The 72089-nt window shown below is 40.9% G+C and overlaps 1 protein-coding gene across 1 annotated transcript in view; it reads left to right on the forward strand.

The window, feature by feature from the left end:
* The first annotated feature begins 71157 nt into the window (after nucleotides 1-71157).
* LOC139453177 (neuropeptide Y receptor type 2-like) overlaps nucleotides 71158-72089 on the forward strand; it is an 11376-nt gene continuing 10444 nt past the window's right edge. Inside the window, exon 1 of the mRNA XM_071234808.1 lies at nucleotides 71158-71217. The gene's annotated coding sequence lies outside the window, so the exon portion shown is untranslated. The remainder of the gene's footprint in view (nucleotides 71218-72089) is intronic.

Here is a 72089-nt window from a genome sequence, read left to right on the forward strand (position 1 = left end):
TCTAGAAAATGAACAAAAATAGGCCAAATTACACAGACCATACAAAGCCGGTACTTCAGACAAGTCTTCGAAATGATATTGAGTGACGGACTCCTTAAAAATTTAGCACAAAGCGGAGTAGATGGAAATATGGCAAAGTTCATAGACATTTTCCTGGAAGACAGGTCGTTATTAGTTTAAATAGAGAACAATCAATGTGACCCTATGTCACTGGACAATGGCACGCCAAGGCAGCATTTAAAGCCCAACCATGATCTATTTGATCATGTCAACTCTCCTATCTTAAGTTCTAAATTCGACCATGGCGGAGCCATATGGAAAATATCACAAATCGAAAAAATCCAGTCAGCCCTTGACGGAGCAGACCAATTGTACAATAAATGGGGGTTCACCCTTCGAGTGGAAAAAAGACTGGGGAAATTTGATTCAAACGCAGGGGCAAGATGTTCTGATACCCCGTCTCTCCATAAAGAGAAGCCAATCAAATTCGAAAAATCCGCAAAATGCCTTGGCAGGATCGAGATCAACAACTCACTTGTAAACATATAGAATATTTTGATGTCAAAAACACCTGAACGTATTGCGGGCAATTTCAGGCACATCGTATGGTACCTGTAGAGACACTCAGCTGGACCTCTACAAATCACTTATGAGATAAAAAATAGACTATTGCTAAGAGGCCTTTCATTCAGCATCAAACACTGCCTTACGCCGCCTCGACAGAATACAATACAAAGCCCTGACAGCTACTTCACTTGAAGCACTAGAAGTAGGAACAGGAGAACTCCCATTGAAACTAAAAAGGGAGCAGGTAATGTTAAGGCTCTGGGGACGAACATCAAACACTTTGGTGAAAAGGATATGGCAAGACAGAAACACTCAAGATGAATCCTTAGCTCGAGACACAAAAGCCATCTGGGACATTAGAACGTAAACTCTTCGGAAGTTACAATTGTGGTGACATTTAGCCATCAGAAAGTCACTACAAGTGGTTACACCCTCCCTGGAATGAAAAAACTCTCGAAATAGACATTGTTTTAATATCAGAAGGCACCAAAAAAGAAAGCCCAACCCAACTTCGATCAATGGGTATGGCTAAAGAATTAAATCAATCTATCTATACTCTGCAAAAAAGAAATGCAAAAATGATTTCAGATGGTTATTACTCGTACGGGAAAGGAGATGCGGGTTAGTACAGTTTTTCGCTTACAGCTGAATGGCTGCATTCAGAATTGCTGCCATTTGATTGGTTGCCGAAACTACTTTCCTCATTCATTGATAAAGCTCAATCATCTTTTTCCCACGAACAAAACACAGGCTTCATATTTACAACTTCAAACATTCTACTGAATATATTTTATATTGATAATCGTTTGCACTTGTTGCCAGCGCTTATGGTATACACAAAACATAAATTGAAAGGATTTCTTAAACAAGTAAATTTGCTTGAATAATGGTCTGCTACCTCGTAGTACATGGAACGTAATCAAACATGGTGGCAATCATATCTCCTATAAAATTAAATGATCTGTATGTCTAGTCAAAATCGATGGTTGGAAGAATTGTAAACATTATGCAACCATTGAACAGTTTCAACGTTTTGTTGTAAAAACCGAGATCGGTTATCGACCACATGTTCGCCAAGAAACAGTGTCTTCAACATCTGCCATATACCCTAACGTAAATCTCGGCCTAGATCGGTCGATTTTCAGGCCTCAAAGTTGCGACTAAAACGGTAGCTGGGACCTAAATTTCAGTTTGTCTACTGTCTAAAATTCAGAGGTAGCCAAATGACTACCTAAATAATATCTTGTGGCGACTAAATTATATTGGTACACGTCTGTAGACACAAAAATAATTGTACTCGCAAATAATTCCTCTTAAAGTAGACAATGAACCGAAATACATAAATATTAATGTAATTAGTACTTTATTTCAGTTGACAATGCTAATCTAGTAACATAAATTGCATCAAGTAACAAAAGTCTAGCACAGTTTCTACCAATATGCAATTCTTAGACTAGTGCTATGACTTATACATATATTTTTAGTTATTTGATGAAAAGATAATTTCAAATGATTTTGGCTACCTACAATATTTGCTTGACTTCTTGATTGTACCACTGGCTACCTGGAAAAAAATACTTGCAGCCATATGGCTACTTGGTAAAAACTTAAACTTTGAGGCCTGTTTTTGGATTATTTAGCGACTGACGATTTCCTGGATGGCCCTAACGACACCCAGGACATTGCTGAACAAGCCAAAAGGTTTGTAGAAGTCAACTACAGTGATATTGACAAATGTTTGGAGGGTTTTATATCGTTTAAATATGTATTATAAAGATAAAATTTTGTCACGATATGGCTGAAATATATCGCCGATGTGACTTTAAAATGTAACACACTCGATCATTCACTTGTTGAAAAATGAAGAGTTGACATTGAAGAAAATCGCAGAGTTCTTATCATTTCCACTCTGCAATGATGTGAACCGGAGGACAGCGCAATAACGACCGCTGAACCAGTGAATGGTTTGAAGTAAACTGTACGTGTTTCGTTATTTGTAGTATAATAATAATGTTCTTGGACTGTGCTTCCGTTAAATACCAGGAATTTTATGCCGTTTCGTACGCGTAGGAATATGACAAAATGTGACTTCGCCTTTCGCATAATGGTGAATTAGGCGTTTCTTGTTAGCTTCTTTTGTTTAAATTTGACGTAATAAAATCAATATACTTATCGTAGCGAGGAATGGCGGATTATCTGTCCCTCGTGAATGAATTTCTGTAATCCACTCGCCAAGTCTTAAATTCACATGGGACAGATAATCCGTCATTTCTCCTTCCTCTCTCTCTCTCTCTCTCTCTCTCTCTCTCTCTTTCTCTCTCTCTCTCTCTCTCTCTCTCTCTCATGGCGCAGGATAAAACGTGGCTCGCCACTAACCCTAACTTGTGTGGCCATTGTTGTCTGCGACCTTGACACCACTGACATCGCAGCCGATGATGCAGGTCCGCCAAAACGACACCTCGAACTGGTCGTCTAGCGCGAGTACCTTCAGTGGCTCCTATACTGGTATTGCCGTAGTTGTAGAGGTGGCCGTGTTGGTTCTCTCACGTAAGTGTCGTAGCCGTATGAATCTGTCCTGTGCTCTGGATCGACTGGATCTTGGAACACCACTAGTTGTCCCGTGTGTCTGATAACGGTAACACAGTCTAGTAATGGTGCTTATCGATACGTGAAAAAACCTGACTATAGGCAAAAATGATTCTCCTGTTTGCAGTCGGCCGATGGTATTGTTGCGTTGAGCATCTGTCAGTCGTGGCATGTTTTCGCAGCTCACTTGCCGTAAGATTGTGGTGGCATGCAAATGAAAACCCAATTTCTATAGCCCAACAAGTGATGTGGGGTGAAAGATTACCTTAGCGGAGATTTCCTTCTATGATGTCCGCACCTTGTCGCCTTCTGGTAAACTTCATATTTTGTTAAATATTGTCTGGGAGAAACTCCCGAACTTGAGTTCGTCCTGCAAGGTCGAGTGCCAATACCTGAGTCGCTGTCCAGATGTGCATACAAGGGCTGGTACGTAACAGTTGGCTTGATCATATATCTGTTCATCTATTTATACTGGAGTTGTGGCAACTTATACCTGTGTAGATTGGGAATACCCTCTGTGTCTTTGGATCTGGTCAGCTGTGCTAGTTTGTGTTCATTCCCATGTTAGAAGTACTGTGTTTTTTCATATTGAAATTGCTTACTTAAAACTTTAATTTGATGGTTATTGTCCAGTGTTTATATATCCTTACTGTCAGGTGGTTTATCTTTGTCAAAGCGCCTAAGTGCAGCTGTTCTGTCTATTCATTCTTTCGACTTCATGTGAGTATGTGTACTCACACCCGGCTTTAAACGCCTTTTACTTCATTGTGAGACGGCTCCTCTGTGGTTGAGGCGTTGCTCTAGCTTAGAGACTGTATATCGTTAGTTCTATCGACATCATCCAACAGCCAATGCCTGTTCGTGGTGGCACGTGGTCCTGTGCACAGCGCACAGATTACAAATCAGGTGAAGTAAGCAACGTCGGTCTCGTAGAGTAGTTGGATGGGTGACCATGTTAAGCAGCTTGACTCCTGAGAGTTTCCAGGGCTATGGTCCTGCCCCACACTGAAGCACATGTACCACATGTGGTGTCTCCTTGGGCAAGTGGCTTTCTTCGAAATGTGCCCTGTTCACCCAGCAGTGAGTGGGTACCCGGTAGGATGAGATGGTAATGTCAATGGTAAGATGGTAGCGCTTCACAGGCAGCTTGGGTTGTATACTCCACAGGGAGCTGAGAATGAAAATTGCCCATTACCCGGGGTAATAATGGTGAATGAAATCTGGCGCATTATAAATGCAATTATTATTATTATTATTATTATTATTATTATTATTATTATTATTATTATTATTATTATAAATGCAATTAATATTATTATCATTATTATTATGATGTAGGAATGGCTTGTCGCTACAAAATCATAACATTTTGCTAGCTTAGCCACCTCGATTTCTGAGTACATGAAGCTAAAGACACCAACCCCAGTTCTGCGCCAAATGTCACTTGCTTGAACACATCTTTCGACACATTAGGCATAAGTTATACAACAGAACTAAATATTGAAAAATATGATCCGTTTTGGTTTGGATCCGTTAATGGTTTGATGAATATTTACAAAACATCTACATCTTACAAAATATCATTCATTCACATCTGCTAGCTTTCTCCTCTCATAAACAATATTTAAATACGCACATTTTCATATCATGCACGCATTAGTATGTATTACGTCAGGGGGTTGGTAATCAGTTAGTCCGCCAGTGACAACAGTCAGTAAAGTTCTATCTGAAACCTGTATTCTTCAGGCAGTTGCGCAACTACATATAGGCAAAATAACAATTGTCGGCACTTTCACTTGCCTTTCGAGTCAATCCGACCGCTAGAGTTATCGCCCTTTATCAAAGAGGAGCTGCTTTAGTCTATGAGATCCTAGGTGGTTAATTCAGACACGATCGCCAGTAGACAATGACTGTGTCATGTTTGTTTTTAAACTCTGAACGTAGGACCCTTTATGTTTGTATATTTATCCGTATATGACTCTAACGGATACCGTTTTTATCCACTGGCTTAACCTGCCCTTTATATGATAAAACGTTGTATTTACGAAAACTGTAAACCCTTCCTTAACCTACAAGGAAAGATATGGTGCTGACAAAACAAGTCTCAACATCAGAGTGCGCCGCGATTCGCTGTGCAGAGTTGCGTCTCTTGTGTACGCCAGAAACCTATGATTGTGGGTTCGAATCCCGGTTCGCCCCGATTATATTTCTAGGTTTGTCAGCACCATACCCGTGCTCGTGGGTTTCACCTGAAGTGGTAAACGTCTGAGACCTGCATCACTTCGGGCTTTCCTCCGTTACAACCCGTGATGTAACTGGAATAATGTTGAAAGCGGCTTTAAACCCAACTCACTCACTCACTCACTCTGGACTGATGATCATCGGATCTAGGTGTAGCAAAGTGGGACAACTCATTACAACTCCTGGCCGACCTGTCCTTATTTTGATCCCTAATTGCCGAGAGACATCACGTATCATCTTTTAACGTCTTTTGGTATTGCGCAGCCGGGCACCAAAATACCAACCTTCCGCAGTCCGTGCAGACGTTCTAGCCAGGCTGTTATTGGCAAATGTAAACATGATTATTTTTTATTGCAGAAAACTGAGGAACACTCACACGCCTTTGATATTTTACGACGTTTCTTTGAACAACTCTTTCCTGACTGATTCCAAAACTCAGCATACGATTTGTTTGTTTGTTTGTTGTTTAACGCCGCACTCATCAATTTTCAAGCTATATGACGGCGATCTGTAAATAATCGAGTCTGGACCAGACAATCAAGTGACTTACATCATGAGCATCGATCGACACAATTGGGATACAATGACATGCATCAACCAAGTCGGCGAACATGACCACCCGATCCCGTTAGTCGCCTCTAACGACACTGCTTATTGATTATTGCATTTATTAGCGACGTGTATTATAGGTACGTTATTAATTGAGGTTGCGAGTTCGAATCCCCACAGTACAGCTCTTGAAAATGAAAAAGTCAATGTTGTGATACCTTTAAACACTTTTGTTTAACATTTATGTCTTGTTTGTTATTCGGTTAAAAGATGTGATGTACTGTCACTTATATCACGGGTTTTGATAATTGCATTTAGTATATTTCCTGTAGTATTCAGGTGACTGTAGTTTGCTTGTGTGTTTGTTGTTTAATGCTGCATTCAACAATATTCGCAATTGGGATCGATGACATGCATCAGCTATGTCAGCGAGCCTGACCATCCGATCCCGTTAGTCGCCTTTTACGACAAGCATAGTCACCTTTTACAGCAAGCATGGGTTGCTGAATACCTATTCTACCCCGGATCTTCATGCTGTGTAACATTCAACATGACAAGTTATTACAAAATAATCTTAAATATTTTTTGTTTGTTTGTTTTTTGTTAAATCCACAACCCACTCAGCAATCATCTTCCCGAGCCAAGAGAGTTAACTTGACTTTTAAAGTCAGTTAACTCTCTTGCCTCGGGAAGATGCTCAGCAATATTCCAGTTATGAGACAGCGGCCTGTAAATAATCGAGCCCGGACAAGCCAGTGATTGATATTATGATCAACGACCCGTGAAGAACAGTGTTTATGAGAGGCGCATCTGTACAAATGAAAAACCATGTTGGAAATTACTCATACAAGTTGATTTATGTCATACTTGAATTGTACATCCAACAGTAATCCAATATTCACATCGATCCTCGATTGAAAATTACTATAATTCATGAACAGCACTTATCCCGTCAGGGCGAGACCTGTGAAATGTGTTTTTATCCGCTGACAAACATCACAGCTCTTTGGCTATTTCAGTACGTCATCTGCTGTAATCTCTCTACAGCTTGCGGCGTCTTCCAAAGTGCCCCTTATCACTAAGTAATGTATACCTTGAATATATAGCACAGTACTAGTGAACAAAGAATGCATTATGCTTATTCATAAAGCTAAATAAATTATGACTGTTACAATTAATTTTGTAGACGTGGTTCAATTTGGAAAAACCCCGGGACTCAATTCATTCATGAGATGAACAATTTGTATATTGTGAAACGTCGCACGTATTTGGCAAACCTGGAGAAGATGAATGTAATTCAACCGTGAGACAGTTTCTCCTAATACTCCCTATACTCCCTGGGGAGCTGAGAATGAAAATCGAGTGCTCACTGATCCATTGACCGGGGTAATAATAATGTAGGGCTATGAGCATCCACTTGGTGAATGGAATCTGGCGCATTATAAATGCACTTATTATTATTAACACACCGGTCGTATAATGTTCCTCCGTCTGTCTGGTGGAGATTGAGATTTATCGGAGAACTACAAGTATGCCTTTTTTGGCGTGACTCTGTAATGAAGAGTTTCTGATTACACAATATATGTACCCTTTGAACAATTACAATGCAAATACACGAATTATTATCACATATGATCATATGTTCTTACATGTAAAGGGGCCGGTCGAGTAGCCTAGTGATTAAAGCGTTCGCTCGTCACGCCGAGGACCCGGGTTCGATTCCCGACATGGGTACAATGTGTGAAGCCCATTTCTGGTGTCCCCCGCCGTGATATTGCTGGAATATTGCTTAAAGCGGTGTAAAACCAAACTCACTCAATCACTCTTAAATGTAAAACATTGAGACAAATAAAATATTTTATATGTTTACTTACTTGTTGTTGGTTGTTGTTGAACGCCGGACTCGGCTATATTCCAACTATATAATGGCGGTCATATAGCTGGAATATTGCTGTGTGCGGCGTTAAACAGCAGACAAACAACAAATCATCCATTCATACTCTGATAACAGATCAAGCGATGGTGGGTTTGTAACGTAGATTTTACGGATACTTCATGCGTTTAGGTATCACTGAACTAAATACTGAAAACCTAAATGGATTGGCAAAGACTTTCGGCTTCCATCAATGGGTTACTTATAGCTCACATATTGGACGAATGGTTACATAAAAGCAATGACGCGCATAACCTTTTTTTTAAATGGCATATCATGGCGGGGCCCTATCCAGGTTACTTTAAGTAATGAGCATGGATTCAATCTGATTCTGCGAAATGGTAATCTGTTAACCAGACCGGTTAAACAGCCAATAGGGGAGGTTATCGCAAATCAAACCTTCTCCAGTATCCAGATCTAGTGTTTTGGTTGTAAGTACTTGACGAGGAAGATGGTTGGTGAATGTCTTGACTTGTTTCTTGTTTAGTGTCGAAGGTAGCAAACTTCCGCCTGAAAATAATCAAGTCATGGCCAGACAAACCGGTGGTTGATGTTATGACCACTATCACACGCCGTCCAAGTATGATGACACGCAACTACAGCCGATCTACCCGACATGCAGTGTGATCAGGACCTTTTCTGAACTGGCGCAGAAGGACTCATCGTCCTATAACAATGTGAGTGAAATGGGGTTTAAGGTCGCTCCTACTGATTATTGCATTTATTAGCGACGTGTACTACACGTGGGTACCGATGACCTGTTCTGATCTGGTGTAGAACTCATCGTCCAAGAAGAATTTGAGGTAAGGTGAAATGTGGTTAAAGGTCGCGCTTTTTAATTATTGCATTTATTAGCGACGTGTATTATAGGTACGTTATTAATTGAGGTTGCGAGTTCGAATCCCAACAGTACAGCTCCTGAAAATGAAATAGTCAACTTAGTGATACCTTTTAACACTTTTGTTAAACACTTATGTCTTGTTTGTTATTCGGTTAAAAGATGTGATGTCACTTATATAACTGTTTTTTATAACTATATTTAGTAGACTTCCTGTTGTATTTAGGTGACTGTAGTTTGTTTGTTTGTTTGTTGTTTAACGCTGCACTCGGCAATATTCCAGCTATATGACGGCGGTCTGTAAATAATCGAGTTTGGGCCAGAAAATCCAGTGATTAATATCATGAGCATCGTTCTACGCAATTGGGATCGATGACATGCATCAACCACGTCAGCGAGCCTGACCATCCGATCCCGTTAGTCGCTTTTTTACGACAAGCATGGGTTGGTGAAGACCTATTTTTTCCCGGATGTTCACGGGTCTAGAACTGAGTAGATGCAGTCGGAGTGTTTTCCTGAGCAACCATGTCGACACATCGGAAGAGATTCCCGCTACAAGACAGAAAAGAGCGCTGACTATTCAACACATGACACTTACCCGCCTTGATATTATTATATCGCCTAAAATGAATTACAAAATAAGGCGACCATGTTTGTCGTAAGAGGCAACTAACGGGATCCGATGGTCAGGCTCGCTGAGATGGTTGATACGGGATGTGACATCGACTGTATGGCAACAGCCTTCAAGATCCTCGTTTTAAGGTTGAGGGATTTTGGCAACACACAAATTAACATTTCTTATTTTATGCTTTCATGTACATTACTAAGTAAATAATATCATAAACCTCTATCGTGTCAACTCCAATTCATATGTATGTATTCTGCACAACATGTAATCAATTGAAAAAAACCGGCCTTGATTTACCGAAAAGAATATATATATGTGTATGTGAGTGTGTGCGTGCGTGCGTGTGTGTGTGCTAGATTTACAACTGCCTGGAAATCAAAATATATTCGCTTTCAAAGTATTCAAGTGTGCTCTAGTCCGAGATTGATTGTTAATGCTAAATGACGAATTTTTCATTTTCCTTAGCTTATAAGAAAGTAGGAAGACAATAATAGAGTGAATGAGTGAGTGAGCAAGATAGGTTTTACGACGCTTTTATTCCAGCAATATCATGGCGTTGGAAACCAGTTATGGGCTTCATATCCTTTTAGGGAATCGAATCATTCGACGAGCAAACGCTGAAAACACTAAGCTACCACATAACCGATGCTCGAAGTGACACATTACGCGTAACATAGAAGTTTGTTTGTTGTTTAACGCCGCACTCAGCAATATACCAGCTATATGACAGTGGTTTGTAAATTGCCGACAAGTCCTTGTTTTTATCCCCTAATTGCCGAGCGACAACACGTATCATCTTTTTACGTCTTTTGGTATGGCGCAAAACACCAACCTTCCTAAGTCCGTGCAGACGTTCTACCCAGGCTGAAATTTGCAAATGTGACATGATGAATCTTTTATTGCCGAAAACTGAGGAACACAATCACGCTTCTGATATTTTACGACGTTTCTGTAAACCGGGTTTAACATGCATCTGCTCTGAGCTGAACCGTGAAAGTGTAACATCTTATTTCTGTTATTCACAGGGATGGTGAGGTAGCCACATGGTTAAAGCATTCGAAGGCCCGGGGTTCGTTTCCCCGCAGTAGAACAATGCGTGAAGCCCATTTCTTGTGCTGTTGCTGGTTGAATATTTCTAAAAGGAATGTAAAACCATATTGTGTTATTATTGAGGCGAGGCGAGGTGAGGTGCAAATGTGTGTGTGTGTGTGCGTGCGTGCGTACGTGCGTGTGTGTTCGTGTGTTCGTGTGTGTGTGTGTGTGTGTGACTTATCTAGTCTAATGCCAGTTTTATAATGCTTGCCCACTGAGATACCATGCTGCAGTTTAACATGGATACCCAGCTCAGACAAAGTATACTGACTCAAGATTTTACGACTACTTAATACGTTTAGGTGCCTAGAAATAACACTAATGTTGAAAACAAACATTAACATGACATAGTTCCCAGTTTGGCCAACTCGATTTGCAAAATGTCTGCAGGTATTTTTCATATGACCGCTATCTGTCCTTACTTCATTTCACCAAGGTTTAATTTATGGACTCGACACAGCATAGAATAAAGAAGGACTGTTTATACATGTACAAATGGCCAACATTTACAACCAAGTGCCAATGAGCATAGACAATGGGCTTGCGTTATGATACAATATCAGATAAAGGTTACGTAAAAATAACATGTTCCTTGACATTTTTGAGATGGCCTTTACATGTTTATTGCATGTGGATTATATTATATGAAAAGCATATGACATGTTGGTCAGAACTGGTTATAGCAGCTGCACAGTTTTTTACCTTATCGTATTCTGAGAGTTTAAGTTGATCATTTTGGAAAGCTGGCAGTCTTTGCTCTTTAGTTTCGTAAATGATTTTTAACAAATATAACTACTATATTTAAAGGGTCAAGGGAAACCAAGAAGAATATTCTCCTTGTTAAGAACGATTTTCAATTCACTCTTTTCGCAAGAAGCCATCTTTCCAAGTACCTCCAAAATGGGGGAATGTTTCTACACTCCCAAAACACGTGGTATAATTCTAATTTACAAAAGTCACAAAGTTTACAAAGTTCCACTGTTGACATAACCCATTTGTTTAACAGATTGATAGTAGGTAGGAACTTCTGTAAAATTTAGTGTTGAAAGCACACCAGTGGAGTGCGCCCAGTACATCGAAATGGGATCATGTTGTCTTTTTCAATCTATGATCGTTGGGGAAATGTGTTTGAAGTTCGTGTTCCGATTTTTCTAATATGTTGTTTAAGATCATATAACATGTGTTTCTTATATTTGGGAGAATATTTGGTTTCAGTTTAGTTCCATTACATTGAACGAATTTAACTATGGTATTTACTTTTCAAACATTGCACACCATTTTGATCTTTTCATGTAATATCGTCTTATTATTGACAACTTTTGAGCTTGAATGAATTCTTTGATTTTTGGACTTTGATTCCTCCGTATTTTGTGAACCTGTACTTCCTTTTTATGTTATCGAGCTTATTTCTCCAAACAAACTAAACTCATTTATTTTGCGAACTGGCAATGACATTATCTGGTGGATTAGGTAAAGAAGAAAACAGGTGGATTAGTTTCGGTACAATAATGGATTTTAATATGGCATTTCTTCCTAGTGGCAAATCAAAAGTTACTTTCAGTAATGAACATGGCTTAAATCAGATGCAGCGAAGTGGGTACTTATCTAAATATCAAAGGTTAGCTGAGCTAAATGTAGTACTTCTTTAAGTATCAGATCTAGTGACACGTTGAGAGAATTCCCTAAATTCAAAATTCATTACTGTTGTTGTATTGCAGAACCCATTGCATCTTGTCAGTTTGATTACCCTGAATAAGGATTCTAAAACAAAAACAGGAAACAATATGGCGTCCTTTTCGAAACTACCACCGTTTTTTTGCAAGAAAGGATGCATGTTTGACATATGAAGACAACTTTAATTATTTATATAGTTAATGGAACTGATGATGCAATACATTTATCTATATATTGATATGGTGTCCATTCTTGATTAGATTTGAAAACAAAGTTATGAATGAGCTATTGAATTCATTTATAGAAGTAATACCAGAAATGTTCAATGTCCGGGTATACCTGTGAAGATACGCGGTAGACTTGGTCTTCAGCAACCCATGCTTGTCGTAAGAGGTGACTAACTGTCATGCTCGCTGACTTGATTGATGCAAGTCATCGTATCCCAATTGCGTGGATCAATCCTCATGGCTGGACTCGATTATTTACAGACCGCCGTCATATAGCCAGAATATTGCTGAGTGTGGCGTTAAACAACTGTAATAGGCGCCCTCTGGCAGGCTGCCCAGTGACAGGATTGTAATCGGAGAGTACTAAGTTCGAACCCTGTTCATATAATTTCGGACTTTGCGTTGTGTTCTCCTGTGATCAGTCATGAACAGTGTACTCTCTCGAGGTTCTATGGTTGGTCAGGTTCTCAACTTTGCTAAAACAAAACTAAGACAAAATCATAAATTAAATGATTTATTAAACTTAAAAAAATGCACAAATTAACAGTAAATCAGAAAAATACAAAAAGAAAGCACTCACACACAGTTAAACTTTTACTATTAGCCTAAATGTCTTTATTGTTAATTGCCTAATTTACTGCCTATTTTCTCCTACACCTACTTCTCCCCCACACCACTAACCCCAATAACTATACTAAATAAATACCTTACAAAACCTACCTTTTAACTTATTTCTTACTCTCCAATCTATCTAAATCCTTATTTCTACATGTTTTTCCTACAACTACTTCTCCCCCACCCGACTATCACATAAACTAAACCTACACCTAAAACTAGTCGTAAGGAAAACCTTATTGCCTAGAGGGATGTTCCCCCTTAGTGGGTGTTGTGGACTTACTTGTCGGGATACCCGAAACTTCAGACAACTAATCTCGGTCGTATCAGGCTTTTATACCCACGGAGCTAACCATATTCATAGGTCACGGGTCATACAATCTTCTAAGCTTCTCATTGGTCAAATGATAATTCCTAACATAGCGTGCTCGGCGCCACCTATAGAACCGGAAACACGCTACGGCAGGAAGACATGCGGACCTCGCAACCGTCACAGGGAATTCCAATGGAATTTTACTGCCAAACGTGAGTAATAAATAGATTAACTGACTACAAGATAACGACTTCCACCAGCCCTGCTGAAGCACTACAAAGCCCTATAATTTACAACCCGTACCATACATGAAACTTAAACTTGCCGCCATACTACCCGATAAATTACGATCTATTTTTAGCCCAACTACCACACAACAAACAAACAAACAATGTCCGGATGTCACGTATTATGTTGCCTGTTTACGTAATGCCATGTGGGTAATTAAACTTTATCTGAACCTTTGAAAGCGTTTTGTTACCTCCGGGTATACTAGAAAATTCTATCAAGTTTATTAAAAATAATTTGTGAACAATTTTGGTTTCGCTCTCTTCTTTTATGTTCAGGTTTTGACAGTTGCCACTTTGATGACACCAGCCAGCACCGACATGCACAGGATCGTGGCAGGGCTAAAGGACGTATCACTATCACATTAGACGACAATGACACACATGCACCTCCTTCTCGATCGTTAATACGATATCCATTGTAGTTCAAAGAGATCACTTAACATATATTGTCTTTGTGCACAAGCATCATTTTAAACACATGGGTGTTGAAAAGAAATTATAAAAAGGCTTCATTTGGCAATAACATCGACGGTATCAACGATATATATCAGGCACATATCTATTGCCATTCTTCTGTCTAGATTGAACGAAGGCTTAATTACCAAATACTCCTCCAACAAACACCCGACAACTTGTCCTCTACTTACGACCCATCGATCTGTTCCAGATAATCACATATACATTTTTTACGACACATTTCTCAGTTTCCATGTCAATCTCCAACATATGAATGACCGCCCTGAATAACCCTGTCGCATTCAAGATCCCAAATATGTTCCTTCGGGAACATTTTCAAGTGTCCGCTGACAGACATGAATGTGTTTAGTGCCCGTTCTTGCGGTCAATGTTTGACAAGATGGGTGTGTAATTGGATCACAAAGGGAAATGTCTCCACTCTTTATTAAGGGCACAGACGTTCTCCCTTCGTGGAATTTGGGTGTTTTGTTGCAGTTTTGTCATCGTAATAGCTCCAACAACAGTTTACAAAAGCATCACTTATGGGTGATCTGGTATAGAATAGCTCCCAAGTAAACCTGAGGAGGGTCGTCAATATCAAATTTGTCCATCAATATTGTCAAAGATACTTGTAGTCTGCGGCGTGGATACTTTATCATGATGTGAACCACCAGTGTACCTCCCACACGTGGCTATATACAGGGAGTCGTGATATACACATGAAGCTCAAAATGCTGACTTCAGCATAAAATATATCTCACAGTGTAAAAAAACAACAACCAAAAAAATACATTCACATAAACGAACTATGCCACACCAAATTGTAATCAAATACAAAATTATACTATAGACAAACAGAGGTTATCACACGAGAGTGTTTTGATATGGTAAATTTAAATATCCTGTATCAGGAATAGATATTGTCTTAGCAAGCTTTAGTCATCCCAAAACACACAAACATCATGACCTCTTTCTGATATAACGTCATGATTAAATTCTGTCGTCGACAAACCTGTTCTTATTTCTCACAAACATACCTAAGCATTGCAAGTTTTCCTGGCATGTGCGCATTTATACATGTTACGTCTGAAGTTCGGTGATTTGTCAGTCAGACATTGGCAGCAGTCAGAATAGTTCCAACTAAAACAATTTATATCTTCAAAGTTGCCAAAACTTGTTACATGTCTCACTTACGCCCCAGTTAGACGCTGATGTTCAATATCATAGACTATGGTTTTGAAAATAATAACAATTATACAAGTAGTTTCCCCAGATTCCCAATGCTTAATTCTGACTCAATCGCCCAATGACAAGGACGACGCCATGGTTGAAAAACACTACTGAAAGAAGTGCCCACATTACCTCTCATACATATATATGCATCTTCATCCGCAAGTAGTCCCAACGGATACCGTCGTACCAACTGGCTTTATCCTGCCAAGAAACCTAACCATAAAATGATAAATGTCCTGGAAATTTATTCAAGGTAATTTTGTTTCTTCATCAAACAGAGGCGGTGTCATAACAACACCATTCCAATCTAAGATCCTCTACTTGCCTACACGATACTGAATTAGTCGATGAACGACATCATCGCGTATCAGAACCAGCATGGACGTTGCTCCACGGGTCAAGGTTCGTGACGCCAGAACGTCTGGAGACTCATTAAATGTTATCTAAATCAAATGTGAAGGACAACCACTACGTGTCTCAGTCATTGTTTGTGACAGCTACATGAAAATACATTGGCGTGATAGCCAGAACTCCCATTGGCAGATCAAGGGTAATGGCGGTCATCTGTGAAGCTCATTGTAATCCGCATAGGATTTTGACCAAAGTCCGTATTTCATTCTAGCGGCATTACATTGGTCCTTGCTTGTAGAGTCAGAGATGGTTCGATAGCTGGCCTAGTTGTAACAATGTTTGAGAGTTTGGACTTGGAATAATGCAAGGACGTGTTCCATCTCTAATTATGTTCTGACATGACAGTTCGTTTGAAGGCGTGAATTGAAAGGCAGGGGGACTAGACATACAGAAAATCAAAACATTTGAGAATGGTTTATGTTTTATCAATAGTAGTAACACTAAACAAAAGCCTAAATAAAAAAGGCCTTAATTGGCCTTTTAACAATTTTCTTCACCTGATAATTGAATTTGAGCAAAATAGTATGGGTTTAAACCAGAGATGTGTGATGAATTTCAATATAAATACATGTCAGATAAGCAAATTGGCCTTTACATTTGTTTCCCGTCTTTTTTTCAGGTGAACAGTTGACTTGCCCCTTCATGTGTTTGTGAGGTGCCATGTGTGGAGCGGGGTACGCTCACTTTTTCGCGAACACCTGGTATCATCCCCATTTGATAGTGATTCATAAACACATGTTTATGAATTAGTCGGAATCGGAACAGATAGTGCAATACGCTATCACGTGAGGTACCCCCTACTCCAAGTCAGTACGCCCGGTTAGTAGTATTTCTCAAGGCCAGAGCCGTTGTTATCAACGTGGTGATGAATGTGGCATTTGTCAACAGTGGCCGTCGATCTCACTGCTACTGTTCAATCCTCGGTGTTACAAGTTGTATCAGTAACTCGTTATTTCTGGCAATTTTACATTCTGTGACACGATGTACACACTACCGCGAAATGTCCGTTGCATTTTGGCATGTATGCTGGTTTCTCTATATTTTAGATTATAGATTTTTAAAAAATAATTCTTCACTGACAGATGTTGGCAGTGTATTATTCAACTTGCATCTTGTTTGAACGAGACGAGACGGGTATTTCCGAGGGAATGTAAACTTCAGGTAAGACTCACAGGCTGCACTCCTTACATCAGCTGGAGACCCGTGAGCTCCGTGGTAGAATAAGGGGCTGAAGTAAGCAGCGGGTTCGTTATTCGTTTTTCGAATAACGAAAAACAAGCCAGCACCGGGTTCGTTATCCAAAGGTTGTATATTACATTGTATAACTACAGTAATGTGGTCAAATGTACTGAAACTCATGTAATATATGACAGAAGGTTCGTCTTACATCATCATCCAAAAGCTGTTTAGTTATTCAGTACTTTTGAATAACGAAAAACAAACCAGCCCCGGGTTCGTTATTCAGACTAGGTATAGCAAATATAAGATACCGAATTTCCAGTGGATTCGTTATTCGTTTTTCGAATAACGAAAAACAAGCCAGCACCGGGTTCGTTATTCAAAGGATGTATATTAAACAACTACAGTAATGTGGTTAAATACACAGAAACTCATTTAATATATGACAGCAGGTTCGTCTTACATCGCCCAAAAACTGTTTCGTTATTCAGTAATTTTGAATAACGAAAAACAAACCAGCACCAGGTTCGTTATTTAGTTTATGTGCAACAATTCTTTCAATTATAAGAAAGTCTATAGTCTATCTCCCAACAACTAATAAGCTATTCAGTACTTTTGAATAAGGAAAACTAACTAGCACCAGGTTCGTTATTCAGTTTATGTCTAAGAAAATATAAAAATAAATGGAATAAAGAATCTGCTGCTGTTTTTATTTATGTACTTATTTACAATAAAGACTTCAAATGTAGTAAACTTAGATTATAATTCAGTAGAGTTCAAGGCTTCAGTAAACATAAGTGTACATTGTCTGTATAGATACATTGCCATTTAATATTATAGCAGATGGATCAGTTTTGCATTGTAACATATATAACTTTCTGTCCACAGCAAATTTACCCATAAAATGAACATAACTGCTATCTGACGAAAGATTTTTTCTAAAAAATACTGTCTGGGTAACTCACTACATTTAACTGTAATGATAATTATCATACAAGAGTGAAAGTAGTATTGTAACCCTATGCTTTTAAATAAATTGAATACAGTTTGATCTATCACCTTTTGGTTCGTTATTATTCGTCCATTAAAAGCCAGAAAGATTCCAACTGAATAGTGTTATTGATAAAAGATGAATGGTGCTGTTTAGATTCCAGTTGCCGGTCAGCAATTAATAACTAAAAAACTGCTTCAACATAGAAAAGACTACCTCACATTTGTCAATTTGTTGGACATCAACTGAAAACTAAAATGCTGCAGTTTAGTTTTTCGTTATTCAAATGTACTGAAAAACTAAACAACTTTGGGGCGATTTAAGACGAACCTTCTGTCATATATTAAATGAGTTTCAGCGTATTTAACCACATCACTGTACTTGTTTAATATACAGCCTTGAATAACGAACCCGGTGCTGGCTTGTTTTTCGTTATTCGAAAAACGAATAACGAATCCACTGAAAATACAGCCTTTAAATAACGAAACGGTTGCTGGCTTGTTTTTCGTTATTCGAAAAACGAATAACGAAACACGAATACGCTGCTAGCTCAGGTCGCTGGTAGAATAGGTCTTCAGCAACCTATGCTTGCCGAATAAGACTGTGCTGTCGTAAGAGACGACTAATGGGATCGGGTGGCCAGGCTCGCTGACTTGGTTGGTGCATGTCATCGTTTACCGATTGCGTGGATCGATGTTCAAGATATCAATCACTAGATTGTCTGGTCCAGGCTCGATTATTTACAGACCGCCGTCATATAGCTGGAATATTGCTGATTGCGGCGTTAAGCAACAACTAGACAAACAAACATCAGCTGGATATGTAATTGTCATACCATTTGAAGTGAAATTTTAAAATCAATTATAAAACAATTCAGTCAGGGATAGAATCGAAAGAGAATATTTCAAAGATTAAAGAAATGTTTTGGCATCATCTGTTGTGTATTAAATGATAGACCCGAGTTGTTATAGTCAGATCACGAGAGCGAAAGCCCGGGTGATCTATACAGATTAATACATTAGTGTCTGTCAGATACCATTTGTGTCACAACGAGTTGTTTCAAAACGTATCTAACGAGTGAAAGCGAGTTAGATAGGCTTTGTAACAACGAGTTGTAAGACAAATTGTATCTGACAGGCACGAGTGCAGTAATGTTTCTAACACACCCTAGAATAGCACATTTTTAGCATCGATTCGATGCATTGTGTACATTCTCATGATCGAAGGGGCGCATTAATACATTACACAATGGCAATGAGTGACGTCAATCGAAGTAGTGCTTACTACTCATAAATAATACAAACTAGATATTATAAAAGAACACGCGGGATGCCGAGTAAATTATTTATTTTTATTTCTTATTTTTGTTATTTATCATATATATAAATCCATAATTCGTGCTACGATACCCTTCTACACAGTGTAAAATCTGAATTTTACTTTGTTCACATTTCAAGAAGTACAGTTTTCCGAGCACAGTGTTCGTTTCCACACTAAATTTCTTTCGCTTGAGTTCATCCTGCTTGTTTGTATTGGTGACCAAGACCATTTGTCATTTGATTCTGAAATGTAAGAGGAATTCAGTGATGCATGTTTCGCCGCTGAGTTTCATATATACGTGATCTAGGCTTTAATAGGCGTATTATAACCGGTATGCGTGAAACGTGATTTTGTGAACACTATCCAATAGGGAGGAAAGTACACTTCGACGCTCGTACTTGTGTATTTTCCAAGACATTCTACACGATTCTAGGCTTATCGGCGACGTTTCACAATTTTCACTGGTGATAAGATGAAAAACAGATACCCGTGATCACTAATATCCTATTTTTGAAATTCAATTCTTCGAGTAAATATCCGATATTTAGATTTCTAAACACACAGTAAATAACGACGTGATGTTGTCATGTATCAAATATGGCGAGATTTACAATGTACCTTTGCTTAAAATGACAGTAGATGATATCACAGAAAAGGGAATTTCCCATATAATTTAACACTGTGAAGTGTGTTAGTGTGCGCGATTTTTCAAATTGTATTCAGCTTTGAAGTAAGGGTTGATGAGGAGAAACATATATGTCGCTGTGGCATCAGGGTGTTGACACTCTAAAACTACAACGCTCAACACAGACGCAGGTCAACATTGACTGATGCATGAGTAACTTATCAGTAACATACGATAAGTAGTCCGTCATAATCTGACCTCAGGTCATCGCCATGGAGTAGCCAATCACTGGCCTGGAATTCGATCACACGCATACATTGTATGTTTGATGCCAGTTATCTCAACTGGGTTTCTTACCCACGGGTGTGTAACCTTTAAAAGAAACGGGACCTTATACTCATCTAGCAGACAACAGATTTCTTAGATAAAGTTGAGTTTGAAATCAATTAATCTAGCCAAAGAAATATCAAAATACATATATTATAAAAACCTCTGATGGCAATGTCTGTAATAAGAAGTTGTTCAGACACACTTACGTGAATGAGATGCTATATTTGGAATCACCTTGGGCCTACGTAATGTGGCCTAACTGATTGATCGCCCACCATGTAACGTGATTGTTCGGTGTGCGGACCTGGATCTTCTGTGTTCTCAGAAACATACACATCCTACAGGGTCATACTGAACGGCGCTAAACTAGCTTAAGCCAGTGAAACATGCGTAAGTCTACAGATACCCCTTTTCGGTTTGTTAAAAGAAACAACTCATAGTGTCAGAGCCACGTTGCTATTCTTACTCTGTTCCATTAATCTATTTGGTGTTTTGCTAATTTCCAACTTTCATTAAGTATACATTCACTGTCAATTACGTTTACGTTGAAGTATAATCTTTGATAATATTATAGTGTTTATTTTTTAATTACAACTTTCATAAGTATAATGGGCTTTTTTCTGTAAAATTTCAGTAACGTTGTCGGATCTTTTGGAGATGTATCCTTTTACCAAAGAAGCATATGTTCGTCAAGAGTTTGCAACATTTTGCAAGACAAACACATGTTGGACGAACAGTTCCCTGTTAAGCATGTTGTTTTTTCTTCAACTATTACAAATGGAAGGATCATCTAGAACTGGCTGGGACTGGCTGTCTCGCTGGCATTTCAACTGAAATTGAGACGTCTTAAGGTGGAATATATCGTGTTCGTTATTAATTATAAATGGTATCAAGACAGGTAGGTTATTTTACAAGTTAATTACGACAACGTATCCAGCGTGTGACTTGTGTGCTTGGTGGATTGGTTTCAGCAACTACCGATGGCTTTCTGTTACTACTTCCGAAGATAATTGGGTCATCAAGGATCATCGCTTTGTCCGAGTAAATAGAGCAGCTTGATCTCCGTATGTACACGTAGTTACAGTGAATAAAGGTGTAGATCCAGGCATTGCACTCCTGTACTACACGCAGTTAATGACCCTTTTTAACGTAAATTAATTTTCGCCCGGGAAATGCCCAAATCACCAGGAACCTGGAACCTGGTATTTAATGCAACGGTACACATCTGCAACAGTATGTTTGTTTAACGCTGCACTTATCAATACTCCAACTATATGATGTCGGTTTGTAAATATTGGAGGGTGAATCAGACACTCCATGAATGAACATGACGCAGTTGGGTATGATGACATGCACCAACCAAGTTAGCGTGCCGGATCACCTCTTGTGACAAGCATGAGTTGCTAAAGACCAGTTCTGACCCAGATCGTCCCGTGTGTCTGCAACAGTAGATAAATTGTGTAGATTCACAACACATAAACACCACTGTTACCTTTCACAACGGTAGATAATCGCGAACGAGTTATATATTGTGCCTCGGTAAAATATGCGCAGAAATATGAATATTGCAATAAGCAAATACAAGAGAGACAGCTGCTATACACTTTCGTATATGTCTCTCGTTCAGTGGTATTGTCATCGCGCATCGTTGACGGGGAATTGGCTCTTGGGGGAATCAAGGACAAAATCGAAATCACCGTCCCGGAACGTTTTATGCACAACATGTAAACAATAAACAACAAGTACACAATGAGCGGACTAGCTGCTCCGACAACACAAACACAGCGATGAGCGGACCTTCCAGCTCAGGCATACATGAGGTGAGCGGAGCTCCAGCTCAACCTCAGGACGTTTTCTGCTCGAGGTCGTCCCTACACCAGCACTCGGAATACCAAAACTGACTAACATTGTAATGATAACACATATACAATAATGAACAACAATGGACAGACAAAGAGACAATGATGCTGTTCTTGACATGGGACATATGGGCTTGATGAACCGACACAGGTCAGGGGTTGAACATTTAAGGTAATAAATGTCATACTTTAAAAAACAATAATTAACGGGAAGTGATACGGTAGTCAAGGATAACTGACAGTCAATATACAATGAAATGATGATTAACAACGGGGATTAGCGTCTTATAAATTCCGTTATGGAGACATATATATGTCATGGCTACAGGGTAATTCGCCTTTTGAATCAAATGTTCTTCAGACAATGGTTGTCCCAAATCAGTCGCAATGACACTATCATTGCTAAAGCATCAGCCTAGGATACTTTCACAGGGGCATTTTTGCCGGATCTCTTCTCAAATGCTTGTCGTAAGATCCGACTGAACTGGACATTTGTCGCTCACGAGTGGTTGACCTGTCAGATTGTTTTTCATCGTGCCCCAATCAACTGCTTTCACATCCATTCAAAGACTGCCCGTTTGTAAGACAACATTTACGCACTCCTAACGATATTTCTTCAACACAGAGATATTTGCCAAAGTACCACAATGGAGTTAAATGGGTGTCAAAGTGTTATTGATTCGTTGCTGACTGCAATTAATGTCTCAACTTTCCTATGTCACTCTCAGAAATTAACTCAAACGATGTTTATTGGCATTCATAATTAAAGGGGCACTGATCTAACGTAATCCGTTGAACGATCCGTTGATTTCCAAAAAAAAGTAAATCAACTGATCATTCACCCCTTGCTGGTCTGCCACGTGCATATTACATAACACACATTTCACCTCACTTCAAACCTGGATTTAGATTGAATAATTACCCCGGACACAATAAATGCCAAATGAGAACCCTTGTCAGGTAATCTAAGTGGTGCTACCACTAGTTGTACCTGTAATAAATTCATTAACTGAGCATCAAGTGAAAGACGACAAATACACAAGTGTAGGGTTATACGACAAAACATGGATGACAACAAGGGAGTAGTAATCGTATTACGGACGCAATCCGAAATCCGTAAATGCTTTCACTGCATGCATACGTTTTTTGTATTAAACTATAACAATCTGGGGTATTTCCAAATGATGACATCCGATGAGCTCCGCCGTTCTTTTTGTCTGTTTGTTTAGGCTGAAGAAATTAATTAACATGCGCCCTTTGTCGAAATCTTTATAGATCACAGTTAACCAATCAGTGTTTATGCAAAAATGCGTAAAACAAATATTGCCTCTAGACTCCAAGTTTATTTAGCTGTCTACAAAATACTTCTTAATTAAGTGAAAAGTGCTTTCTGTACGGCTCGAGGCGGGTGCTCTAACTTCGAGTAGTTTTATGTCCAAAAGCAATGCACATGATGGCAGAATGGTACACGCGTGCACTTGTGTTCATCGCTCACCTATATGTTGTGAATGATTTGAACTTTGAAGGATATTGAACATAATTTATATCAGTATATTCAGAGTTGAACTTATCAGCTTTTAGAATGACGAAACAGATTTACAAAACATGACACACATGACGAAACAACAGGCATTTACGGCAAGAGGGGGAGGGGGGGGGGGGGGGGGTGCATGGATGGCCCAGTCGTCTAAGGTGCCACGATTCGCTGTGCAGAGTTGCGTCCCTTGAGCACGCCAAAAAAGCTATAACTAGGGGTTCGAATTCCGGTTCACCACGATTATGTTTCTAGGTTTATCAGCACAATGCCCGTGTTCGAGGTTTTCACCGAAGTGGTAAACGTCTGAGACCTCTATCACTTCGGGCTTTCCTCCCACATTAAGCAGACACGCCGTGATATAAGTGGAATACTGTTAAAAGCGGCGTTAAACCCAACTCACTCGTACTCACTACATCAGGAGTGTTAATGGCGGTCCTTGTTACCATGTTCATCACGCCACTCCTTATGTGTAAAATCATATCGAACAAAGCACGCTTCCGAATATTTCCAAAGCTCAGTAATTTATTTCGGTTGCTTTTTGATAGACGGAAACCTGTTCAAGGGTATTTCATGTTTCCTTCAGGTTTGGAAACATCATTGTCCGTTTCATGTAATATTCTGAACGCGACACGGATGAGAAGAGGGACCCAGATATGCCATTTGCGTGTAAAGTTACAGTCAGTGAGACAAAGAACAACGGTGCGAGCATCTCTCCTGATCACACAGGGAACGTACAATCATATTGTCTCTTACAGAGACAGAGGTCAAGCCAGGGACAATTATTTACAGACATAAATACATCGCATGTTCGCCTGTAAAGGTTAGGACTCCTTACAATTAGATATCCTGTGATCTATTGTCATTGTGTTCATCAAAGTGTCTGTTTGTGGAACGTGAGTGATCGAAGTTTGGCGATTTGTGGAAATGGTCTCCGAAATGGACAGTTCTTCACCATTTTCTTATCACTGGGTAGCTATGAATCACCAGCGGCGGTTTAAGAACATGTTGCCAGCCAATATATATATATATATATATATACTCACACGCAAAAGAAACGCAAGTCGAGTATGCAATATACATGCTATTTATTTTCAACAGTAAAGACAAGAAATTCTAATAGGGCAAGATTGACAAAAAATTGACTGAAGACAGTTTAATGGATTAAAAGGCAGACGACATAATTGGTTTTTTTTCAAATGCGAATGGCTTACACAGTTTCGGGTCAATACCCAAAATGTCAGTCAATACCTGGTGTGGCCACCATTAGCATTGATCACTGCCACACATCTCCTGTACATTGAGTGGATCAGACGATTTGTGATATATATAGGGTTGTTTTTATCGTATTTCGAGTCATTCGAATTTGAAAGCAGAGAACATATCCCAACTGAACATAAATTATGTGAAATGAATACTCTGAAACACCGAATATAACATTTCTTTGTTTGCAAAGCTTTTAACTTTTTATTACCTATCTTTGTTATATCTTCCTGATGACAGACCGCATTCATTCCATAGAGGAGAAGAGTTTTAATCTTTAAGGGAATACAACTCAACGGATTAGTAGTAAAAGACTTTGTCAATGCAATCTACACAGAGTCTTCCACGTCATAAGTAACTAGTGCCTATTGGTACGTCAAGTCAAACAGACGTTAAGTATCCCTGGAAGTGCTATTTGGGGCGCTTCTTAATTGAAACGAGAATGATCTTTTTACGACAGAACTCAGAAGGATACTGCTTGATAGTGCCGAGTGAATGCTAATTTGACCCTCCCCAGGGAGGCCACAGCTCGCCCACGTTCAGATAATTGAAACCTTGATGACTATAGGATATAGTAGAGTAATCGGAGGCTGCTTGTAGTGACTGGTAACATCTGACCTCACGGGGGGTGACTGAGCCTACTACGAAGAATATACAGCAAGCACTTAGCTGTTTGCATGTATGAAGCACAAAGCTGTCCATGCTTCCTGGCTGAATTTAAACCAAATACACAATCAGGCAGCATATTTCTGCAGACATCACATTGATGAAGTATTCTGTTTATGAAAATGGACAAAATTGGTAAGTATCCTCAACTGACATGGCTAGCTTCGACAGCCATCCATGTGCCAACTTTAGGGGATGATGCTCCTTCGTTTGTCGTTGTTATTAGGTGGGCAGGAGGTTCAAGAGGGGACGAGAAAGACTCTATTAAGATCTGGAAGACTTTCACCTTTGCCACAAAGGAAATGTTGAAAAATACATGATATGATAACAAATGATCCACGCATCACCACACGTAACACAGCCACTACAGTACGCATCTCTCCAGAAATGGCCATCACATATTGTCTTCGGGGTGACGAGGGAACGCTTAAAACACAAGGCTACCCGACCGGTCCGCTCACTCAATTTACTTGAGTGATTTGTGTGATTTGTATCTCTGGATTAGTCTTGATTTCACCACTATCAACCATAGACTAAACCACAGCCAAATCAGTGGAAAATATAAAGCTGGCAAGGTGATGATTCAGCTTTCTGGGATTCCAAAGGAACCTTACTGGTGGACTACCTCCCGAAAGGTCAGACCATGAATGGCCAATATTATACTAAACTCTTTTGGGGACACCGTGAGAATATGAAGGATTATCCCTAACTTAAAGGAAAAACTGCCTTGCAAATAACGATGACGTCATTGCTGCTATTGAATCCTTTATAAGCCATCAGTTGGAAACCTTCTTCACTAGTGGGATCCAGGCATTCCAGCATCATTGTGAAGCGAGTGGATCTCAGGGGGGATTATGATGAAATATAATTTGTGACCAACTCAAAGTTCGGCTTGGAACATTTCAACCACCCTTCTATCCTTGCAATACCTGGCTACAGTAAACTCTCGCTGCCTCGATCCTACATTAAGACGAATTCTATCGTGACTTGTTGAATGGAACGCTGTACTCATCCTGGTACATTACACCCCTCACATTTTTGTAGATATACTATTCCGAAGCTCTGCACAGTGATAAAATGCTCTCTGCTTGATGCTATTTATTGGGTGAAGTACTGTTTGACTCACATACAGGTATACCGGTTACAGTGTGAATGTCCGCTGCGACTGTTTTATGGTTTGTTGAGACAGATGAGGTATATTGAAGTGCATTTGTGTCTTTGCCTTTGCCTGTTCTGGGAATGCCTTATTTGGACACACCCTGGGTGCGGGGACATACGTGTTATGTTGGGGTAGTTGTTGGACATAGATATGATGTCATCAATCACATTTCATCAGTCACGGTCGTGATGGTTAATACAGTGGACAGAAGACCACTTAAATATCTCCCCATGAAACTGGAATAAGAAATTGACACCCAATGGCTGTTACAAGTTCATTCCCCATAGAAACACAGCGCCATAGATCCACACTAGGTTGATGAGCTCTTGCATGTAGAAAGTTTCCCGTCTGTTCTGAAAATTGTTTAGTGTTTCCTTATAACGTTACTTTACCATTTACGACTTCTATTTATATGTATAGAGTAATATTGCAGTGGTTACGGCAAATAATCACAGTTGGAAACGGCAATAGATCGACTGTAGAAAAAATAGCTATTATAAATGACGAATGTGCATTGGAGAATAAAATGAACTTGAACAACTCAATTTCTAATCGGGGAAGTGTGTTCTTTCTAGGAATACAAACAATCTTTGTCCGGACACCTAAATATATCACGCGATTACTTGCTTTTACGAACTGACTAGGCATGTACGAACATACAACGACAACGTGGAGGGGTGTATGCGAATCTGCAGCTCGGGAACCCCGTACAAGACGCAAGTGACACATGTAACGAACATATCATTACGAGTTGACAGGATATTTCTGTTTGTTTTCGGCTCTCGTGCGGCCTTATGGGTATAGTAACTAATTGTGCAAACAGACAAGAACACGTGTGTAAGAGCATCTCTTTGTGTACATCTGTACGTGTCTGTGTGTCTGTATGTGTACGTCTGTACGTGTCTGTGTGTCTGTATGTGTACGTATCTACGTGTCTGTGTGTCTGTATGTGTACGACTGTACGTGTCTGTGTGTCTGTATGTGTACGTCTGTACGTGTCTGTGTGTCTGTATGTGTACGTCTGTACGTGTCTGTGTGTCTGTATGTGTACGTCTGTACGTGTCTGTGTGTCTGTATGTGTACTTCTGTACGTGTCTGTGTGGCTGTATGTGTACGTCTGTACGTGTCTGTGTGTCTGTATGTGTACGTCTGTACGTGTCTGTGTGTCTGTATGTGTACTTCTGTACGTGTCTGTGTGTCTGTATGTGTACGTCTGTACGTGTCTGTGTGTCTGTATGTGTACATCTGTACGTGTCTGTGTGTCTGTATGTGTACGTCTGTACGTGTCTGTGTGGCTGTATGTGTACATCTGTGCGTGTCTGTGTGTCTGTAGGTGTACGTCTGTACGTGTCTGTGTGTCTGTATGTGTACGTCTGTACGTGTCTGTGTGTCTGTATATGTACGTCTGTATGTGTCTGTGTGTCTGTATGTGTACGTCTGTACGTGTCTGTGTGTCTGTATGTGTACGTCTGTACGTGTGTGTGTCTGTATGTGTACGTCTGTACGTGTCTGTGTGTCTCTATGTGTACGTCTGTACGTGTCTGTGTGACTGTATGTGTACGTCTGTACGTGTCAGTATGTCTGTATGTGTACATGTACGTCTTTACGTGTCTGTATGTGTACATCTGTACGTGACTTTATGTGTACATCTGTATGTGACTGTGTGTCTGTATGTGTACGTCTGTACGTGTCTGTGTATCTGTACGTGTACATCTGTACTTGACTCTATGTGTACGTCTGTACATGTCTGTGTCTGTATGTGTACATCTGTACGTGTCAGTATGTCTGTATGTGTACATGTACGTCTTTACGTGTCTGTATGTGTACATCTGTACGTGACTTTATGTGTACATCTGTATGTGTCTGTGTGTCTGTATGTGTACATCTGTACGTGTCTGTGTGTCTGTATGTGTACATCTGAACGTGTCTGTATGTGTACGTCTGTACGTGTCTGTGTGTCTGTATGTGTACATCTGAACGTGTCTGTATGTGTACATCTGTACGTGTGTGTGTCTGTATGTGTACGTCTGTACGTGTTTGCGTCTGTATGTGTACATGTACGTCTTTACGTGTCTGTATGTGTACATCTGTACTTGACTCTATGTGTACATCTGTACGTGTCTGTGTATCTGTACGTGTACATCTGTACGTGTCTGTGTGTCTGTATGTGTACATCTGAACGTGTCTGTATGTGTACGTCTGTACGTGTCTGTGTGTCTATATGTGTACATCTGAACGTGTCTGTATGTGTACATCTGTACGTGTGTGTGTCTGTATGTGTACGTCTGTACGTGTTTGTGTCTGTATGTGTACATGTACGTCTTTACGTGTCTGTATGTGTACATCTGTACTTGACTCTATGTGTACATCTGTACGTGTCTGTGTGTCTGTACGTGTACATCTGTACGTGTCTGTGTGTCTGTATGTGTACATTTGTACGTGTCTGTATGTCTGTATGTGTACATCTGTACTTGACTCTATGTGTACATCTGTACGTGTCTGTGTGTCTGTACGTGTACATCTGTACGTGTCTGTGTGTCTGTACGTGTACATCTGTACGTGTCTGTGTGTCTGTACGTGTACATCTGTACGTGTCTGTGTGTCTGTATGTGTACGTCTGTACGTGTCTGTGTGTCCGTATGTGAACATCTGAACGTGTCTGTATGTGTACATCTGAACGTGTCTGTATGTGTACATGTACGTCTTTACGTGTCTGTATGTGTACATCTGTACTTGACTCTATGTGTACATCTGTACGTGTCTGTGTTTCTGTACGTGTACATCTGTACGTGTCTGTGTGTCTGTATGTGTACATTTGTACGTGTCTGTGTGTCTGTATATGTATATCGCTACGTGTCTCTATGTTAAATGTCTCTGCATGCCTGTATGTATCTCCATCTGTGTCTGTGTATGTATGCATGTACGTGTCTGTGTATGTATGTGTATGCCGTACTTGTCTCTGTTCATAAGTACGTATGCCTTTCTGTGCCTTTCTGTGGGTGTCTATATATGTATGTCTCTACGTGTCTCTGTGTATATATGTGTCTGTATGTCTGTATGTATTTATATGTGTGTCTATCCAGTGGTAACTTAGAATACAATCTCTCTCTGGTTTTGTGAAACGTTCGGAAACAAATTTCCTTGTCCTTATACATGTAACTCTTTACTGGATGTATTATATTTTTAAGAAGAAAAAAATAGGGTCAACATGTCAACTGCAGTTATTAACATGCAGAAAGACACCCTCAAGTATCTTTCAAGAGTTATTACTGGTCATATACACAATTAAATTGTGTTGTTATGCTTACATATATGCTATTGATATATAGTAAGTAAACAATGACATGTTTTAACCATGACACCATTTTGCCATGTTTTGTAGAACGACCCACCTACGTCTTAAGAGGCGACTAAAAGGAGGATCTGATGGCTAGGCTCTGCGGCGAATAGTGTCCTACACCACGATGGCTGTTGTTAATGCTTTCAGGCACAGGTTTTCCCAATTATTTATTGGTTGTGTTGATATAGCTGGAACACTGTTGACATCATTCATTCACTCGTTGTGTAAATAAATGCAACACATATTTTGTACTTGTACGAAGAAGTGTGAAGGTACATTTTAACGTTATCAATATTCATGAAAATTGTAATAACCTACAAACAGGGAACATACATAAGTAATGGTTTCAATGTGAGAAAACAATGGATTGAAAATTATTATGATATGAGGTGAGGTGAAATTGGGTTTAACGTCGCGTCCAAGATTATTGCACTTATATAGCACGTACATGCACGTGTGTGTATGGCTGCTTGTACTAGACCGGACTGATGCCGATTGATAGTGCTAACTCACTGAGATACCATGCCGCAGTTTAACATGAATACCCCACTCAGACACAGTATACTGACTCCGAGCCGACCTGTCCTTGCTTTAATTACTTAATGCCGAGCGCCAGACAGGGTAACAACAAGTACCATCTTTTAACGTCTTTTGGTATGACGCGGCCAGGGATGGAACCCCGGACCTTCCGCTCTACCACTAGACCACGGAGGCGGTCCACTATGATATGAATTAATAGCATCTGTTGACAATTCATATTGATAGTAATGCACTGAATGTACAATGGCGGACCATTCATCAATAAATTGTTTGTGAATTATGGACAGGATAGCCTACATTTCGAAACATACATTCAAAAGCGACAAATCCCCATTATCATACGAAAACTCTGCTAAAAGCAAAGTCCATTGTGCATTTTCGAATGTATCATATGCAACTATTCACCTGGAAAAAACACACGAGGACCGATGGTACAAGTCAAAATGTAAATTGTATACGCGTATTTGCAAAGTATTGGAACGGCCCCGTCGCTAAAACGAATATATCAATTAGCACACAGCTGGTTCACGTTCATTCAGTGTTATGTAGCAACGACTTGCTTTCCTTCCTTGATGTACGTATACGTGGAGGATATATTATGCATGCTTGGACATCTCATTGCACGTGTGACTGACGTTGATCAACGAAATGCAACCCAGTTGTCCCATTGTTGTTGAATTATTCATTAGTCCGTTTGTCAAGGTGAACAGTAAGCAAATGTACACAAAACACTACTTGCGTTGTTCAACAAAAAGGTCAGCCATTTGACACTGTCAAAATGACATGAGTATTTAATTATTGTCTTTGGACAAGAAGTACATTTAACGATAGAACTATTTGACTGTAAGAGTTGTAAAACCAAGACAGTAGAATGCCTTTCTGCGCTCGGTACCTTATAGTCAAACAAGAATCAGTCCCAATGCCAGATGAAGTAAAAGGTAAAATAGTGATGAAAATTATATGAATGATTATATGAATTAATAGTGTGTAGTGATTTATGTTTGTAATAAGTAATGTATGATATACTTCTTTATTCCCCCAGACGTACATTGTAAATCCAAATTACAACATTATCTCAATCATTTATACAACAATATATACTTTACGTGTGTGTGTGTGTATATATATATAACAAAGCTACGCGATAAATCGCAGAGAACAATTAAGAACGAAGCGTAGTGTATTTCAAGATAAAACATTGTTCTATCATGACGTCATTTCTGGAGATTCGAGCATGCGCTCGCAACTTGATGACGTCGTAACTTGGACGGCGTTATTTCTTAGAGGAAAGTGTGTAGTGAGTTATTCCCCATAGCTGTAGCTGGGCAACGTAGATAAGAGCAATGGCCGAACGATCGCTTCCAAAAGAGGGAGAGGTATGACACTCGATATTTGGAGAAAAGGTTCAGACAATCGACGTGAAAATTGTGAGAATATGCCGGACGTTGCCGCGGTCGGATTCTATTCAGGGAGTCATTATTATTTAAATACAGGCAAATATTATTAACGCATGTACTTTTTACTAACATCCTTAAAGAGGCTGTACGTAATGTTGATATCTCATATAAGAAATAAAGAGACTGGTGATATCAAATGTTTCCCTTGGCAAACACAGTTCCATATGACTAAGTGTAAAACCTAGAAAACTAGTCAAGACATGGTTTGAGATTACATACTAACGGAAACTTTTGTGCTTCAGTTAATGTTCAATAAAAACAAATTCATTTTTCTAAAGCATCTGTCAATACATGTAAGTGAAGTCATCTCGACTTAGAGCTCGTAATTCAAAATTTGCACGTGCATTAAAATGCACGGCGCTCAATTTTCGATGTTTGCGTGTTTGCTGGGAGCATCATACTCATTTAAGTAGTTTTTTAATGTGAACTGCAAACAATGTTTGTTTACAATTGAAGCTCATGGAACATTTTTATTTAACCGTAAATAAGCCTTACGCAATATCACGGCTTGCTGAAAATCGAAAAACGAAGTTGTCAGACTTTTTAATGTTCATCGAAACACAAAATCATCTCTCAGGAGACGTTATCTACAGCACGGCATTACTTATGACGTCACGTCAACAAGACGACCATATTCGGTTGGTGCCTCTTCGAAATAAATACCAAACTGCCACATTAACAGCTTTGACAATTCGCCGGTTGAGACCAGTTGCTGTAAGAACCTTACGCAACAGGTTGAGGGAGAACAACATCCGACCCCGACGTCCAGCACCAATTTAGCTTCCACGTCACCTTCAGGCACGCCTAACTCGGCGTAGACGGCATCTCAGGTTCAGACAAGATTATACTGTTCACAGATGAGCCCAGGTTTCATTTGAACAGCTCTGATGATCGTACAAGGGTCCACAGGCGGTCAGGAGAACGTTTGAGAATGTTACTCAACGTCGTCAGTTTGGGGTGGAAGTGTAATGGCATGGAGTGGCATGGGGAAACACAACTCATCTTTGTTAATGGCAATTGGAATGGCGTACGTTACCTGGAAGACATCGTTCGAGATCCTGTTCTACCGTGGTTCAAATGCAGGGACGTAACGTCACGTTGCAAGAAGACAATGTCCGCACAAGTTGCAGCAGTTGCAATTGAATTTTTAAGGCAGTATAACATTGCTGTACTGCCATGGCTGGTTGTTTCTCCACACCTCTCCCCCATAGAACATATCTCGGATGAGCTGGGCGAAGCCTACGACAGAACCAGAACATGACGGTTTGGCCCATGTTGGGTTGACATTTGGAACGGCATCTACCAGGCTGTTTTCAATCATCTGGTGTCGTCAATGCACCGCCGCTGCCTTGACTGTGTCAACGAAGATGGTGGTCACATCCAACATGACAGTGTTATATGAGTTGCTACACCACACCTCGTTTAGGGCGTTTCGCTGTCCTATTACCAGCTATGGGTTTTCTCAATGAACATGTTAAGCTAAAACATTGATCAGACGAATGACTAAATATTAATGTTGTCCTTTTCAAACACATAACATTGGCACCTCTTAATATCAATCACAGTTACTTTTTTTCCGTTGGAATACATATAGTTAGTTCACAATAATAAGCTGCCATTTGCTCACTACAGAACCGTTATCATACTATTTCGAGATTTTATTTCCTTGTGATATTTTTAAGCATAGTTTTATTGCTGTTCTATATTCAACGCATAAGAATATTATATAAATAGAGACCGTTATATGTCAGTGGTATACGAGACCTGTGTTGAGAGAAAATAAACGTAGCCAGATTCGTTCTTCATAGTTATGTGTATTTGATTTCTTCCTCACTTAACAAACTGGCATTTCTTGTGACATTATTTGTTATGCCACTTATACCTCGTCTCTTTGTCAAACAATTAGTGTAGTGATTATTATATGTAAAATAGGTTTTAGGTCTTGTCAGTGAGAACAACTGCAAACGTGTCATGTGTGGAAGCCAGACTTTGGTTGAAAGCTGGATGGGACAGAATGAATCCTGTTTCCTCATATACAGATTGGTATTCTACCAATCACAGCATCAGGTTATGAACGCTCTACGAAAGCCATTCAATAGGTTAAGTCTCCTTTGGCCCATTTTGTGGCATACGATTCGAAAGCATCCATAATTATTTTAAAGTTGTGTTTCCAATTGGCAGGAGACTGTTCTCGATAGGTTTGGTCATATTTGAATAACCGACGACGATTGTTTTTGTCAACAATATAGAAGTCACCTGTAAATACATGACCAACAGGTTCGTCAGACAAACTGTCCGATGAGTCATATTGTCTGGAATACTGAATAAAATATATGTATTGATACATATTCATGGAGCGGTGTAATTCAGTGACCACCATCTTCTACTAGATAGTACTAGTATTTTAGTGCCAAATTATGAGTTCCGGATGATTTTACTGGCAGGTTGTCATCGTGATATGGTTTGGCTATTGCCGATTGCTTTGTAAAGCAACGTTCCCTCATCCCCTACTTTCTTTAGCACGCCCCTAATCGTTAGAAGAACAGTGAAGTTACTTTCCAACTCATAACTTCTTTGACGTGGAAATCAATCCAAATCATGCTGCTTCTGTGAAGTGCCTATATTGTGAAAACATAGCACACTTTTCCGAATTTCAGGCTGGGTGTAATATTTCGATTATTATTCGGTAGCTCTTTGTGGTTTTGTCGCTTTCACAATCACCACAGACAGATATGCCGTCTAGCTGGCGGGCTGCTGTCTTGGCGTGTATGTTCTTATACACTAGAACGTCAGTTGTGTTAGCCATAGCTGTGTAGACATCGCCAGGCGGAAATTGTTTACCTGCTGTTTTTAGTCATAAATAATGCAATAAAATGTGTAACGTATTACCACCCATTGGTAATTGTATTTTTATACTTTCACTATTCTGAAATTATTTTTTACTATTTTTTGTCATTATTTGATGGTCGCCACTATCACTTTTTCCGCCCCATAGTATCTGTTTCAGCAGATAATCCAGACTTATTATTATCTGGTATATCCTTTGTCTAATGTTGCTATTTGTACAGTGGAATCGTTGCTGGCGAATACTCATTGTGTTACATTGGGAACATTGACTGCAGTTTTTGCTACTTGTAGATATATGTGATGTTACAAAATCTTACTGACTCATGGTCACGAGGCCCAGCTTTCTTCAGTAGGTAATGGAGACAATTGAAAATATGGGGCTAGACGATGGGGTCGTGTTTCCGCACAAGCAGTTGTGGTGTGGGAGGTGCTTCAGAGGGCGTAGATGGTCACACCCACAGTGCTGTCTGTGGCTCGTGCTAGAGGCCTGGCGTGCCCATTGGCTGGTAAGTCTGCTTAAAATGTCAGCATGTTTGATCAGCAAGTTGTTAGCAAATTGTTTGATTGTTAGATCAAGGTTACAACATTTAAGGCCTCAGTAAAACTTTCAAAGAGTGTTATAGTAGACATGTGTAGAACATTTCCAAATTTGACGCATCAGTGACAAAAATTATGTCTCATGCAATTCCTTATTTTGACGTGTACAATATGTTACCGTGCTTTTTCAGATGAACACTTGACTTGCCTTTGTATGTGTTTATGACGGGTGCCATCGGTGGGGCAGGATAGGCTCTCCTTTTCGCGAACACCCGGTATCATCACTGTTTGATAGAGATTCATAAACGCATGCTCATGATATAGTCGGAATCGTACAATCGACTCTGCTTTGGGCAGAGATTTCTATTGAATATTGTACGATTCCGACTATATCATGAGCATGTGTTTGTGAATCACTATCAAATAGTGTAGATAACATGTGTTCGCTTAAAGTGAGCATATGCTGCCCCAATATATATGTAGATATCTTAACATGACAATACCTTGTTTCTATGACCAGTACACGTAATCGGCAGTAATTGTGTGTATATATGACGGTATTAATTAATTGATACACATTACGTCGACAATGACAAGGTGCGCGTGCAGTCGTCATTACAAGTGTACTGTGTATCATATATATTAACTTTACCTTGAACCACGAGTAGTATAACACAAACACCTACACATTAGAGCTTTGAGTGATATAGTTACGTCTATTTGCGATACTTCGTGGAACCAATAAGGGAGGCCCACACATTCACACTCACGACGTTGACACTCGCCATATAGTACTTCCCCGAACAGACATCATTATTCATGGATGAAATCTCATATTTATCTTAATCTGTTACTAATGAAAGATACACATTGCGAAATATTGAGTTGTATTTGGAAATACCACTTTGTGAGAAACACCACACTGCATCCGCTTTCTATTTATCACAGGCCGCCTACATGTTGATATTCGGGATCAGACTCGTTCCAGTATATGCTCCACCCCCCAACCCTACCCCACCCCCACCACCCACACATACTTCCCTTGTATGTAGAGAAATATTGCAGCAGCCCCACTCTTTGGTGTCTCCATTGCACAACATTTTAAGTACAAACGAGCATGCTACGGAGATATAAATTAGCCTTTGCGACTCTTGCTCAAAACTAAATTTCAGTACGACCGCCTCCGTGGTCTTATGTGAGAGCGACTGTCCGCAGAGCGGAAGGTCCGGAGTTCGATCCCCGACCGTGTCATACCAAAAGACGTTAAAAGATGATACTTGTTGTTATCCTGTCTGGCGCTCGCATAAAGGGGCCAAAACAAGGACTGGTCGGCTCGGAGTGTGTCTGGGTGAGGTATTCATGTTAAACTGCGGCATAGTATCTCAGTGAGATAGCACTATAAATAGGCATCAGTCCGGACTAGTACAAGCAACCACACACACGTGCATGCACGTCGCTATATAAGTGCAATAATCTTGGACTCGACGTTTAACCCCATTTCACCTCCCCTCATTACAGTTACAACATTCAAGGTTTTATTCAAAACTTTTATGAAAGATATTTGGAGGATATTTTTAAATTTGACGCATGAGTGTCCGATGCAATTGCCTCTTTTCTACGTGTACCATATGTTTCAATGACTTTTCAAGGTGGACAGTTGACTTGTCTTTGCATGTGTTTGTGGCTTCTTATCATATAGTCTGAATCGTACATTGGAGATTTCGGGTGATTATGGAAATGGTTTGGTCGCTTTATTTAACTTAACTATGCTGTTTCACTATCAGATGATAATTGAGTAATGTAATGATTTCGTAAGTAGATATTGTTCTGATATGAGATAGGTGATCTGAAATGGGGTTTAATGTCGTGTGTGTGCGTTTCTACTTGTAGAATTATGCCGTATGCCGGTTTTATAGTGCTGGCCCACTGACACATATGCCGTATCCCACTCAGACACAGACACAGACACAGACACAGACACAGTATACTGACTTCGAGGGACCCTTTCCTTGTTATATCCCTTTAACGTCGAATGTCAGGCAGGGTAACGTCTTTTAGTTTGAACAAACGGCCTTCCGCTCTCCGGATAGACGCTTCACTACTAAGCCACGGAGGCGTTACGTTGTGAGAGCGTGACAGTGACATATTAAAGCACAGGTCATGAACTTTCAAATGTCATGCTGGAGATGATTGAGGCAGAATTACTTTTCCCGACAGTCGCATTAAACTGCGGCATGTCATCACAGTGGGTTGGCACTATAAAATCGGCGTCGGTCCGGACCAGTACAAGCAGCCATACACACAAACACACACACGTGCATGCACGTCTCTTTATAAGTGCAATAATCTTGAACGAGTTGTTAAACTCATGTTTACCATTTAAACAACATCTTGTTTACACGAGCATTTTTCTTACATAAATCAATAAGTATTAATTCAAATCACAACAACGTACTTGTACAGTGATTTGTTTGTTTCTTTGTTGTATAACGTCGCACTCAGCAATATTCCAGCCATATGACAGCGGTGGTAAATAATCGTGTCTGGACCAGACAATCCAGTGATTGGCATTATGATCATCGATCCACGTTATTGGGATACGATGACATGCATCAACCATGTCAGCGAGCCTCACCACCCGAGTCCGTTAGTTGCCATTTACGGCAAGTAAAGTCGTCTTTTACGACAAGCATAGGTTGGTGAAAATTAATTCCATCCCGGATCTTCACGGGTCACAAGTACAAAGAACAACTATCTCAGACACATGTCACAATAACAACTGTACGTTCGCTGGCCAGGCAACATACCTTGCAGTAACAACATGACTAGGTGTAAAATTTCAATTCGATCCAATTTGTGTTTTTGTAAAGTATTAAGCAAACAAACAAATTGGCATGCATAATACATACGCTTCGAAAATCACCATACATTTCTTGGACTGACGCCAAGTTGATTCTAAGGATTTACAAATGTCAAGTTGATGCAAAGAAGTGTTTTTTAAAAGACGACGCATGCTGAATGTGATTCAGCTTTTGCACATGTTATCGACGCAGAAGCGAACTTCTAGAAGCGAATTTGCTTTCGGCCTTGTGTCGATGTTGTTTAATTTCTTCCATTACCAAACAACCTGATAGCCTAGTGGATTAGTGGATATTCTTTTCTTTTTTTCTTTTCTTTATTTTTTTTTTTTTTTTTTTTTGGGGGGGGGGGGGGGGGGGGGGGGGATTAGTCCGTTTAAGGTGCCTCGATTCGATGTGCAAAGTTGCGTCCTTTGGGCACGCCAGAATCCTTTGATTCAAATCCAGGTTCGCCCCGATAATATTATGTCAGCACCATACCCGTGCTCGTGGGTTTCACCGAAGTGGTTAACGTCTGAGACCTGCATCACTTCGGGCTTTCTTCCCGAATTAAGCTGACACGCTGTGATATAACTGGAATACTGTTAAAAGCGGCGTTACACCCAACTCACTCACTCACTCATTCCCTCATTCTTGGGCCCTTCGTTTTATAACTATAATTCAAGGTTCAGGACAATATTCACCCAACTCACTCACTCCCTAGTAGATAATTTGTGGAATCGTCTCGTCAAAAACACTTGCTCCACTTCCCATATGGGTAAACATGTGTAGCCATACGTCAACGCCAAAGGGTCAAGGGAGTTAACTGACGTTACAAGTTAACCCTTGTCGAACTAGGCTGGAATTATGGAGTTATATTTTGGCTGGATAAACGAGTTTAATTGTGCATATCAAAATCCCGTAACGATATCGACACTCGGTTCATTAACAACATGGCAACTCTTTCGATTGCAGGATTTGCAGAGCATGTGTACCTTTAACTGGGCGTCGACACATATTTTCAAAATCTTTTCATGTTTTGCATAGTAGAATTGACTCTGCTTTATGCAGAGATTTTTATTGGATATGGAAAGGGTTTTGTCGCTTTATTTAATCAAGGTGCTTAAGTGATATGATGCACTTCGCGAGTTAAAGCCTGTTTTATTACAATAAAGGTCCGTATTATCGATGAGACCGTCTTGCCTTGGCGTCACCATTTTGTTTGAAGCAAATGCAAGTGATATGGGAGGTTGAATTTGATTGGTCAGTAGGGGGGACATAGAAGGAACAAACCTCGTAATAGCCACTGGTGGTGCTACGATCGAGTCCAGAAATTCCATTCCGCAAGGGTGGTAACTGGACTTTCGGGAAGATGGTAAAGAATAATATCTCGATTATCCGACGAAATATATTCCACTGGGCATAAAAAGCAAAGTAGCTGTGAAATTTATATAAATGGATCACAGAAAATGAACGATGACACCAGGTGCTCGCGAAAGGAGTAGGCATGTCCTCCTCTGCCCGTGGCACACGCCATTCACCGAATTTACATAAACAAGTCAGTGTTTGTTGTCTGACACAGAACAACAGTCCTCCTGCCATACCGTCCTTGATAACGCTGATAAAGGCAGCGGAAGGCCAAAACATTGACTCACGTGACATCCTGCTTTTGCCTAAAACAGTTCAGGTAGTGTCATTGTCAGAATTTCAAACGTATATTTCAAGGTCAACGATCGAATATACCCACATAAGATGGTATGTAAAAATAATTCTTTAAGTTTTGAGACATTTCATGTGACGATATACGTGTACTGGCTTGATCATAGGACACATCTACCTTCAATATACATCCCAAGCGGTTGGGCAGGATTATGCTCACCATTTCGCGAACACCTTGTTTCCCCACCATCTGATAGCGGTTCATAAACACATTCTTATGATGTAGTCGGAATCTTACAACGGACTGTGCTTGTGGGGATTTGTTACGAATACGGAAAGGTTTTTGTCGCTTATGTTTTATTAAATGTTATTGTGGACCATCTACAAAGGAGGTTTGTGAATGATCACGTTTTTGTCAGAGAAGAACACTGATGATAAGCGCTTATATTTATCTACTAGAGTCATAAATGCCCCGTCGAGTTGAAGTTGTTGGATGGAAACATGCAGACCTGCACACACACACACACACACACACACACACACACACACACACACACACACACACACACACACAATCCTGAGGGATTCAGGTTCATCCGATATTGATATATTTAACTATTTCCTTGTATACGGTTTGTTTCCAGCAATTTCAAATAGAACGAGAAAGGTGGGGATATCCTATAAGAGTAAGTGTGTATGAGATTAAATCCCTCTTTTAACAGTTTTCAGTCGTTTCACCATAAGACTCGAATACAACTCTTCCGGTGCCCAAAGTGCCTTGGTACACTGTGTGCCAATACAGGTTTAAAGCAAGAAGTATTATTGAATTTTGCTGTATGTATTACTTTCAAGCAGCTACTGTTTCCTGGGCCCATATCTTACATTAAGGTTCAGTAGAAGGTACATGATATATCGCATAGGGAAATACTATGGTGTTTGTTATTCCATATAACTGACCACATACCACTATGTGTTTCCTTGTACAGACCTAGTAATGGATTGCTCACACCTCTAGTAATTGGATCCTGACATTCGGGGAATACTATAGCTTAGTGGCATGCTGAACCACCTCCGGCAGAGAAGTCTTTACATCCTCCTTGTTGTTGAGAACTCTTTCAGCTTAAATCCGATAATCCCTAGCTGTAACTTGCTCACCTTACAAGTTCATTCATCAGAGGTAACCCTATCACTGTTCACTGGGAGAGAAGCCACGCCGGTGTTCCGGTATAAACTCTCCCCCGTGCAAATTCTTCCCCCGGAGATTTTATACCGGTACAATCTGTTCAGAAATAAAATCTCCCCCGGGCGGATATATTTCGCCCCCCCCCCCCCCCCCCCCCCACACACACACACTATAAAGTCTCCCCCCTGGTTATTCGGTTTGTTGCAATGTCTTTAAGTACTATATTCTTTAAAAAGTTCTTTAATGTAAGGAGGGTTACTTTAAAAAATAGATTATGAAAAATATGGTCATAGTGAATCGATATTTCAGCATATTTTATTTGGTAACTGTACCTGCCATCCTAAAATAAGTATAAGACATAATCATACTAAACAAATTTGTGTGTGTGTTAGAATTCTGCTTCTCATATAAACCAAGTTCCAAACAAGGTCTGGTGATGCTCTGTGATTAATGGCAACGGTAGGCGTAATTACAGGTACTCCACCTACTTGCAGACGCTGACACACAAGATTGTTTCATTCTTTCACATTTCCATTGACGTTTAATGATTGTAACGACATTTGTTTCCTAATTTCAGAGACTATTCCTGTCAACAATCATTGATGAAATTACTATATGTTCGAAAATAAACAGACATACTGAATGTGTATTATTCAATTTGGATGTTAAATGACAATCTATCAACACCAAATGTGATTGTGTTTCGTAAGTGAATTAATTTAATTAAGCGCAAATTGAAAAGTGGTATTATCGGAATGAGTGAGTGAGTGAGTATCGTTTTACGCCGCTTTTAGCAATATTCCAGCAATATCACGGCGGGGGACACCAGAAATGGGCTTCACACATTGTACCCATGTCGGTATCGGAATGAGATAAAGATGTATTTGGTTTCAAATATAATAGCTCTTTGGATCATACAAACTGAATTTACATAGTGAAGTATAAACACGGAAACAGATTTATTTGGCGTTAAGGGCAAAATAGGCGTGAACAATATGAATGGACCACTGAAAATCAGCAATGACACCATGAACGATAAACACAAACCTTATTAATAAGTTGCCAATGTTAAACTGAACGAGTCAAAGCATGTCATGTTGTCCCTTATTATAGCCTTGAAAGCCAGAAACTGATTCATGATATACACTATACGTATTTATCGCCAGCTGTTGACTCGGGTACTATGTATTTAGGCCTACAGCCTCGCGTCTAATGAACATGATTGATTGATGTCCCATTCAAATCGGTGATGGGACATGAAACAGCTATACATCAAGGCGGGGGTAACAGATGAGAGGCATTGTAGCTTGGAGCTGGGGATTGATTGACACAACGGGAATGCGTTTATAATTATACCAACGACACATTTTGATGCAGTTGAAGTTGCAACTGAAGAGGCATAAGGTGGCCAAATGTAAGTTGTTTTGTATTATTGCAGATTCCATGTGTGCATATGATCATACAATGACAGAAACATTTTCAAGGGTTTATTGTTGACACAGACAATTGTATATGAAAATACAAGCGACAAAACCCTTTCAACATTCATAAGAAACCTCTGATAAAGCAGAGGCCATTGTACGATTCGGACTATATCATGAGCAAGTGTTTAATTTTAGATAACGCACAACATTTCGCTAGCAGGTGCTCGCGATGAAACAATGATGATACCTTGTGCTCGTGAAAAGTGCGCTATGTGCACCAGTGGCACAAACACATGCAAAGACAAGTCAGTTGTCAATCTGAAAATAAAATGGCTAAGCCCTTTCCATATTCATGAGAAATCTCTGATAAAAGCAGAGGCTATTTTACGATTCCGACAATATCATGAACATATGTTTATTTTTAAAGCATCTTTCGCGAGCAGGTGCTCGCGATGAAACAATGATGATACTTTGTTTTCGCGAAAAGTGCACCAGTTGCACCAGTGGCACAAACACATGCAAAGGCAAGTCAGTTGTTCACCTGAAAACAAAAATGACAAAGCCCTCTCCATATTGAAAAGAAATATCTGCCAAAGGCGGAGTCGATAGTGCAATTCCGAAACACGGGAACATATGGTACAATTATAAATAGGAAATTGCATCGGACATATTTTTTTGTCAATGATTCGTCCGATTTGGAAATTTCCTTCACATGTCTATACAAAAAGTATTTTGAAAGTTTCACTAAGGCCTTGAATGTTATAACCTTGATCAAACAACTTTTAAGCAAGAGTACAATGGTGCTCTTTGAAATCTTGATGGAAAGACCACACTAGATCATACCTCCAAAGTTTGTGAAATGTGAACACCTCAGGCCTGACCTGGAGGAATAGGTCAGCCAGAATGGGAGGTCAGTCGGTGCCCATAGGGATGCCTACTTCTTGTCGAAATGCCTTAGCCAAAATTGTACATGGATGTTAAAAACGATTAAGTCCAGCATTTCACACACTATTGTCACAGGACACCTGATGACATTTTCTTTTCTTTTTGACAAACTGTCCTGAACCTCTGAAGATAGATATATATTTATCTACGGTTAACACATTTAGTTACAAATGTCCCATTGGTCATTAAAGTTTTTCCTAATGTTGTCACGTGGGAATGTGGTGTACAAAGTTGAAAAATGAAATGAAATGCGTTGACAGAATTTTAACCTCTTTGATGAGTTTGCGCAAATTCAAGTGAATCATTTTTCTTCTCCAGTTTACATACTGGCCCTGTATGTGGTAATATTTAACACATGTTATATATACCAAGTTTTCTTAATCGAACAATTAATGTAGTGATGGTTACATAATACTGATTATGTTATTTGAGCCTTGTCAGTGGGAACAACTACACTGAATTGGTTTATTTCAATGATGTTACCTCATTTTTTAGTTTGTGCATTCGACCAATCGCATCACACACTGACTTCACCAACTTCACCTACATTCAACAGGTTCCTCTTCTCAATCAGCCAAGTTGTGGCATATACTACGACAGCATTCATAATCATTTTAAAGTTGTCATCCAAATTGGTAGGAGGCTACTCACGATATTTTGGTACATATGTGAAAACCTGATGCATTGTCAAATTGGCACCTATGATAATAATATACTATTCCAAAAAAGCAGTGTATAGTGGGAGTCATCAAGACATATCTTCCGAACTACATGGTAATGTCAAATGGAAATGATATGCTCATATCTCCTAATGGAGTAAACAAGCAGATCTATTGGATTCGACTGGTTGATGTGTTAAGATCATGGCGCTCAAGGTCGTTAAAGAGGTCGAGGGTCAAATTCGAAATTTGTATTTTGTAGCCATCGTCACTAAAGTAAAATCATATCTGTTGGCCAGAGGCATGCTTCTGATGAGTGTCGACCAATGTCTGCTTCTCTCATGTTTCATCAGTGAGAGCAACACCGAGTCCATTGAGAGTTGTGGGTGGATTTTGACGTTGAAGTACACATCTGCCAATGACAGTGCGGGGAAAGTCAGGACTGAGTGCTGGTCATGACATGACATGAATGTTTGCTGTTGGAGGAATTGGGTCACAATACTGTCACGACGAGCGTGTGCTTTATTATCTTGAAAGATGAAACGTTGCCCAACACGTTGTGCAATGGTGTTGTCCAGATAGTATTGACATGTGAACCTGCCTTGTATAATATGGAGCACAATTCGACCAGTCGACCAGTCATTGTTATACAATAACTGACCATTGTGGACCCACCCCGAACACGACCATGCTGTTCGACGTTAAAGTCCATAAAACGCTCATTAGGACGTCTCAAAACTCGAATCCTTCGGTAATAGAAGCCGATTCGTCAGAAAATATGACGTCGGTTATCTCAGTGATGACGTTCCTTATACTACTGACTCCTCTGATTCAAATGATGTGCAGTATTTTATGGGATGACACGTGAACGTTGTGCACGCAAATCTGTGCAGACGATGTCGCACCATTTGGGCATGTACTCTTACACCATGTGTCTGTTGCAACCGGTTTCTTGCCTGACTGACAGTTTGCAACCGTTTTCTTAATGAACGATTACGTTCCCTAGGCATGTGTGCAGGTGGGCACACGTCAGAATATTGTTCCTAAACGCTGCATGTTTCTCAGTCTGTCATCAGCTGAAGGTTACCCCGAAACCAACAAACACTTAACGTCGATCATCGACGTCGCCCTGGAAGCCCAAGAGCAATACCTTCAGCCCAGAACGATGGCATCGCGTTGTAAATGTCGTAGGATTAATGGTGTTGCTTCTTCAATAAGTAAATGTGTTTAACAAAGTGTCTTTGAGCGTTTGTGCTGACAACCCGAGTCTGAGTGGCATAGTAAATCTGGTATACTGCTCCTTGTACGTGCTGTCCGAAGTCATGCCTGTGAGACTATTGTGTTTGGGATCTTGATTTCCCTGTAGTTTCACCCCAAAACCAAATATCACCTATAATTTTGAAAATAATCAATTGTTTCGATGAAGACTGGGGTAGGAAATGAATTTGCATTCACATAGCCTCTTCTATGTTTGAAATGTAAATTTGTGCCGAAAAAAAGGAAAATTATAGATTTTCAAAGATAAGAGTGAGTGAGTGAGTGAGTTTGGTTTTACGCCGCTTTTAGCAATATTCCAGCAATATCACGGCGGGGGACACCAGAAATGGGCTTCACACATTGTATCCATGTCGGGAATCGAACGCGGGTCTTCGGCGTGACTGCGAACGCTTTAACCACTAGGCTACCCGACCGCCCCTCAAAGATAAGATGTCAAAGATACTCATTGGCAGTTGTGTATTATGCGAAATATTATTTTAATATTTAAGAGTTGAAAATGAATTATTACAAAAAACTAAACGTATATAGAAGTATTCTGTGAGTGCTGACTTAGCGCCAGTACATTTCTATGTTTTGGACATAGTATCGAAAACTTAAGATATTTTCAATTGAAAATAAAACAAGATTTTTATAAATCAGCTGAAAGGTACAGTTTCTTTTTCACCGTTTCATGAATATTATTGAATATATGCATTATGCATTATGCATCATAAATCATACAACATATGTCCACAATGTAGTGGAAACGTCGTCGCGGTGTGTCTTTGGATCGGTGACAGTGTTCTGACCAGCTGGACTGAAAGTTTCTGGTGCTTCGGTCCTGCCCACCACTGAAGCACATGTAGCACATGTGGTGTCTCCTTAGGGAAGTGACTTTGTTTGTAATGTGCCTCTATTCACTCAGCCGGTATTGGGTACCCGGTAGGATGAGATGGTAACGTGACTGTTAACCTTCTGGCGCCTCACAGGCAGTTTGGGTTGTATACTCCACAGGGAGCTGAGAGTGACTATCGAGTGCACATAGATCCAATGGCTGGTTTAATAATGTCTAATGCTTTTGCATAGAGTACAGGGCTGCATAAATATATTAGTAGTAGCAGCAGTAGTAGTAGTAGTAGTGTAAGTATTCATAGTAGTAGTAGTAGTAGTAGTAGTAAGGTGAGGTGAAATTGGGTCCAAGATTATTGCACTTATATAGCGACGTGCATGTACGTGTGCGTGTTTGTATGGCTGCTTGTACTAGTCCGGACTGATGCCGATTTATAGTGCTAGCTCACTGAGATATCATGCCGCAGTTTAACACGAATACCCCACGCAGACGCAATATACTGACTCCGAGCCGACCAGTCCTTGTTATAGCCCCTTAATGCCGAGCGCCAGACAGGGTACCAACAAGTACCATCTTTAAAAGTCTTTTGGTATGACGCGGCCGGGGATCGAACGCCGGACCTTCCGCTCTCCGGGCGGAAGCACTACCACTAGACCACGGAGGCGGTCCTGGTAGTAGTAGTAGTAGTAGTAGTAGTAGTAGTAGTAGTAGTAGTAGTAGTAGTGATGTTATGTCATGTTTTGTTTTCAAATGAATATCGTCATGTCATTGAAGCTGATCTACAGACAGATTTCATGACAAAGGCATAACGCACTAACCAATATACAGGATCCCCCAATCATGTGTCTGACACCTGGGCCCACTTGCACAAAGCGATCTTAGCGCTAAGATGATCGTAACTCCCATACTTTAGCATAGACTTACAATAGTCTTAGCGCTAAGATCGTTTTGTGCAAGTGGGCCCAGGTGATCTGCGAGAAGATGTCTCCTCCGATTGCGGTGGTACAGCGTGTGACTGAGTGCTGTACACGCCTGCAAGAATCCATATAGCGATACTGACTTTACCAAGGAGACATGGTCCGGAGATGGATCGACCTCCACACCGCCGCTAAGGACCCTATCACCCCTGTCTACTTGACGACAATTGTCGAAGATTCCGAAATACTCAATTTATTAGCCTTGTATTGTGCGAGATACCGTTTAGCAATGACAGGAGTAAAAGCAATCTTCTACGTTAATAGACTTCGGGCTAGCAGTTGTACTGTTATAATTACCCGTATTTCAGGGAATTCCCCCGACAACGTGATCAGGGTCAAGACTGATCTTTATTCATTGATAAATTGTTAGGCCCACTCAAATGGTTATGCTTATGATTCATGTTAGGGGCCTTCGTTGTAATAGCTTCGTATAGCACCAATTACTTTAAACGAAGCTGTGCGACTGAATCGCTCGTTTAGAAGTGTTTCTGAAAGTGATTTAATATAAAAAACCACCTAACATTGGGTTTTGATGTTGGGGTTAACGTTACCATGTGCAACTAACGTAACAGCGGCACCAGTGAATAGTCAGACTCAGCATATGGTCAAAGGCAACACAGTGACTTCACATGATTAAATAAGGAAGCAACATGCATGCATCAAATCGAATATTTATCAAAACAGGCATATGATTCAAGATTATTTGTAGATGGCATTTAGTACGTTTCCATCATTAATCCACACAACAATACTGGTTCGTTGGATATGTTCATTTAAAACAATTATCGTGACAACTTTTATGTTAAATACAAATGATTAAAACGTTCGTATTGCTCTCGTTTGCCTCGTGATTCGTGCCTCGGATACGTGTTATTAACGTTTAATTGTACAATGCACAGCCACTGAATACAGTAAGTGTTTGTTTGGTGTACAGTAAACTACGTTTATAACGAACACGCTTATAACGAACTGACGGATATAACGAACTTATTTTTAGTCCCGGCCATTTGGTGTATATATGCTGTTTATATGCTTATAACGAACTACGGTTATTACGAACTAAAATAAGTGGTCCCTTTGAGTTCGTTATAACCGTAGTTTACTGTAGATTGGTACGTGCTTTTGTAGAAGTCGCACCAGGAAGTCTAAATGCTATACCACATTCACATATAAGAAATTATTAGACCCTTTTCGTTTTAAATTCAGCCATCATTTCCAATGCTCAGCGGTGATTGCTAGTTATAAGACAAATATATTTACGATATCTGAACGGTACAGCAACGTTCAACATTAAGTCTGAATTCGTTTCTTTAAGTTCAAAATGTCACAACATATCATGCCGACATCCAATTATCTGAATATGAAATATTCATAATTCACGAAAAGCATGAACTAATGGCACTGTCATTTGGAAACATTTTAAGATGAGAAAATAACTTCTTCACCCCTGGGAGTGCGATGACTGTCTGATGAACTGGAAGCGCTCTTCGACAGGCACAATGACATAGTGTTATCATGGTTCCTTATATGTGACAGCCTTGGTTTACCGTACTTCCTGCCACGACAGACATGCAGTCCCATGGTAGTTAGCATGTCAAGCGTTCTGGGGACTCATCCGTTCTTGGAAATGACTGGTAAACAGGTCCAGTATTACGCACGGTTGGAACATAGAGAGACTCAGGCCTTGCATTCATTCCCCGCGCAACAGGCAAACATTCTGTTGATGGAGCGCAGCCAAATGAAGTCAAGTACTGTCCTATTAGTATATTCTGAGCTAATGATTTCCACTGTTGAAGTTTTATTTTGCCAAAGGCCATTGTCATCATCGCTATTGTTATAGAGTTACGAATTATAGAGTTTTACGAATTTGAAACATTGTTTGTTTCTTTGTTCTTAAACTCTGCACTCAGCAATATTCAAGCTGTTTGACGGCGGTTTGTGAATAATCTAGTCTGGACCAAACAATCCAGTGATTGACATCTTTAGCATCGATCTACGTAATCGGGATACGATGACATGTATCAACCAAGTCGGTGAGCCTGACCACCCAACCCTGATAGACGCCTTTTACGGCAAGCATGGGCCGATGAAGACCAATTCTAACCCGGATCTTCGCCTCTAACTAAACTCACGCGCAAAAGAAACGCTGGTTTTATAAACGTTGACACAGTTTTGATCAAAACCTAAAACCATGATTCAATACCATATAAAAACATTCTTCCAAACGCGCCAATTATTTCCTCACTGTGACGTCATCAGCACAAAATGCTTTCCAACACACCGTCAGCAGAAGGACTGTAGCCCGACGTCTCCGCCATTTTGGTTTGAGAGCTTATCGACCTTTGTGGGGAATGACATTGACCCGACAACATAGACTCAACAGATTGAGGTGGGCTCGTACAGTGCAACGCTGGCAAAGACGACATTGGGACACAGTGCTGTTTACCGATGAGAGTAGGTTCCAGGTTTTCACTGCTGATGGCCGATTGCGAGTTTACCGGCGTAGAGGCGAACGTACGTCACGTTGCTGCGTTCAGGAAGTGCACCCCCATGGCGTTGGCAGTGTGATGATCTGGGGCGGTATTTGCGGTGACACCAAGACCGACCTGGTAGTTATAAATGGTAACCTAAACGCTAACGGCTATATCAACCAGGTCCTTACACAAGCCGTACTTCCATTCCTGCAGAATAATCCCAGAACGCTGTTGCAACAGGATAACGCCACTCCACATTCTGCACGTGTTACAAGAGACTTTTTGAATGCAAACAACATACAAGTTCTCCAGTGGCCAGCCCGATCCCCTGACATGAATCCAGTAGAACACCTCTGGGACCATCTTGGGAGACGTATTCGGCAACGTCAGCATCCCCCACATGACAAACAGACCTTGACGCAGGCACTGCAAGAAGAGTGGCGTCTCATCACTCCAGCTATTGTGAGGAGACTGGTTACATCAGTACGACGTCGTTTCAGGGAGTGCATTCGTGCTAGAGGTGGACACACTCGATATTGACGATTAATTGTGATTTGCAGGTGTGTTATTGTTTGACAACAAGAAAAAGAACATGATCGACTTAAGGACATTCAAACACCTCTTCCAAAAATGCTCATAACTCCTGAACATATCATCACGTGGCTGTCAGAGTTCGTAAACCTGATGTCTATTGTTGTTTCTGTAAAATAAAATGATATCTGTTGACATAATTTTTCATATGTCTTTATTAGATGCGAATATTAGAAGCCAGCGTTTCTTTTGCCCTTGAGTTTATATAACGAACCCCCAAATGCTCCAGCGTGATATTATAATGTACACCTGACGCAACATGTGTGGATAGATGTAACACGAAACGATAGTTGTTTAATGGATAACTATGTGCAGAAACTTCATTACAAAGGTAACAGGTTCGAATCCCTGATTTGCTCAGACAAACGTGCTCGTGGGTTTAAGCAGATGGTAAACGTCTGAGGTGCATCACGTTAGGCTTTCCCCCAACATCACCCGTTGTACGAATCTTGCTGTCCGTCTACTGCTGAAATGTCTGCAGTGACTGCCACGTCTTTTCGAAAGTACAAAACCTTATGCACAAAACAGCAGGCTGGGATTTCTTTACGAAATCGGACACACTTGCTTACAGATTACTAACGTGTTCAGACATATGGCAGGCAATTAAACCTCCACTGTAGGAGGATGAGCTATCTCCACAATAACTACACTTTATTGTACTTGCACGTTCATGTCGAACATCATCACCAGTTGTTTTAGGTCTGTAGTACATTGTATCGATTTATGCTAACATATCCCATGGGATTAACACGAGTCAGTAAATGTTCACAACTGATTTGTTGCTGTCAGCGGGTTTAGTGTTTGACAGTGACAGAAAGTCGTGTGTTTATGGCTTCTCATACGTGACGCCAAGGCCCGCAGCTGGTGCGGTGAGGTCAATAACGAGGCAATGATCATCCCCGCAGCAGGAAGCGGCTATGAGGGAACGAATGATATACTGAAGAACCAACATAGAGAGATAGTCAGGGGCTTAATGTCACTTGAACAATATTCACTACATGGTCATAAACGGAACTCAGATTGCTACCGGAGTAGGTACATGAAAGAAATGGTTTTGAATGGTGTGTTATAGTACAGTGTGTCACACAGACAAGCGTTAAGGTTTGCAAACATGTTGACACCATCAAAACTCGGTTAATAACCACCAACCTCAATCTATCGGACGAATACATGTATATGCAAAGGCAGAGAGAGGATCAATCGAGGGCAATTTTCACGTTGCTTCCATGGGTTAACGATATTGCCTTTACATCTGTAGTGGATTTGACATCTTAATATGAGTCAGTCAATGTGTCAGTCAGACATTGGGCACATCCATCTATATTACGGGGGTGGGACAGAAGATATATAAAGGAGTTTTATATATTGCACCTTTATGGGGAATCGGACCAGGCTCTATATTGTGACGAGCCAGAGCTTTACGTATGTGGCTACCCATCACACTTATATGTGAATAATTATGAAATTAAATGTATTTATGATGCTAGCGAATCGGTTCAATTGATTGTATTTCATGTGGAAACATGCATAACGTTAGGCCGGCTTCACCATGAAGAAACATCGAACAAAAAATTTGAGTTTAATGTTTTGTCAAAATACAGTGTTTGCAATAAAGAGAACTTTTATGATAATAAACAAGATATTGTGTCAAATAAATAAACTGGGTATGCATTCTCGAAAACATCTGTTGTCATCGCTGATTTTCAGTGATTCTTGCCAAGATTTTAACGGCTACTTTGAATTTTAGGCCCACTTTATGGCGTTTTTTATGTATCTGTTTTTACTGTCTCTATGAACCAGAGTAATTTATTCATCAAACCACCATTAGGCTATAGTCTGATAAGAGCTCACAATCAGGGCTAATGGTGGATTATTTGATTTATAAATTACTCTTGTTCACAGAGACAGTTATAACAGAACATTATTACCCAAATGAGAAAGAGATGGGGCTCAACTTTTCGGTAATATCTCAGAGGGAAAATAGCTCTTTCCTGTAATTTGATTGGATACTCGATATATTACGTATTTGCATTGACCGAGAAGTTACGACGGTACTGCTTTGCATTCATTATTCAAAAATCTGCAACCCGCAATACAATCACTATGCCCATGTCCTTGGCCCGAGGCTAGCGAAGAGATGCTAAATATACATTTGTATTTGTCCTTGTAATAACATTAGATATGAATCACAAACATTGAATTTGTATTCATGAATCACAAACATTGAATTTGTATTAATTTGTAATAATGATCATGTTTAAGCTTACAAACAATACTGAAACATAGATCAAGACGACTGTAGAATGAAAAGACACAATCTACGATGGCCTCGCTCGTCTCCCTGAAAAGTGACAAATTAAATGATATTTTTCTTTTTCTAGAGAATTTTATGCTTGACATATTCATATATGCAACTTAATTAGCCCAGGTCAGGTCATATAACAACTAAACAGGCATGCTCCGCTGACTCCAGAATCACGACAAAGAAATCGCACTAGAGGACAACTGTTGGATTAAAAACTTGTCGCCTGTTTTCGTGACTTTTTCCCTGTAATTTCGAGAAACCGGCCCGTGACGATCCGGGGTAGAATAGGTCTTCAGCAACCCATGCTTGCCGTAAAAAGCGACTATACTTGTCGTAAGATGCGACTAACGGGATCGGGTGGTCAGGCTCGCTGACTTGGTTGATGTCATCAATCCCATGTTCATGATGTCAATCACTGGATTGTCTGGTCCAGACTCGATTACTTACAGACCGCCGTCATATAGCTGGAATATTGCTTAGCGCGGCGTTAAACAACAAACAAAGACAAAAGGCAACAAATTACCAAACCAGCACTGCATCACATAATCCGAACTTCAAATGAAATTTTCGAATAATATTTCCACAAACACATTGGTTGTCACTGATCAGGTGTAAGGTTGTCAAAAACAGGTCACGTCAGATCCCGTTAATTCGAAGGATGAAATCGTATTTATTCGATTGAAAGTTGTTTTTAATACTTATTACCACTAACATGATGTTGATTATTATTATGATGTTACTTCCTTGGTGTTGACGTAGACGTTAGACGTCAGATTCTTCAAATCTAATAGAATGCAAGCTGTTATCAACCTGTCCAAATTCCATTCGTACAACTTTTGTTTTGGTAGTAGTCGACGATTCTTGTCATGTTTTGTTTCACCGATACAGTAAATGTGAGTGAGTCAGTTGGGTTTAACGCCGCTTTTAACAGTATTCCAATTATATAACGGAGTGTCCGCTTAATGTGGGAGGAATGACCCCAAGTGATGCAGGTTCGGACGTTTACCACTTCGGTGAAACCCACGGGCACGGTGCTGACAAACCTAGAAACACACAATCATAGGTTTCTGGTGAGCCCAAGGGACTCAACTGTGCACAGCTAATTGCGGCGCCTTAGACGACTGGGCCATCCGTGCCCCTGTACAGTTAAAGTAAGAGTCATGTATTTGTTACGGATTATCCTCAAGTGTTATTAAATGGACAAACAGAATTATACACAATTCTATATTTTGCCTTTTAACCATTTCATTAAGTGTATGACTATTTGCTTATCGGCCTCGTATAAAAACATAAGTGAAAGAGGGCCACATAAGATGAATTTAGGTAGAAATAAAAATCATCCACTCGACACTCGAAATTACAGATTATACGTATGTCCCTCGTGAAATTAACGTATTAGGTCCCATGCCTAGCCTCGGGACTGTAAACGTTTCTTTCATTCCGGATATATAATCCATAATTCCTCATTGGGGGACTCCGGGTATGAATAGGTCCCCAGCAACTTGTCCTTGTCGTAAGTGTCGACCAAATGGATCGGGTGTTCAGTCTCAGTGACTTGGCTGATTGCATGTGATCGTTCCCCCGATCGTTGTGAAGATTCCGGGGTAGAATAGGTCTTCAGCAATCCATGCTTGTCGTAAAAGGTGACTATTTGTCGCAAAAGGCGACTTACGGGATCTGGTGGTCAGGCTCGCTGACTTGGTTGATGCATGTCATCGATCCCAATTGCGTGGATCGATGCTCATGATGCTCACTGGATTGTCTGGTCCAGATTCGATTATTTACAGACCGCCGTAATATAGCTGGAATATTGCTGAGTGCGGCGTTAAACAACAAACCAACCAACCGATCGTTGTTCATCGATCACTGGATTGCCTGGTCAAGACTCAATTACGTACAGGCAGTCCTCCTATAGCTGGGAGTCTGCTGCGTGCGGCGTTAAACAACAAACCTCGTAGCTCATTTGCTATACTGTGACTCACAAACCAAGCCTGTCTGGGATAAGAATGAATTGCAGATTTAGAATCAATTTGGTGTCACGCAGATTCATGTGAGTGGCTTCTTATAACACGCACAGCAGATCGTAACATCCGTTATTTTGACACGGACGAGTTTATGTTATAATAAATAAACAAATCCCAAGGTTACACATGTTAAATTCAGATCGGTTACAAAGCTGCCAATCGAAATGGACGTTTTCCTATTACATTGCATAAAAGGTGGCACTGGTTACTAATTGACTCCCTTTTCTTCACTCCACTTCCATCGCCCGGAGCGACTGCGGTCATGAACATGACATGGATCTGTCTCCAATGATTAAGAACCAAGGATGGCTTTCCCCACCTACAAGCCCCAGTCTCACGGACATATAATGATAGTACTACAAGCCGCCACAACGTGTAGATCCGGTAACGTTCACGGTCACGTCTTCAGCACCTCATGCTTGTCGTAAGTGTCGACTAACGGGATCAGGCCCTCAGGTTCGCTGACCTGGTCGATGCATGTCATCGTCTCCCATTTACGCCGAACCCGTGAAGATCCGGGGTAAAATAGGCCTTCAACAATCTATGTTTGCCATAAAAAGCGACTATTCGACCAGCGGCATCCGGTGGTCAGGTTCGCCGACTTGGTTGATGGATGTCATTTTATCCGAATTGCGTGGATCGATTCTCATGATGTCAATCACAGGATTGTCTGGTCCAGACTCGATTATTTACAGACCGCAGTCAAAGAGCTGGAATGTTGCTGGGCACGGCGATTAACAACAAACAAACAAAACATCAATTACGCCGGCCGATGCTCATCAAGCCAATCAGTAATTGGCTGGTCCAGACTCGATTATTTACAGACCGCAGTCATATAGCTGGAATACTGCTTGGTACGGCGTTTAACATTAAATAAACAAAACAAACAATTACGCCGGCCGATGCTCATCAAGCCAATTACTGGATTGTCTGGTCAAGACTCGATTTCTTTTTACAAACAACTAAGTCCGCTTTAAACAACAAACAAACAATCAAAAGATACATTAACTTCACGCTGCCTGACACGGCCATCTGGAGAGCGAACTGGCTATGGAAGAACGGCGACGGATGACTTGCAGTATGTGGCCTAGCATTGTGATGATGTGAAAGTGTTACCTGTTGCTGTTAGCGAAGGAATGGTAACACCACGGGCTTGAGAACGTCATCCCTGTAGATCTGGCCGCTGAAATCGCCACGGATGATGCCAAGCTCCGTCAGATGGTTTACACAAATTCCTCTCCAAAGCATCACCCCACCGCTACCACATAGATACACTTCCTGAGTGCCGCCTGGCGCCAAGTCATTGTGTGTACACCGCAATACGGACTATCAGGATATGTCCAGTTCCAGGTTACTACAATTTTCAAACAATGTTCTACATTACATTCGAAAACGATAGAAAGCGACTACGAGAATGTAAATCGGGTGTTACGGACAAAACAGTGCTTGAAAAGTGCCTTTTGCTGTTGCCGACTGAAAAGATCTGCGTCAATGAGCGGTTTGCCGTCATACAAATGGCGCGTAGTTCAAACCTTGCAATAGGTGTTTAATTTTCTGTAGGGGTGCTGCGTGTTTTGTTCCAAATTCATTTTTGCGCTGTAAGGTCTACAGGCAACCTAGCTCTACACTATCTCCTCGTTGTGATTTGAGTGATATGTCTATACTTACACGCATTATTTCTGCCATGCGTTTGTAATTTGGATCCGTATGACACATCTGGTAGCCGTCTGTTTGTGAGTGAGTGAGGGAGTATGGTTTCACGCCGTTTTTAGCAATATTCCAGCAATATCACGCCGGGGGGCACCAGAAATTGGCTTCACACATTGTACCAATGTCAGGAATCGAACCTGGTTCTTCGGCGTGACGAGCGAACGCTTTAACCACTAGGCTACCCGACCGCCAAGGTCTGTTTGTATCCCCATCTCCCATGTCCGTGAGTCTCATCTCTTTTCAAACCGCGAAACATGCCCGCTTAGTCACGCAATCAAGGTAGATGCTACGAAACATACCGGAGACATCAAAGTGGTCGCCGCTTGCGGTTGAAGATCTTCTGCGATCTAAGCTACACCAAGTAACATATTCAATACGTCATGAAAACATATTTAAACGTTTCAATTTTTTAATAATGCACATTTTAATCAAACCGAATCGTATGATGTTGAACGGATGTTTTCAGTACTTGAAACTTACTTTGAGGGCTAGGGCTAGGGGCAGAGTACCACGAATTCCAGCACTCATCCAATATCGGCATTTTGGTGTGAAGAAAGACGACTGACAGATCTCATCAATTCTGTGAGTAGAACTGAAGTCACAGCACTCGCAACACAGTTCTACCCAGTGATGGCAAACGGGACACATCTCACCAATTACCATTTCAAGAGTTCTTTGGCTTCATGAGCGATGGCTTAGCTTAACTCCGCAAAGCCCGAGTCGTGTAGTTTACTGAGCCAGAGCTATCTCTGGGGAAACTGCCATGACGTATTCTCAAGAGTTGCATGACATCACGGAGGTTGATTCATATGGAATACCAAGCCTGTGGCTGTAACTTGTCCTAGGTCCCCCACCATCACGATTCTTTGACTCTTGAAGGGGCGGTCAGGTAGCCTAGTGGTTTAAGCGTTCGCTCGTCACGCCGAACACCCGGGTTCGATTCCCGACATGGGTACAATGTGTGAAGCCCATTTCACACTCACTCACTCACTCACCCACCCACCCACCCACCCACTCACTCACTCACTCACTTGGACTCCTGGACAGAACATTCTACCTATTTTGTCTAATTGGGTCCGCTCTTAGGTGCTGGGTACATCCCTGTCGCTTATCGCGCCATGGCAATTTAGGTTGCTTCAATGGACCTATATTCAGGGAATATAAATAAAATCATGGAGTTTCCCATATTATGCGAATGTGTTTGAACCTGCCTAATTGTTTCAGGCATTTAGACGAAAGCCATGGCAAAGTTTAAACGAGCATATTCCAAAAGAAAGAGAGGATGCGCTCTCCGGAACCAACAGTTTAGAGGAACGTTTTTGGTGACATTTTAAGTGAGAAAGCCTCAAAAGAAACGTCAGTCACCGACAAAATAACAGAACACGAAGAGAAAACACTTCCAAGCAGGCTGAGCCTGAGGAAATCGGAACACGTGGCGCCATTCACACCGGGCTCTTTGAGACGGCAGCTTGCAGCTTCCGACCAAACAAGCATCATTTCCGAATCTGGATCAGAATATTATTACATGAGGTAGTTTGCTGTGTTTGTAGGAACTTCCAACCAGAAGGGCTTGTTGCGTGGATTTTCATATAATTGTCATTTCGGTGCATTCATTCTTCGCGTGCTCACTGGGTACACTTGGAATACTGCAAACCAACACGTGTTGCTCAAGCACACTGTGAATTCGGGTTCCATATCACACAGACAAATGACTAAGGACTGGTATCAAGAACTGATTATTGCTCACGCGTCCCTGAGTTGGTTTTCAGTTAGTTTTAGTCGTATTTGTAAAATATGCTTCCCCCTCTCCCTCACTCTCGCTCTCTCTCTCTTTCTCCCTCCCTCTATCCTTCCATCCTTTTCTCCCTCCCTCCCCCTCTTTCTCCTCTCTCTCTCTCTTTCTCTATCCCTCCCACCCTCCCCTATCTCTCTCCCTTTCTCACTCTCTCTCTTTCTCTCTCTCACTCCCAACCTCTCACCTCTCTCCCACTATCCTTCCCTCCCTCTCTCCCCCTCCCTACCCCTATCTCTCTCTCTTTCTCTTCCGTCCTCGCTCACTCTCCCTCCCACCCTTTATCCCCTCTCTCTCTCCCTCTCTCCCCCTCCCTCTCCCCACCTCTTTCTCCTCCCTCCCTCTCTCTACCCATCGATCCATATACTATTCTAGCAGGTTAACGTGTTTTGGGCCTCAAATTTCGGTGATCGTTTTCAACCTTGTAACATTTTGAAAATGTTTGTAATTTTTGGGTCAAATCGAGTCATCAAGTGTATACTCTCTTTTGAGTGGCAGCTTATTACTCATCAAAGTCGTCTATTGTAACAATGTGATTGTGTCTAGCAAAGTTTCATATTAGTATTACCGTCAAACGTCTTTCACGTCTTCAAAAGCACAAATGCTATGGAACTTCTTTGGTATCTTCTTTAGTTTCGAAACAGTGGATTTGCTCATGAGCAACAGACCGTTTTGCACTTTTGTACTCACGATCGGATGACTTTATTGGAGGGAATGGAAATAACGTGACAGTAACAAGATGGCGCCCGATCGAGTCGTCTCACTGGGCATAGCATTGTCAATATTAACTTGACAAGATATCTTCATTTGACCCTCCAAGTGTAAACAGAAATGCTGTCAAATGTGAAACTTAATTTATGATTAGTTGGATGGATAAGAAAAACGTAATCAGAAATAGTCCTTGGGGGCTCGCAAATACCGTGCACAAGGATATATGCTTCTTCTTCCTTCTTCATTCATCAGGTCATGTGTTCTGGCATGGAACGTGCGTGTTTACTGGTGTGCCATGGCACGTGCGTGTTTACTAGTGCGCCATGGCACGTGCGTGTTTACTGGTGCGCCATGGCACGTGCGTGTTTACTGGTGCGCCATGGCACGTGCGTGTTTACTGGCGAGCCATGGCACGTGCGTGTTTACTGGTGAGCCATGGCACGTGCGTGTTTACTGGTGAGCCATGGAACATGCGTGTTCTGGTGAGCTATGTACGTTTCACAACCAGATCTCAGTCTAGTCTTTTGGACGATAGCTTAATTTACGATAAGTTAAATTACAGGTATAACTTCAGCCCATTAGGATCTTCTAAGGTTCTGAGGTAGAGCTGCTGTTTATTATGTCTTCAATGTCACTATTATGTTGCAATATCTAGGTATACTACACTATATCTATGTTATGATTATCTGCGTCAGCTTGACTGAAATGTCAGTAATTCCAGAACCATTATTGATGTTTTAAGCGTCATACACGTAAGTCTCAATTATTTCCATATTAATACACGTAGACGGAGGCGTGAGAACGTGTTGTGTGGTGGGTGTAGTAGACTCCGCTAGCCGCGTCTCAAAACAATCAAATTTTATTCACATCCACTCAGGTCAAATAAGGTGAATAATTTTACCCACACTCTCACGTGGAAACTAGGGTGAATATGGAATTTTATTCACATCCACACAGGTCAAATAAGGTGAATATGTAATTTTATCCACATCCTCACATAGCAACTAGGGTGAATATGAAATCTTATTCACATACACACAGGTCAAATAAAGTAAATATTAAATTCATCCACACCCTCACGTAGCAACTAGGGTAAATATGAAATTTTATTCACATCCACACGGGTCAAATAAGGTGAATATGTTATTTTATCCACACCCTCACGTAGCAACTACATGTAGGGTAAATATGAAATTTTATTCACATCCACACAGGTCAAATAAGGTGAATATGTTATTTTATCCACACCCTCGCGTAGCAACTAGGGTAAATATGAAATTTTATTCACATCCACACGGGTCAAATAAGGTGAATATGTTATTTTATCCACATCCTCACAGGGAAACTATGCTGAATATGAAATTGTATTCACTTCCATTCGGGGCAAATAAAGTGAATATGTCTTGTCTTGTTTTAAACGTACAATGGACCCTCCTTATAGCAGATCTTTCTTGTCTATAATACACACAAGTGGATTAGCCGCTGATCATGACTGTATATTTGTGTCAGGAATTGTACTCTTATGGTTAGATATTTAAGCTGAATAGTTATTATATTCAGACACTTTCCATATACATGTTCTGAAGCAGCTGCAGATTGACTCCAACAACCAAGAATCGATCTCAAATTCACGTACGCCAATAACTGTTGAGCATGTACTACTTTACCGTTATCACAGGCCGTCAAAATCCCAATCTATTCATTAACCAAAGGACTATAGTTAAATACTGAAGACCTGGAACATGCCTTCACATCTTCTCACATGAAACAGGCGCACATCCAATAACAATAGGGATGAGCGAATCCTTTGTGTTGTATTGTTATAACGTGCTTTGTATAAATGGCATCGATCGGAGATGCGTGTACATATAAAGCGACAACGAGGTCTTGTGTCCGAGTGTTTTAATGAACTTTTGCTGTAGCGCCTGGTAAACACTTTGAAGCTATTGTCCTGCAGTCAGGTAGACGGACGGGGTGTTAGTGTTTAGCTTATATATAATGGGCACTCATCGGCTGGATAGCAGTACACGACCCGGGGATGCTTTCATCATCAACTGATTCAAGGTTCTGTGAATTCCTGAGAGGACATCGTTAGGTGCAATCACATCCCCGAGCATTGTAGGTAGGTTGGATTGGATATGTAAGCTCCACGTTCTTTGTCGATCAGAAGTGTTGAAGGACGTATCTGTTGTAATGTTTGTGAACTGTTAGATGTCGAATTGACAAACCTAATCTGTTAATGTGTCATATAAAGTCATACTGTATTTTAAACAAAAAATGTTACACTTAAGTCTATTCGTTCTGGGAATTATTTATTCCTTCAGATTCATCTGAGATTCATGTTGCGTGTCATAATCCGGTTTTTGTGGTTCGAACCCAAGACTTGCCCAGGCCTGTATAACTTCGGACTACCCCCTTTGCCCGTGAGAGAGTGAGTGAGTATAGTTTTACACCGCTGTTGACAATATTGTAGCACCATCACAACGGGTTTCACCAAAAATGGGCTTCACTTAAGTTACCAAATTTCCGGAATAGACCCCGGCTCTGCACGTGGCACACCGTGACGTACATAGAATACTGATTAAGCGTCGTAAACCCATTTCACTCACTCACTCCATCTGTACACAACTGGCTGTCAGATGATGCCTCATCTTGTGCTTCCAATACATGGAAGTGCATTTGGGTCTTTTTGTTGTGACAGGGGCCGTTGATCTGGAGTGACGCGGAATATGAGTAAAACCGTTTGTATTTTACAATGCCGATAAAACAGATTAAATTCTCAGTGACTCCCGCAAATCTGAAAACACATAATGTTTGTTTAAAAAGAGAAGTAATAAAAAGATTACTGCGCCACGCGAAACCAGTTGATTTTGTCACATTCAGAATTACGATCTTCAGCCAACGTTGGCGTTACATTTCACTGTCAAGTCGTGGGTGTCTGAAGAAATTAATTACTGATGCAGTGTTTGCAGCACAGACATAAGAATCAGATTACCACGTTACAGATACTGCAAATATGAACTGTGAGGAAATGGCCATTGAATCTCTATATTCAATTACTATAATCTGATATCGGCTGCACGTCACAGTAAATGTCCGCCTGTCAATTCAACATCAGCCTTAGCATTGACATTAAGCGCTGAATGTCAGTATTCAATTAAATTGTGAGATAACCGATTGGAGCAAGTTTTGCTAAGTATAGTCATTCATTCTTGTTCCATAGCTTCCGTTTTGTCTCCTTGAATTCCAGACTACACGATTTAACAAATTACCCTTTGACATTTCTTCAACTGTACAACACAGTGACTTCATTTTAAGATCAATGAAAATTAGTGTGGATTTTAGCTTTGTTTCAGTCATCACTTTTAACACATCATCAGCTTGAACATTTATATTTTCCGTTTGACGGAACGTATTTTCTTTTCGCATTTTATTGTTCCCATTGGATTAATAAGATGGATTTCATTGTGCAGACCGTCGCCCGTTGCTTAATGTGATCAGGGCTTGGGTCAACACACAACTCATACATTTTGATTATTTGAATATACTGGAAGTAATTACAAGATCCTCAGAGAGATGTTCTAGGCAGAAGTCGCCGACTGGATGTTGCAATGAAACATTTAGACTTGGTGATTTAGACAACTTTACAAATTGAAGAATGTGGAGTATGCAATTGTTTACTATTTGACACCTAGTTTATACAGTCCAGTAATTGTTTACAATTTGACACCCAGATCATACAGTCTAGTAATTGTTTACTATTTGACACCTAGATCATACAGTCCAGTAATTGTTTACTATTTAACATCTAGTTTATACATTACCGTAATTGTTTACTATTTGACACCTAGATCACGCAGTCCAGTAATTGTTTACTATTTGACACCTAGATCATATAGTCCATTTATTGTTTACTATTTGACACCTAGATCATACAGTCCAGTAATTGTTTACTATTTGACACCTAGATCATATAGTCCAGTAATTGTTTACTATTTGACACCTAGATCATACAGTCCAGTAATTGTTTTCTATTTCACATCTAGTTCATGGATTCATACAATTTTTTACTATTAAATATTTTTTAATATGACGTTTACACGATATACGACTTTTCCATTGGACGAGAGGTTGGTCACACGACCGCGAAATTGACGTTCATACATGTAAGTGTATGATCGAGACAATTTGACCTTCATACGTTTTTTACGAGACCGTGTTCTTGAAATGACGTAATCACTGGCGGAATACTTCCACATTCCCAGGGAAACCCTGGGAATTCCCTAGCACTAAAATATACATAAGCGTGCTTTCTGATCATTTAGAACCTTTAATTTTGGACTCAGCGTTTCAGTATACACTGAGAAACGTCAGAGAGCTTGACTGCATGATTGTTCACGAATACCCTCGTTACGGCCCATCCTAAACAAACGAAGAAATGCACATCCAAACTATCGTATTATCGACTCGATCTGTGTCTAGGCTGACAGTGTCCGTCTCAAGCAGTCTATGAATTTACCTTAGTGTCTGTTTGACGCATCCTTAATCACCATTCAACGATCGGCCAGTTGATCAATGACGACTAACACATGTAACCGCCACAGGTTCATTAACAACTTCGGTGAAGGTCAATTCTTAATTAACTTTTCAACACATTCATATAATTGTTTTTGACCACTTGACATCTAGTTCATACATTCACACAGTGTTTCTCGTGGTTCTGAGGGCGATCGGGTAGCCTTGTGGTTAAAGCGTTCGCTCGTCACACCGAAGATCCGGGTTCGATTCCCAACATAGGTACATTGTGTGAAGCCCATTTCTGTGATATTGATAAAAGCGGCGTAAAACCATACTTACTCACTCGTGGTGCTGGGTCAGGCGGGATTACATGACATCACGTAATAATCCTGTTTTCAATGTAATGCTTGTATAAAAACTTCACCTGCGTAGTATGGGCACCGGAATGCTTAAACTCTACACCACCAACAATATGCACCAACTGTATTATTGGTGTACACGTCTTTCCTATTTATTCAGTGCATAATTTGTAAGGAGGGTGTGGCTGTCCAGTTGTCTACGATCATCCTAATTCGTTTTTCACAGATTCTCAGCTGAAATCCGGTGATTGTGGGTTCTAATCGCCCTGAAGATGATCATTGGTATGTCAGAAATACACCCTTGCTCGTGGGTTTGACCAAAAGGGTAAACGTTTTGCTGGCATTAAGCTGATGCGCCGTGACATACTGTTCACAGTGGCCTAATCTCCGATGCAATAACTCACATGTAGCGGGGGCAGTTGGGTAGCCTAGTGGTTAAATCGTTCGCTCGTCACGCTGAGGCCCAGGGTTCGAATCCCCACATGGGTACTACACGGGAAGATCATGTTTGGTGTCTTCCTCCGTGATATAGCTGGAATATTGGTAAATTCGGCGTAAAACCACACACGCTCACTGACGTGTAGAAAGATGTGTATCATTTCCATATCAGATGTGTGTAGATCAATTCTCAACCTAAATTTTCGAATATTCATTTCATATACGTAAAACCACTGGCGACCTCTCTGTATAGGTTTCATATATGTATTATCCTAAAACACCAATGAACAACATACACGTCACCTCAGTCACCACGTCACGTAACCATAGCATTACCACTCCTTCAGGAAACGCACAACAATAGTCACCTGCGACTTTGAGTGAGTGAGTGAGTGAGTATGGTTTTACGCCGCTTTTAGCAAAATTCCAGCAATATCAGGGCGGGGGACACCAGAAATGGGCTCCACACATTGTACCCATGTCGGGAATGGAACCCGGGTCTTCGGCGTGACGAGCGAACGCTTTAACCACTAGACTACCCGACCGCCCCCTGCGACTTTGCTTGTCGTAAGAGGCGACTAACGGGAAAAATTGCTGAGTGCGGCGTTAACACACAAATAAACAAACAAACAATGGTCACCTCGAGGTCTGCAGGACCACTGGTGTGTCACTTGTTGGCCTGAACTTCTTCTTCCCTGTTGCCTACATATATACTGAGTCAAATTAAAAACTTCAAATTTTTAAAAGTAATCCCATATATGATATATATGTATCACAGAAGGTAATTTTTAATCATTAATGTCCAAAGAAGGATTTTAATTAACGGTGGTAACCATAATTTGTTCCAAGCACCCCCGGTATTCGGTAATAACATCAACAGTTTAAATTATAAGTCCCAAGCACGAGAATCTGATGGCACACAAGTTCAGTAGCGTGTATGGTCACCATGTGCGTTGACAACTGCCACACAACGCCTCTGCATGGACCTTGTGATGCTTGTGAACACATGATTAGGAAGACGACGCCATTGTTGCTGCAAAATGGTGCCAAGATCTTGCAAATTCTGTTGTTGGTTCTGGAGAGTGCGCAGACTTCTACCAAGAGCATCCCAGACGTGTTCGATGGGATTGAGGTCGGGAGACCTTGACGGCCAGTCAATGACGTTGACTCCCGCATTCTGAAGGAAATTCCTTGTCAAAATTGCTGTTTGGGGTCTGGCATTGTCGTGTTGGAAGATCAAACCGGGTCCATGTGCTGCCATAAAAGGCAGACGTTCTGGTGCCAGTACCTGGTCGCGGTAAGCAGCAACGTTGAGGTTGCCACGGTTCACAAGAAGCCTGGAACGTGCATTGCCACAGAAAGCACCCCACACCATGACACTTCCGCCTCGAAATCTGTCAACTTCCTGTACACAACACTGGGCGTAACGTTCATGACGGCGCCTCAACACCCTCGCCCTACAATCAGCAAATCGAAGATTAAATCGGGATTCATCACTGAAGACGACTTGATTCCAATTCCTCTGAGTTCATCGTGAGTGTCGCTGTGCCCACAACTGACGTTGACGTCTGTGTAATTGAGTCAGAATCGGCCCGCAGTATGGCCTTCGTGCTTGAAGGTGAGCAGTTCTCAGACGGTTTCGAACAGTTTGCGCACTCAGTCTACCCCTAAACAGTTCATTTCTGGTTGATGTAGCCGTCAAAAATCGGTTACGGAGGTGACGTAAGACAATTTGACGACCCTCTGCATGTGACGTCACACGTGGTAGACCTGGCCAAGGTGATCAGCGGTGGTACCCGTTTGCTGTAGACGCGTAAATTATAAACAGTCCGTCGACCACAACCCATCGTCCTTGCGACTTCAGCTACGGACGTTCCCGTCTGCAACATACCGATGGCACGTTCACGTTGCACATTTGAAAGGCGTGGCATGACAAATGGCCGCAAAGACTTTTGTTTTCTTGTGTTTTTCCTTTTTTGTTAATGACTGCTAACAAGTATGGCTGAAAACGCGTGCGGTATTATGGCCACGTTGCATGTGAAAAACAACTTTTGCCACTATAGTGCCGTGCACATGATTTTGATCGATTCACCTGCACAAAAACGGGTGTTATCTGAAGACAATACGTGGCCATTACTGTTTAAATGCACAATAAGGGCCCACAATGATAACTGTATATATCACATGACGTTTGCTGATGGTGTTGAACACCCATTGGTCGTCGTGTAAAAGGGACTAATACTAGATATTGCCTTCACACGCGTCCTGATTGAAAATCTCAAGTCCCATATCATCCTTTCAGATATGTCGAACTTCGTTGCCAGTTCGTCCCCTCATGCATTACTGGTATTAATGTCAGACTCCTTGAAACGGTTGCCGTTCACAAAGCGAATGACCTAATCAAGCAGAAAGTACACAATTTCTCGAAGATGACGCAAAGGTCAACTGCCGAAAATGAAAATTATATATTTGGCGACAAAAGTATGTTCATAAAATGGAATATCTTTAAGTGATATTTCAGAAGCCGTGGTGCCAATGTAGACAATAAGGTTTGTTTACGGAAATCAACTTCTCTATTCTCTACAGATACTGGTACCTACACTAGCCTATTAGCTGGCAATTACGTTGCAGACAAACAAAATTGTACACACAGCGACTGTTTTTAAGAACATACAATACGTTGAAGCGTATACCTACATATATACAAGCTAACTAAAATATGCTGTCATTTTGTATGTAATGTTCATTATAATAACAGAACTTCTTCAGTGGAGCTGTTTGCATTTCCTATTAATTGGCTTAAACTGGACACCCGTCTACTGATTAGTTGTGCGTGTCCGACAGTGAAATTGGTTCTTTTGCTATGGATGTCTCGCGGGGCGTTACGGTGTGGTGTAGATCGAGTGGTGCCGTGTGGCGTTACGGTGTGGTGTAGGTCGAGTGGCGTTACGGTGTGGTTTAGATCGTGTGGTGTCGTGTCGCGTGGCGTTACGGTGTGGTGTAGGTCGAGTGGCGTTACGGTGTTGTTTAGATCGTGTGGTGCCGTGTGGCGGGGCGTTACGGTGTGGTGTAGGTCGTGTGGTGCCGTGTCGCGGGGCGTTACGGTGTGGTGTAGGTCGTGTGGTGCCGTGTGGCGGGGCGTTACGGTGTTGTGTAGGTAGTGTGGTGCCGTGTCGCGGGGCGTTACGGTGTGGTGTAGGTCGTGTGGTGCCGTGTGGCGGGGCGTTACGGTGTTGTGTAGGTAGTGTGGTGCCGTGTCGCGGGGCGTTACGGTGTGGTGTAGGTCGTGTGGTGCCGTGTGGCCGGGCGTGTACGGTGTTGTGTAGGTAGTGTGGTGCCGTGTCGCGGGGCGTTACGGTGTGGTGTAGGTCGTGTGGTGCCGTGTGGCGGGGCGTTACGGTGTTGTGTAGGTAGTGTGGTGCCGTGTCGCGGGGCGTTACGGTGTGGTGTAGGTCGATTGGTGCCGTGTGGCGTTACGGTGTGGTGTGGGTCGTGTGGTGCCGTGTCGCAGGGCGTTACGGTGTGGTGTTGGTCGAGTGGTGCCATGTGGCGTGGCGTTACGGTGTGGTGTGGGTCGAGTGGTGCCATGTGGCGTGGCGTTACGGTGTGGTGTAGGTCGAGTGGTGCCATGTGGCGTTACGGTGTGTTGTAGGTCGAGTGGTGCCATGTGGCGTGGCGTTACGGTGTGGTGTAGGTCGAGTGGTGCCATGTGGCGTTACGGTGTGTTGTAGGTCGAGTGGTGTGGCGCGGCGTTACGGTGTGGTGTAGGTCGAGTGTTGACGTGTGGCGTTACGAAGCCTCTCATGCATCTGGCCAATATCTGGCCACACAAGACGTTTGGTTTCTTTGGTGAAAACGAAAATCGGTGTGATGGCCTGTCCATGTCGCCATGACTCCGATGTGAAATTGCTAAGCGTTACATCACTTAAAAAGTGGCACGGCCGCACCAACGGTTTAAGGGGCGGGGTAATTTACCCGGTTTAGTCACTATTGGATAGTGAATCATCAACACATGCTTGTGATGTAGTCGGCTCGCACAATGGAATCTGGTTTCAGCAGAGATTTCTTTAGTTATGGAGAAGGTTTTGTCGCTTTTATTTGTTTGTTTATTTACTAATTATTATCATTGTTCTTATTTAGAATTATTAAGTACATAAACTATTATCATTATTATTATTATTATTATTATTATTATTATTATTATTATTATTATTTACAGATTAAAATATAAAATGCTGCAAAGAGGGTTTGGGTGATCCTGGCACAGTCAGGCCGGTTAGGCTCATCATCAACAACTCAGGGCCCTTGTCCCTTCTACACGCAGCCCAGACAGCGAATGGGACTCCCAGGAAGCGCTGCCTAGTCAAACCCACCCACAACTTTCGGAGAATGTGAAGACTCCCCACCACAGCAGCTTTCTGCATTATCCAGATTGTCAGAAGGGCTGTATTTCTGGAAGCAAACCCGGGTACTCTCCCATTGTCAGTCAATAGATTGGGAGGTACCAAACCTTAGAACAATGAGGAGTCGGACAACTTGGTACTTGGGATGCAAGCGTGACATTTCGAAAGCGAGGTCCGCATACTTGACATGTTTTTCCCGACTCTTGTCAATCACATTAGAGTCAAAAGGGACAGAAAATTCAATGATATAAATGATTTCATTTGATTTATCAAAAAGGACAAGATCAGGTTTGTTGACCTCGATAGGTCTGAAGCTGTATACGGGCCTATTCCAAAGGATTATGTATTTATCATTTTCCATGACGCCCTCTACATATTCTGGGTCGTACCATGGATTGACCTCTGTGTCAAAACCACAAGCATTGCGAAGACGGTAATATAATTATCGAGCCACTCCATCATGTCGCTTAAGTTACTATGTTTGTGCCAAAGCTGGGCATCCGCGGACAATGTGTTGTACAGTCTTATTGCATTTATTGCATATTTTACATTTCATATTTACATTTTGATGCAAAACCACACATTGACGGTTTCGCGTGGGAAGTGACTGGTCCTGAGCAGCAAACAGAAAGCCTTCTGGTTCACTTTTCAGACCAGCCGACTTCATCCAAGCGACGGACTCTGCAGGGTTGCTGATCTTCTCGACTCACTGCATACATCTATGCAGTGGTCTTTCAGATAGCCTCTCCTTGAAAAACTGAGTTTGGGCCAATTTGATATGGAACTTTGCGAGGTGGACACTCATTTCTGTACCGTCCAACAGTACATAACCATCAGCAAAATCAAGATTCAAATTAGGATTATGTCCCACATCCTTTAAAAACTGTTAAATACTTTGGGTCTTGACATGCTTCACAAGAGGATCATCAGACAAAAAAATGTGTGCAAAGTTGCACGAGAAAATTACGTCATGAAGAGACTCCACGTTGATTAAACCACGCCCTCAAATTATAATTGTTAAATATAAGCGATTGAGGGAAGAAAGTGTGTGGTGGGATCTATTGTCTGACATGATTCTTCGTGTGAGGGTGTCCGTACCGTGAATTACTTGTCTCGTCCAATCAAAACCAAAAGAATATGATGGATACGGTATAGTATTTGTGGCTTTGACTTTATTGCGAGCGTCCCGCTTTACCCAAGATTTTCATTTCAGGTGTCGACATTTGTTTTCTGAACAATGTCTAAATGGGCATTCTGGATTGTCATTATTAGTCAGTCTATGTTCTAAGTCTACGTTGTCGACAAGAAATGTCAAGTACAAGTGTAGGTAGCACAGACTTGCCGCGGCACATGTCACAGACCTAGCGATGACCTGGTAACTGAATCCCCCCATCCCCCCATCCCCCCAACCAACCCCGCCCTATTCGATCAGATACCTATAATGAGGTACACGTATATGCTATTCGACAGCAACTATACAGTACAATTCTTCAGCGAGGGCGGTGGTGACCAAAGCCCTTTGTGTTAGCCTTTTGTAGTATAAAAGTCGGCTCCTACTAATGGCTTTTAGTTTGAAATGCTTTTGGCATCCGACATTTTCCACATCAGTGTGTAGAGTAAAATCTGGAAGGTTTCACAGTCTATCGATAGCTTTACCCGCCAGAAGTAGACTTTAATAAGGTGCGTTGTGCCCTTGAACTTGTACGCAAGACCATAAACCACACCCAAACGCGCGCATTCATGCACTTCGCCATATCAGCAATAATCCTGAACGCGATGTTAAACCCAATGTCACCTCACCTCACCACTGCGATAAGCATCCTGAACGTTGTAAAGAGAAAATCATCAATAGTTCAGAGCCGAGTCTAAGTTTAAGGCATATCTGAAAAGGTTTAGGTTTGGCAAGACTTTACCTGTGTAAATATGTATTTTCTGAAATCAGGGAGGTTAACCGTGTACGTTTGTACATAACATTTGACGGGGTGCTGATGGCGTCGCAGTTGTTAGGATTTCGGGAAATGATTAAAATGTGTATGCGGTCTACGAAGTTTGTAGGGAATGTCTGACTGTTGATGCAACACTCACAAAGAGCAGCACGCAAGGTTTATGTGAAAATCCCAGAGATAATGGCAGATTTCAATAATCATCAGGAACGCAAGAGACTAAATACAGTTCTGAGCACACAAAGTCATTGTTTCAATGTATATTTAAACTCACAATGCTTACTCTACATCAGCGTTAGTGTCATTTATATCTGAATTATTAATCTGATATATATTAAATACAGCAGTCTTGAGCAGGGCAGATTGTATTGATTATAAGACAGTTCCAATGCCAAGGAAACCCCCCGTCCATGCTACACAATACTCTGCGTGTCTTCGGGGAGGACTGTGATCATTTCCTACATCATCACAGTGTCCTCTCCCTCGACGGTGGATGTAGTTGGCGACTGCAGCGTCTGCGGACCGGGCTTCTCGCTGTCAGGCTGCGTTACTCACGGACGGAACTAATCTTTAGCCACAGTCGGAGCGGGTGCTGTTAGTGTTCTGAGTAGGACGGTGCCGTGGGCGAGGAACTCTGAGTCACAGAACAAGGCTTTAATTGGTCACCTAACAACTGGCTGTTCTGCTGGTATATGTGCCGTTGGTCATATGGATTATTCGGACACAATGTTGCGGTATTGACGACCGTTCAGTGAGGTTGATCACTCGGACATCATGATTCTGTAGCGAAAGCCGTATGAAGAGAGGTTGATAGTTGTCTCGGTGATGTTCACAAGTACAAGGATACATTATGTACAGGTAAACTTATTAATCAAGCAGACATCTATTACGCTGTCAGTGGGAGTATTAAACAATATATTACGTTGCTGTAAATGTCGATAGTGACCCATAATACTGAATGTTACATTTATATATAATGAAAAATATAATAACAATACTTTATGATGGTGCATATACATGAATACGCCGCAGCCGTTTCGTGTGGACTATGTCCCTCCCTTGGACAGAGATACATACTAACGTTTTCTTCCATTTAGTCTCATGCCAGTTCAAATCTTATCCAAGTATTTTTTTCACGGATGTTTTTTACGTTTATGTCATTATATCGTTCCGCAGGAATTTATGTTACAAATATACCTGGTCTAATTATCATATACGAGTAAATATTTGAGACGAACGACGTATTTCTGAATTGCCTTTAATTGCTTATTCGTGTATACATCCGTATACAACAACAATATCTCGGACATATTTCATATTGCTTTATATTAATTTTGCAACATATGCAGCTCTATGAAAAGTAATAATTTGGAATGAAACATGTCAAGCCGTCATTTATCGGTTTATGTTTCAAAAAACTCAATACAACTGTAAAAAGTTCATGTCAAATAAACAAATATATATAGACATATGTTTGACCTAGAAAGATTATTGACATACTATGAATGAAACACGTTCAGCTGTAATTGATTAGTTTTATAATTAACAGAACTCGCTATATTTGTTCAAACTTGATTCCATATGTGAAACAAATACATATACAAATGTATGACCTTACTGTCGCCGTGGTATGAAATATGAAACAAACTGTGTATTAGAAATGAAGGAGAAACACGGTAAGTATTTGTAACCTTGATTTTGAAAATTGTTGTTTGATATCCTGAAATTGC

This window comes from Haliotis cracherodii, unplaced genomic scaffold (genome assembly GCF_022045235.1).
Source record: "Haliotis cracherodii isolate W230 unplaced genomic scaffold, xgHalCrac1.p SCAF_9, whole genome shotgun sequence".
Taxonomy (NCBI): Eukaryota; Metazoa; Mollusca; class Gastropoda; order Lepetellida; family Haliotidae; genus Haliotis; species Haliotis cracherodii.